General features: G+C 35.6%; 3 protein-coding genes, 3 long non-coding RNA genes and 2 pseudogenes across 7 annotated transcripts; 3 read left to right on the forward strand and 5 right to left on the reverse strand.

Annotated features, from left to right (window-relative positions):
* Positions 1–7,832: 7,832 nt before the first annotated feature.
* Positions 7,833–9,613, reverse strand: LOC145125456 (uncharacterized). 2 transcript variants are annotated; one of them, XR_013716003.1, is made up of 3 exons: positions 9,464–9,613; positions 8,696–9,036; positions 7,833–8,613 (listed from the first exon to the last, which is right to left on the reverse strand). It is a non-coding gene; the product is annotated as an uncharacterized LOC145125456 (long non-coding RNA). The 2 variants fall into 2 exon arrangements; XR_013716002.1 differs by having other exon boundaries at positions 8,696–9,067.
* Positions 9,614–15,971: 6,358 nt separating this feature from the next.
* Positions 15,972–17,112, forward strand: LOC145126187 (uncharacterized). Its single transcript, XR_013716363.1, has 2 exons — positions 15,972–16,327; positions 16,972–17,112. It is a non-coding gene; the product is annotated as an uncharacterized LOC145126187 (long non-coding RNA).
* Positions 17,113–17,732: 620 nt separating this feature from the next.
* Positions 17,733–20,707, forward strand: LOC145126185 (pentatricopeptide repeat-containing protein At4g14850 pseudogene; annotated as a pseudogene).
* An 87-nt stretch (positions 20,708–20,794) lies between these two features.
* NSL1 (MAC/Perforin domain-containing protein) lies at positions 20,795–24,102 on the reverse strand. The gene is made up of 7 exons (XM_079061589.1): positions 23,558–24,102; positions 23,229–23,467; positions 22,922–23,111; positions 22,538–22,621; positions 22,150–22,333; positions 21,869–22,035; positions 20,795–21,642 (listed from the first exon to the last, which is right to left on the reverse strand). The coding sequence occupies exons 1-7, from the start codon at positions 23,828–23,830 to the stop codon at positions 20,956–20,958; spliced, it is 1,824 nt and encodes a 607-aa protein (XP_078917715.1). The 5' UTR covers positions 23,831–24,102; the 3' UTR covers positions 20,795–20,955.
* A 4,427-nt stretch (positions 24,103–28,529) lies between these two features.
* LOC145126577 (uncharacterized) lies at positions 28,530–31,661 on the reverse strand. The gene is made up of 12 exons (XM_079061916.1): positions 31,557–31,661; positions 30,482–30,543; positions 30,375–30,414; positions 30,117–30,186; positions 29,939–30,032; positions 29,824–29,859; positions 29,676–29,719; positions 29,527–29,577; positions 29,331–29,442; positions 29,175–29,258; positions 29,004–29,089; positions 28,530–28,793 (listed from the first exon to the last, which is right to left on the reverse strand). Exons 1-9 carry the CDS (start codon positions 31,659–31,661, stop codon positions 29,411–29,413), a joined length of 534 nt encoding a protein of 177 aa, XP_078918042.1. The 3' UTR covers positions 28,530–28,793; positions 29,004–29,089; positions 29,175–29,258; positions 29,331–29,410.
* Positions 31,662–33,233: 1,572 nt separating this feature from the next.
* LOC145126243 (pentatricopeptide repeat-containing protein At4g14850 pseudogene) lies at positions 33,234–36,245 on the reverse strand (annotated as a pseudogene).
* Positions 36,246–38,305: 2,060 nt separating this feature from the next.
* Positions 38,306–39,585, forward strand: LOC145126015 (uncharacterized protein At4g28440-like). The gene is made up of 2 exons (XM_079061417.1): positions 38,306–38,691; positions 39,090–39,585. Exons 1-2 carry the CDS (start codon positions 38,406–38,408, stop codon positions 39,275–39,277), a joined length of 474 nt encoding a protein of 157 aa, XP_078917543.1. The 5' UTR covers positions 38,306–38,405; the 3' UTR covers positions 39,278–39,585.
* Positions 39,586–40,592: 1,007 nt separating this feature from the next.
* LOC145123878 (uncharacterized) lies at positions 40,593–42,027 on the reverse strand. The gene is made up of 3 exons (XR_013715387.1): positions 41,802–42,027; positions 41,136–41,288; positions 40,593–41,052 (listed from the first exon to the last, which is right to left on the reverse strand). It is a non-coding gene; the product is annotated as an uncharacterized LOC145123878 (long non-coding RNA).
* Between the last annotated feature and the right edge of the window lie 30,062 nt (positions 42,028–72,089).

Genomic DNA, 72,089 nt, shown 5'->3' on the forward strand with positions numbered 1-72,089 from the left:
TAACTGTTTATATTTCTATAATAGAAGATGTTGTAAAATATCAATAAATTCGTGGATTTTAATTAGTTTAATTTTAATAGATTTTCTTTTTTGATAAGAGAAATTTCACAAAAGTTATTTTGTCTTTCACAATATATATTTGTTTTGCATAAAAGTTATGTTTATAGGAATTTTGAGAATTCTATCATTTCAATAGGTTACCAAGTAAGAATAATAGTGAATCGGATAATTGATCATCTTTGCAGGAGTTTGAGTTGTCACTAACTGATAATGTGTCGATGACATGATATAATGAGTTGACATTTTATGACGACTTGAACTACATGATGATAATCGTTGGTAGATGAGAAATTGTTTCATATTAGCAAAGCATGTTTTTTGATATTTTTATTATGAAAACTTGAATTTAAAAATGGTTAAGAACCTGGAAAAAAAAAGTGGTTGTTAAAAGCACTTTTAAATCTATATTACCATAACACCCTCCAGTGTAAACTTATTATCTTTAATTTATTGCTAATAAATTTAATTTCTAAAGTATATATGATTGATTTTTTTAAGATAAAATATGTTTTCGTATTTTCGCAAAATATTTATGTTTTCGCATGATATAAGCATTTACTTACTAGTTTGTCTTATGAAAAAAAAAAATTTTAAGGGAACGAGACTCAAACTCACAACTTCCATCCAACCCAAGCACTTAGCACACAAACATGACAATTTCTTCATGTGTGTATTTCATGAACATAATATAACTTGTCATTGCTCAAATTTTTTTTTGAAAAGGACGAGACTTGAACCCGCATTTGTCTGCTTCGTAAAAGTCAAGGACGCTTTGGCATTGGAGGAGAAGTTGAACATAATCAAACTTGACCAGGCCAAGTTAAGTGTCCTAAATTTCAAATGTTCCATAAGTGCCATTACTTTTTGTGTGAAGGTTAAACAATACGATGTAATTGGTTTAAAATGACTGGAGGTTTGGGATGGTATGTCCCTAATTTTGAAATAATTGCCTAGGTAAAAAAAAAAATTTGACTCTCTTTACACCTATGGAACTCCCTTTTCTTTGATAAAATTGTCAAGAATCTAGGACGTGTTCTCATTCCATCCATAACCTCATGGAAATCCAATGATCTTTCAACTGAGAGGGTATTTGTTTTGGTACATGAAAGATGGGAACATAATTGAGGAGTAACTAACGATCATTTTCAACTGAGAGGGTATTTGTTTTGGTACATGAAAGATGGGAACATAATTGAGGAGTTACTGACGATCATTTGGAAAAAGTCTTAGTCCAAGATAGAGGTGCACAAACACTCGATGACAAGATTTCTAACAATGTATTATCTACATTATTCTTTGTACTATCAAACCCCTTTTGGGCTTCAAATGATACTTAGACACTTTGTGTTATCTTTCAGTTCATTATAGAATGTTAGAATACAATCTTTTTTCTAATAAATAAATAGGTTAGAATCTCTTACTTGTCATGTGTCAAACTCTAAAACCTCCTAATCAATTATACATGTCACCTTTTTGCTATTCACTTTTGCATTTATTTCATTTCAAATTTCAATTTCCTTTTATTCATCATACGACATTTAAACATATTATTTAATAGTTTTTACATTATATTTTTAACATGCATAACTAAGACATTAACAATTAACAATTACATATTGTTGAAATAATGACAGACCAATACCAATTCAAGATTAATACTTCTTACATTACAATTACATTCTAAATATAAAAACAATTAAAATTAAAATATTCATCTTAATATGAAATATGAAATATGAAATATGAAATATGAAATCAAAGATATTACAAGGTCATATATTTGCAGATCGTTCAAACAATTATTAGATGGTTAATTTTACTTTTTATATTTCCAAAACCGTATCATTACTTTTTACTGTAATAAACAATAAGGTATAAATAAGTTGACTTTTTTTTTTAAAATTATATTCGTTGCCTTCTTTTCTATTTCTTTTTTATGTGTCTTTTTCTATTTTTTTTCATTTGTGTAGGTTGAAGAGCATGCGCCACATCTATGTTTTACAAAACAAATAGCCCATTACGTATCCTACATGTATGTTTTGCCATCCATGGTCAATTATATGTTGTCCTATCTAGAGTTCAAAGTAGAGAATAATTAAAATTGTTAATTTTAGATAATGATGGTAGACTTACAAATAAAACTTCTAATGTTGTTTATAAAAAAGTTTTTAGAAATTTGTAAGTTGTTTATAAAATATTATTCCTCATAACATGTTTTCTTATTATTATTAATAAGACTTTGTTAATTTTATTTATATTATTTGATTGATAATTACGACATTTTATTATGAATGTGTAATTAATTTCGCAACCGTTGTTCCCACGGGATATAAACTAATGCATCATATTTACAAACAAGATATACATCAAGTTTACTCTTTTGCTTGTTAATAAATATTCAAAGTTATTAGTAACAGCTATGTTGGTTCATGAGGTTTCTATCATTTTTTAGCAACAAAATTTATTCAAAAACTAGCAAGATGGTGGAAGATGAGGTTTTTAATTAGGGGTGAGCACGGTGCGGTTTGGTGCAGTTTTTGGACCAAACCGAACCGCAAACCGCAAGTTGCGGTTTTTATAGGGAAAAACCGATAGGTGCGGTTTTAATTCGGTGCAGTTTTGCGGTTTTTCTTGCGGTTTTTCGGTTATTTTGGTGCGGTTTCGGTTTTTACTCGAAACATAAGTTTGTACGATTATGCAGTTAAAATTGTATGGTTTTTCAGTTTTGTTATTTGGATTTTTGGAACTTACTCAAAACATGTTCCATATCAAACTTAGTCGGACCAACATAAACGCAATAGACCTATATAACCAGCAATTTAAAATGAACCGGTCATAAAATAAACTTAACTTTTTTTTCTGCCAAGAAGCCGGTCTAGCTCAGTACCAAAATATCAGGCACCAAGAAAGGAAGTAAGCTCTAAGCTCCCACAAATACAAGGCATTGAGAACTCTTTCTCTTTGGTTCAGCCTCACAACTCCTTTTTATAGAAGAGAGGCCTCTAATTTTCTTCCCCCACCGATGTGGGATGAGTTATCTTGGAAAGTATGAAAGTTTGATTAAATTAAGAGGCTAAAGGAAATTGCATCTATAAACGAAAAAGAAATATGGATGTAAACAGTGAGATTAGAGCTATATATCTAAAGCTGAATATATAAAAATAAAACGTAATAATGATAAATTAAATAAACCAATGATAGAGAAATTAAAGAAAAAAGTGGTTAACTAAGAATCTAAACAAATTCTTCAATTTTATTTGTTACTGACCTCCAATTTAGATTATATATTTATAAAACTTTAATCTTTTGAAATGTAATTCTTGATTTTTCAGTGAATATTATATATATATATATATATATATATATATATATATATATATATATATATATATATATATATATATATATGCGCGGTGCGGTTTGGTTTTTTTGCGGTTTTTGCAAAACTAAAAACCGCACCGCACCAAAATTTTCGGTTTTTATAAAACTAAAAACCACACCTTCGGTTTTTGTTTCGGTTGCGGTTTTACGGTTGCGGTTAATGCGGTTTTTTCGGTTATTTCGGTTTGCGGTTCGGTTTTTGCTCACCCCTATTTTTAATCATATATTAAAATTACAAAGAAAAAAAAAACTTTCCATTCCGATTGATCTAATTGCTTGTTAGCTATAATTGTATTATAATAGTGAGACTGAATATGATACGTTATAAAAAGTTATTTGATTCAGTAATCAAAGTTATTTTTATATTAAATCATGTGGAAAACTTTTACAAATTAGATACGTTATAATCTTAGCACAAACCCATTAACATTGTTCCAAAAATATACATCCATGACAAAATCATAAAGCCCAAAAGCTTCCTACACTTAAATTGCATATATTTAGTAGAGATGTATATCGGCAGTTCGAGACCGATCACGGGTCGGGCTCAAAGTAGTCTGTTGTTTTTAACACTGGTATCGGAATGATTCGATCTTTTTGCGTTCCAGTCTCACGGTCTTTGTGTGCAACTATTTTGATTCGGTTTTGGGGTCTTTTCGGTTTGATTTCGGTATTTTGGGTTCGAGTTTTTGCGTTCACAAATATGTGACTAACACCAAAATGATACATTAAGATTTAATAAAAATGATAAAATAAAAGAAGTTAGGTGATGTGCAATTAAAAAAATATGTAATTAACACAAAAGTCATATGAGTCATATGTATATAAACTTTTGGTTCCGGTCATTTTGACACCAGTTGGGTCGGTCTTGTAAAGTCCCATCCTCATTCCTCTCCCAAATATAGAGCCCAAAAGCGTTGTACGATTCAATTCGACTATTTTTTAATTTATAAAAGAATCATTCTATTAAAATAATTAAGCTTGTGATATACTGAATTACTGATATACGATTATTAAAATCATATCAATTGTATAAAACTTGCATCCAGCCCACTAAAGACCCATCCTCATTCCCCTCCCAAATAGAGAGCCCAAATAGCAAAAAAAATTCAACTAGGAGTCATGTCCACATCACACTTATCCATTTTCTCAATTTTACAATCCAATTTATTAGGCTTTGGGAATGAGTGTTGGGTTGATTATGGTTTTAACCCATAAGGAAGGGCTAATGCGTAAGCCCAAGACTTTAAGCCTGTTCAACTTATTTTCATTTAGAGTGTTTGTGTAAGATTTTCAACAATCACATAGAGAAAAAGAGAGAAAACAAGTGTTTCTTTAATTTTGTATTTCTGGATATCCATGTAGTGATTCGTAATTTTTCAAAGATTCAACAGTTCGTTTTCTTTGATTTTCAAACAGAGGCTTCATAACATCTATACCAACATATCTTCTGGTGGGCTTGTCCATATATGTGTGGGAGCCTCGGGAATCATTGCGTCAGTTTGAGTTTGTTGTTGGACAACAACCCCAATTTTGGTGATATTTCTCTTTGTCATGTTTATTGTATGCCACTAGTACATCAAGAGAAGACTTTGCGTTGCTTAAATATACGTGATAGTGGATCTAAAACAGCTCTAGTAGCCTCGTGGCATTATTCTCTCTCTTTCTTGAGAGGTTCCATGCTAAAATTTCGATGTTTCATATTGATTGATTACTTACTATTTTTGGGTTGATTATATTGGCCATATAAATCAAATTGGGTTGTTTTGTTGCAATTGAAAATATTCTATTTGTTTGCATCATTAGAGGTTCATTTCAGAGTTTTATTCTGTATTATTATTTACCGTTGTGGTTACATTTTTCACATCAATTGGGTGTCGAGCATGCCAAACATGTCGAGCTCCACATCCATCATCTTCTTTCTCTCTCTTTGGCATTCCATTACCAAGTAGACAGAATGGTGTGTGACAGCCACAACCAACTCCTTCCAGTTCAACCTCTTTCTTGCTTACATAGCTTCCACCTTAGCATTTTCCTTGCCACCACACCCTTACCAAAGCCCTCTTCGACATCCACTCATTCTTGGAAATGTGATATTTTCACTTGTGTTTTTGATCCATCCACTTAAAAAAAAGTATTTTAACTTTTATACCATTGTCATCATGATTCTTTTTTTCAATTAAAATGAAAAATATAAAAATCAAAACACTTTATTTTTATCTAAATAGATCAAAAACATAGATGAAAATATCACCTCCCATTTGAGTATCATGTATGCTATATAAACTTACTAGCAACAACGAGTAATACACATCCATCTGAATATTCCCCAATTATATATAACTTAGTATAACAAAATGAGATGTTACAACCATCATTATCATAATAATGCAATAAAAAGATTTTACTAGAATAAGTATAATATTGTGTGAATCTTTCTCATGATAATATGGATGGTCTAGATTCGAAATTCATCTTTACTACTATAGTTTTCCACATCTCCCTCCAAAACAATATTACTATAGTTATTACTAGACTTTATATTCAATATATAAAGAGTATACTTATTTGGTCATTATGGTTCAATACAACATTTTACCTAACATAGAGTTTAATTACCATTTTTATTGGTAAGTGAATATGCAAATTATCTCATCACATACAAGATGAATAAAACTTACGGATGGACCAAAATGAAAGTTATCAATATATTGTAGTGAATTTATAGACTAAGAGCCTGTTTGGCAGCATCTGAATTTAAGAGATTTGAATTTCTAAGAGGGTCTGAATTTTTAAGATCTGAATTTCTAATATGTTGTTTGGTTGGAACCTCTGAATTGTTATGATGAATAATAAAAATGACCATTTTACCCTTCTATATTATTTTTTGTTGAATTCAATGTTTCTATTTAGAAAACAATTTAACAAAACTTATTGAATAATTGTGAAAAATAACTTGACGATTATGTACTTCAAAACAATGGTGCATTGCCTTTGAAATAAATACATGTTCATACACCCCTAATTTGTGACGACATGAACATTCCATTGCTAATACACATCCATATTACAAAGATTCACAAGGGCCGAAGGAAGTCAATTCTTCAAAGCCTAAATTCAAAATTGATAACAAAGTCAAATTTAAGTATTTACATTTACAATTTATGTAAATAGAATCATGAAAAGCACAAATTCACATCATCTTTTTTACTTTAGCTCCCTAGATCAAAATATACCCCTAAACCTTGACACTCATACAATATCCTTTTCACCTTGTATCAGTATGGACGGCACCCAAGCTGTAGTGCTGCACCAAAATAAGACTTTTAAGAAACTACTAATCAAAACATAACCATAACTATCTAAATTAGCAATAAACTTTAAGCACATCTCCAGAATAGCGATAATAACTGATCAAATTGGTTCAAATCTTGATAAAACATCAGCCAGCAAACTCAATAATGGGTTGAATAGTCTGAGCAAGTAAACTCAATAATTATCAAGAATGCTTCTTGTTCTTTAATAAATGATTTGCAGACATTTTATACGACTTTACTAGTGCAAAATACATCACTTACAACAATTTTGGTCAATCCAATTTGACGAAAGGCGTATCACCATCTCAACTGATCATATAATCTACATCACTTTGCCAAAAAACACCTCAATCGGATCAAAACTATATTGATTCCGAGTATACACCTGCTATCAAAACTATATTGATTCCGAGTATACACCAAAAAAGCGAGATGAATTGCAAACCCTAAAATTCTACACAACACCTGGTGTGATATCCGAAAATGGTGGGGCTGGCCGATCATCCTATTAGGTGGAGGGACTGCGCTCCAACGATGGTCCAATTAGGGTTGTGAGTCGTTGGAGAAGACGGTGACAAGCAGACGATGGAGGGTAGCAGTCGTCGAAGAGGGGTTGGAGGGAATAGGAGTCGTGAGAAATAGAAAGAGACAAGGGGGAGCAGGGGTAAAAACGAAATACGCATCGATGAGGGAGCCGGATGGCTTCGCTGTCGGCGAAAATGTCGGAGACGGCGTCTCTGGCAAAGGCGGTGTCTGGAGGGATGACCGAAGAGGATGATGGAGGTTGTAATTGGAGTTTAAGTGGGAAGCGGCGTTTGTGAAGAAGAAAGAGTAGAGGGAAGGAGATAAAGTATTTAGGCAAAAAGGGAACGCGCGTTCTTTTTATTTTTTCAGACATGCCTTTGGATCTGAAAGTCTAAGAGGCAGCTTATAAATTAATTGGCATAAAATAATATGCAACCAAACAGCCTATATCTGAAAAATTAAGAGCTTGGCTCTTAATTTTTCAATTGAGAGGCTACCAAACAGGGCCTAAAAGATGTAATTTTGCTTTATAAAAAATTACTCATTCCATTGCAATATTGACTTGATACTCGGTTTTATGAAGAAAAAAAACATGTAAGAAACAACGTTACCAATATCATACATTGATTACTTAAAAGTTGGCTCTTGGAACAACATAAACAAAAAGTTGGTGCTTGTTGACTTGTACATACCATAAATATTTATACTCTAACACAACCAAAAAGATTATTCAAGCATGGACTGGGAAGCCAATGTCTTCCTCAACTCCTCCATGTTTGGTAAATCGTCATCATCATCAAGAAACCCGAAGAAAGTCTGAATACAGTCATCATAGTCATATAAAAACTCCCTATATATGTATCCACTAAGAGAATCTTTTGGCAGTTTTACACATTCAATATTCTTGTCCAAACATTTTATTTTCCCAATTGGATCTGGATCTCCCTCCTCAAGATCAAGGTAAAAACATGTACGCAAGTCAAGTGATTCAAGGTGGCAACATCTATCAAGAATCACCTCTAACCCAATATTCGACATGTTGTCTCCAATGAGTTCAAGGTGACCTAACTCACGTAAGTTCTCTCCAATTGCTATTGCTCTCTCATTAGCAACCCTTGGGAACTCACGGTTTCTCAATGGGTTGTCATTAAGTTTCAGTGTTTTTAACATGGGACAACAACGCCCTAAAGTTTCAATAGCTTCTTTTGGGATATCCGTTAGGTAGATACTGAGCTCCTCTAATAATGGAAATTTCTTCAAAGCTTCAATCCAACTTTCATACGGATCCTCATAACAACATGAGATTTCAAGACGTCTTAGTTTGCTTGATCTGTTAAAGTAATTAAAAACCCTAAATCTTTCATATTCGGTAAAACATGTCCAATCATAAGAAGCTTAAATACGTAGCGTACCTACTAGCAACATACTCAAGAAGCTCATTATCAGCAAATCCAACAAATGGTCATATCAATCAAATGGCCTTGACTTCTATCCACAGCATGCTTACAAATCTCCCGGAGTGGTTTGAAGAATCGATATTGACGCAAAAGATATGGATAATCAAGGCGTATAGCTCTCCACATCACAGTGTCCTTGCATATTGTATGCCAACTTGTGCAAACTTTTTGGGCATTCTCAAGTATGTCAAAAGCACCAACTCTTTGTAGAATATTAGCCATTACATCATATGGGACCTCCAACCAATTCCTCTCTTGTTCTTTTCTCTTTGATTTTGATGTCATCGTAGGTATAACTTTAGCATGTACAAACCAACAAAATCTTACCTATTAATTAGTTTACAATAACTTACTCAAACATGTTGCAAGTGAATAACATTCTGTCATGTAACAAATATATCAAATGAATCAACCAACCTAAATGTTTTTTTCTAAACCTCAACATTAAAACGTTATCTCTAATTATCAATGACAAATCTATAAACCCTAGAACTACCTGCAGTTCTATATAGTTTTTTTTTTTTTTTTTTTTTTTTTTTTGCAAACAGCACTTAAGAAGATATTTCCGCTGACAGGCCACATAACAAAAATAATATGAAAGTTTTACAGTGATTTAGTTAATTTTCTTAAGAATGTGGGATAGACATTGTAAATTCTCACACCAATAGCAATATATACAAGGGAAATAGGAAAGGAAATCAATGAGAGTAGCGTTTAACATACCAGTGCGAAAGGGGCACAAGTTCCAAAACGCCAACTATCGGAGAGATTTGCAGGCGCCGGAGGTCGGAGGAGGGTCGCCGGGTGTGGGAGATCGGAGAAGGGTCGCAGGTCGTTGTGAAGGACTGTGAACTTGTGAGTTTCGAGGGGTCTGTGAAGTGTGAAGTGTGAACGAGAACGAGGGGGGTTTGGGGGTATATTTACAATCTATTGGATACTAGGTGTGAGACCCGTTTATTACACGGATGAATTTAAAAAAATAATAAACATTAAAGTATAAACAAAAAATATTTTTTAATGTATAACTTTAAAATAAGAAAAAAAGAAATTTATTTATTGCAATTTAATATCATATATATATATATATATATATATATATATATATATATATAATATTTAATACTTTACATATATAAGTATATGTCTTTAATTTTAAAAATTGAAACAAACCAAAAATTGACAAGTGGATAATATTTATTTCAAAAATATCATAAAATGACAAGTGTCAAAACTCATTAGAGATTGACATGTGGCAAAAAAAACCTTCATTTATTAAGGAGGACTATATTCTGAAAAAAAAAATCGATTATAATAATAAATAATGTTTGATATCATCCCTAATAAATAATAATTTTATTTTCAAATGTAATTTTCTTTTTATGTTGATACATGTGATTTTTTAAGCATTTTAGAGTTTTTTCTTTCCTATTTGTCATTTTTCTTATTTTTTTTCATTTTCATTTCATTGCCACATGTATTATAAGGATTTATATAAGATAGAGTGAGTCTATTAAATTTGAGAATAAATTACCCAAAGTAGTTTATTTCCTTAATTTCCTTAATTATTCCAATTTCACAATTAATTTTATAACATTTCCAAAATAATATAATGTGGAATATACAGTTTTCAATTGATATTATGATTCACACGATTTATGATAATGTAATCCCTTCCAAAATTAAATTCGAAATAATATATATATATATATATATATATATATATATATATATATATATATATATATATATATAGAGAGAGAGTTGAGATCGGTTGAAAATTCATAGTTTTCCGAGAACCTAAGAACTAAAGATGGAGCGTTGGATCAAAATCAAATCAATAAGGGCATGATCGTCATCATACCAATCCCACTTAATTTTTTGTATTATTGAAAATATTAATAAAAAGCTCTAAAATTAACATTATAAAACAAAATTTTGGATTTTTTTATAAAAAAAAAATAATTTTCATTTTTTTTAAACTGCAGATTTTTTTTAACTTTTTTGGAAAGCATAAACTTTTAAAAAATTTGATTTTTTTTAAAACTGCAATTTTTTCAAAAAAAACTGCAATTTTTTTGGAAAAAAAAACTGTATTTAAAAAAACTGCAAATTTTTTAATAAAACAGTAATTTAAAAAAAAAACTGTAATTTTTTCAAAAAAACTACATTTTTTCTACGAAGATTCACAATGTTATCATTTCTTCATATCAAGATTTTCATATTTTCTTCAATTTATCACTTTTCACATCTTCAATATTTTCCACAAATTCTTCAAAATCTACAAGAAAATTAAAAAGATTTGATTAATGCAAGAACACTCACAAAAATGCACATGCATATATCATATGAGAATTACATGTGATTCATATGTGAATTACATGTGATTTACATGTGAATCATATGTAATTCATATGTGAGTTACATGTTATTTACATGTGATACGCATTTAATTCTTATGTGATTCACTTGTGATCTACATGTGAATCATATGTAATTCATATGTGAATCACTTGTGATTTATATGTAACTCATATGGGATTCACTTGTGATTTACATGTGAATTACATGTGATTTTACATGTGAATTACATGTGATTCATATGTGAATCACCTGTGATTCACATGTGAATCACCTATGATTCACATGTGAATTACATGTTATTTACTTTCATACCACCCCATATCATTCACACTCACTAGAAGCACCCCACCATCCTTATCCCCCTGTATTTGTACTTACAGATATTCAGTTAGATTCTACCGAGTTAAAACAATGTCATAATAAGAAAAAAGTTGAATGTATAATGGTATAATTGGGTAGATTTTTAAAGTAAAATGCATTATTTTGAAGTAGGGTGTTTAAATATTAAACATCAACAGAGGGCTGAAATTGGTGCTTTTTGCCCATATAATGCAGTTCTTACATTGTGTCCACTTCACCTGCAATTATAAAATGTCTGACTTAGCACATACTTTTATAAGAAATATTGCAATTAAAATGCAAAGATAAATAAAGACTTGCAACATAAAGTATATCAGTATATCAGTTGCAATTAATATGAGCAGGAGGATCATCATTTAGTGCCGAAATAAAACGTCGCCGAAATAAAACGTCCTTGTTCTAATAAGATTGTATCTATAACTCTTTCATTACGACAACCCTTACTTTTTTATAAATAGGTCAGATAATCACTCAAGCATATTATCAAACACATTGCAGGCAATATCATCTTACCAAATATAATTGCATTTCAAGAACATAACTGCAACAATAGGTCAAAATATAAACGAAATACATACCATAATCAACCTAATCATGAAAAACTATCTACACTTGTAGAGAGATCCTCACAAGTGTGACTCGTTTTTTGGAATTATTAGGCTATCTAACATATTAATTAGGTTTATCAACAAAACTTCAAAAGCATTTTTAGGTTTATCAAAAACTGACGTAATGAGGTAACCGAGAACTCTTCATCGTCCCATAACCAGTGATAAATTTAGAACAATTTTTTTTCCCTCAAAGGAATTATCGAACGCATAAACTTGTTAATATAAATAGGATGAAGAAATCATACCGATTACAATGAAGGACTTAGGTGGAGACGGGAAATCGATAAAGGAATGATGATTAACTCCATATCTGGACGAAATTTTGGAGGCGCGAAGGCTATGCATTCAAAATTGGTCAGAGACAAGAGATCAATGAAGGAATGATGGTTAATTTCATATATGGACATCGTTGGTGTTGATTTTGGAAGAAAGCGACAAATTAGATGAACGACCGATCGACGAAGGAGGTAGAGATTATGCGACACCGAAGACGATCAACCACCGGAGAAGAGCTTGATGAAGGGAAACACCGGAAAAGAAGCTCGCTGCGAGGAGGATTATAGATCGTAGGTTTGAGAGAGAGTATAACACCCCTAATCCAGCAGCCCAAGAAAAGGAAAGGAGAACCCGAAATCAGTGAGTCAACTCGTCGAGTCCAAGGAAGAACTCGGCGAGTCGGAGCGAGTTCTGTGTCACAGATTAAGTGGCCGACTCGGCGAGTCGGGAGACTGACTCGGCGAGTTAGGTCTGGGTTGGGAAACCCTAATTTCGGGACTTGGTGCCCTAATTAAGCATCCTATTCTCCTCTTTAGGGTTTCATTTACAGCCTCTCTAGTCCAGAACCGAAACCCTAGCCATCCAACTTCATTTCTTGAGCTTTTGTGAAGATTAAGGTCCATTTGGAGTGCATCTTGAAGGTTTGGGAGAAAGGAGCAAGGAAGGAAGTGTAGATCCAGCCTCTACATCGGTTTGACAGTTGGTAGAAGGTAACAAGTCAGTACCTTGAGCATTCATTAGATAGATCCCCTTCTTAGCTTAGATTTTGTCACATTTGGGCCATTTCCAAGGCCAATCCGAACATTGAGCCTTTGAGGACGAAAAGGACTTCAGATCTGGGCATTTCTGAGCTTTAGGAGCTCTGAGTGGGTAGCTTTACCCAACTATGGCTTCATTCCATGATTTAGACATTTATTTTAGCTTGGATTAAGTGTTTTAACTTCATAGCACCTTGCATGCACGTAAAGTTAGCAACTTTACGTGTAATTCTAGCCTTAGGAGTCCATATCTACGTAATGGAAGCAATGGAGTGGACTGTAATCGACAGAATGGAGATGACATAAGTGGACTCGGCTAGTCGGTTCATGGACTCGGCGAGTCGGGTCGCAAACCCCAATCTCTTCTGGTTATGAGTCAGATTAGGGAGTGAGTGGTGACTCAATGGGTTGGACAGGACTAGGACTCGGAGATTGAATGACTCGACGAGTCATGGGGTGACTGGTGAGTCGAGTCGTGAGTTGTAGGGTTTCTGGAGGTTATGAACTCGGCGAGTCATTAGGCTGACTCGACGAGTAGGGTCAACGTGGAAGGTTGACTTTGACCAGGACTTTGACCTTGAGAAGGACTTTGACTAGAGTTGACTTAGTTTGACTTATGGAGGACAGTTTAGAACTAAGTGTTATTTTGGTATTGGTAGCTCGGGGAGCTAGAGGAGCAGCGGTTCGGAGAGTTGTCGGATAGCAATCAGGAGGGTATCAGCAAGAGCTTCAGCAGTGCAAGGTGAGTCTCCTCACTATGTGCATGGGTCTACAGCCACAATGCCGGCCCATTATGTTTATGTTATGTTTATGTATAGAAGGAAGACACGGGGGGTTAGCCCTAGGCAATTATTGTTACATGTTCTGGATTACGACCTGTGTCGGGCGAGGCCCGAGGAATGTAGTATGCTAAAGGTAGTTGTGATTCTCGTATGTGTCAGAGTTGATAGGTTCCGAACCAAGGTCCGATGTCGGGGCAAGCCCGAGGAAGGTTTATATGTTGAATGTTAGATTATACTTGTTGTCTTTGTGACACTTGTATGTGCCTGGTAGGGAGGTGAGTGTGGGCGAGGTCCCGTATCTCATCATAGCCTAGTATGGACGGGGTTCTGTATCTCATTAGTAGTAGAGCAGGGGCGAGGCCCGAGTTAGGAAGGAGGTGAGTGTAGGCGGGGGCCTGTATCTCACTATCAGCAGGAGCGTGGACGGGGTTCCATGACTTATCAGTAGCAGGACAAGGGCGAGGCCTAAGTTAGGCGAGGCCTTAGATCAGGAGTATGGTAGAGTATGTTTAGCTATTTGTTATGTGTGATGTTTGTATGTGTTTAGTGGGCGAGGCCCAGAGACAGGCAAGGCCTAAGAGAAACATATATGTACACCGAGCGGGGCTCGAAGCCAGGCGGGGCCTGGAGCAGGCAGGGCCTGTTGTCGGATGTATCCGAAGCCGGGCTGGGCCCGAGGTAGAGGGCGATGCCCAGTACTTGCAGTATGTGGTTATGTGTATGGTATGTGGTAGGTTGGGGAACTCACTAAGCTTCGTGCTTACGGTTTTCAGTTTTGGTTTCAGGTACTTCTGGTAGCGGAGGGAAGAGATCGGGATGACGCATTGCACACACCAAGAAGTTTAGCCTGAGATGTTTACTCTGATAAAATGAACTAGTGTTTTGAAATGATACTCTGATTTAAGATAATGACTTATGATTTTGGATGAATGATTTTATGATTATGGTTTAATTAACAGATTAAAAATGAAATTTTTGGACCGTATTTTTGGGATGTTACAGAGAGGGAGAAAGACAGAGAAAGAAAAGGGTTTAAAATTTAGCGTATCATATCATTGATTAGGATATTATCTAATTATATTTTTGTTTCCTATTGTACCCCTAATGTGTTTAATTAAGATGCCCCTTTCTCTTTAATTAATAACTTATTTACAACAATGCCACCTTGCATCTTGACCCTTTTTTTTTATCTAATGGCTTAAAATTAGTTCTCGGGTTCTCGGAAAACTATAAGCTCTCAAATATAAATATATATATATATATATATATATATATATATATATATATATATATATATATATATATATATATATATATATATGTGATTTCCTATTTATTTCATTATTCATCTCATTATTGTTTCTGTTATTCATCGTTAGTGTTTTTAGTTGACTATATGTATTTAGCGTGATATATTCTAGCCGAGTTTATTTGTATTGCACATTGTTTTTATTTATTTATTTATTTAGGGTTAAACCTTTTCTGATTGAGTTTTATTGGATTACATAGTCGTTTTTGTCTTTTCTTTATTGAAATGTCATGTGGACGCCAGTTCACCTAGGAAACCCGATGATCCCTTCATTTTTTTTTGAATATTTGCTTATTTAACCCAAAAATTGAAAGTTTCAGAAGCAACAATAAAAAAAATAATAAAATAATAAAATAACAAAAAACTTCAATGACCATCAACCTTTGATCTTATTTGATACTACTATGATATTAACCTTAAATATAATGGTATTGGATATTAACATATTAAAATATTATTTAAATTGTGTTCCATTTTATACACTAAAATAGATCGCATGGTTACCCAATGTTTTATGTTTGATCATCACTTTTTAACCTTTTGATTGCTCTCAAATTAGTTGATATAATAATTTGGAACCGAAGAACTTATGTTTAGATATCTAGATATGTGGTACCCATCCTTATCTAAATTTTGTTTAATATTTCACCATGTAAACAGAACTTTTAAATATCTTATTAATATTTTAAATATTTTTCTTAGATCAAACTAAATATAACTATAAAACACATATAAAAATAGATCACATATTTATTTGTTTGAAGATAAGAGCAACACCGTTTTCTTTCTTAAATTATAAAGTAGAAATTCCGTGTGGTGGCCCAGCATACCACCGATTATTTGGTGGGGTTAACACTTAACACAACGGATAGCTTCTGTCATGAACGCTTTCTTTTTAATTTTCTCAAAAAAAAAAAAAAAAATAATTATTTATTTCTCTTTATAAAATAACCTACCGAACTTCCGCAATCCTTTGATTGAATTTCACTCCACAGAAAAAGAAAATAAAAGACAGTGATGGCGGTCGTTGAGTTCTTTGTTCTCGGGTGCACGGGAATCGTGATGTTCCTTCATGGCGCCAATTTCATGTTTCATGCTCTTGCTCATCAAATCTCCATTCGATCGCTCAGGTAAAACTTAAGAAATTCTGTTTGAATCGTATTAAATCGATTTAGTGATCATTGTTGATGATTGATCGAGAGATTTTTTTAACAGTTTGTTGATATTTAATTGATTACTTCACAACAATTGTATTAAATCGGTTTAGTGATCATTCGATAAAATTTGGGTGCGTATGAGGCTTAAGATTAAACTCGATGAAGATCAGATCTTAAATAGTTTCTGATTTGATTTAATGATAATGACGTTTCTTTTAACAATTGACTGCTATTTAATTGATTATTTCTCAAAATTGAGTTGATTTTGTTTCTCAAACTGTTCAACGAAATCAAGTCCCTATGAAGCTTAAGATCAACTCGATGAACATCGGATCTTTTGATAGAGTCTGGTATTTGTTGTTTTTAACATTTTGATATTAGTTTTCTTATTAGCATTTGAAATCTAATTTTCTACTTAATGGATTTGTGTATATTTCTGTACTGATTTGGCATTAATCATATCATTGATGAATGATGAAAATACCTTTCTAACAGTTTATTCATTCATTCTCAAAATCACGTGCGTTGATTTTTTTAGCATTTTGGCATTAATCATAACACAGAGGACATTAAAGTTTTAATTCTGAACTTCTCTTTGTTGTTTGTCCATTTTGCAGTTTCTTGGGATGTGTTTGGTAACGTGCAAATGTAGAGATGAGTTTAACAGAGGTTGGAGTTCAATTTCAAGGGAATGGAATTGTGAATATTTTTGTATAATTTGTAGACAATAAATAAATAAATGAAGAGTTTGGAATGAATTATTGATGGTTGTTACAAAAAGTATTCTCCTAATTTAACAATGATGGAGTGACAGAGCTATTTGACTATAAATTATCCATTGTTTTCTCATTTTAAATTATCTCAAAAAATATAATATAGTATATTTGAGGTAAAATGCATAAAAGTATAACCTAACCTTTTCTTTTTTGTAGAGAACTTTAGAAACAGAACTTTTAATCCAATTCCTTTTTTGGAGCGATATAATTTATATTAAAAAAAACTAAAAGAAGCTAGCACTACAAGTCACAATTTATACTTTGATTCTTATGTCTATTACTAACCCATAAAAAATAAATTTGGTTGTAAACACCACCTTAATCTTAAAATATAGTATATTTCGATCGGACACCACGTAGTTTTGATTGTAAACACCACCTTAACCTTAAAAGATAAAGTTGGTTTTACACCAAATTATAATAGGTGTGTTACATTTGTACCAACTTTTTTATTTAAATCAAAAGATAGAAAAAGGAAGGCATTCACAATAACTAAAGGATCCCATTTGAATTTACTTTCAAAGTTAGAGGGGTTAAAGTGTATATGTATGTATATGGGACTTGTGTTTTTCCCCTCGACACAACACCTTGTGATTTTAACGTTTATTATATGGGATCCGAATTCCGACCCATGTATATTCAGCGATTATTTTCCCTCCACAATCTTCTTCAACCACAAATTCAATTCTACAAATCCATCTTCTCCGCTAGACGCATCCAAGCTCTGGCCATAATCACCGATAATCCACAAACTACAACTACCTTAAATGTCACCCACGATGCTGAATGGACACCCACCTCGATTTCCTACTCTAAACTCTTATCTCAATGCTGTCAAACCAAGTCGCTCAATCCAGGTCTACAAATCCATACCCACCTGATCAAAATCGGATTGGAGAATGATCCAAAACACAGGAATCATTTAATCAATTTGTATTCGAAGTGTCGGGTTTTCAGGAGTGCACGCAAGTTGCTCGACGAAAGTCCTGAACCAGATTTAGTTGCTTGGTCTGCTTTGATATCAGGGTATACCCAGAATGGTCTCAGTCAAGATGCTCTTTTGGCTTTTACAGAGATGCACTCGTTGGGTATTAGGTGTAACGAGTTTACATTCCCTAGTGTCCTCAAAGCATGCTCCATGAAGAAGGATATCATTGGAGGGAAACAGATACATGGAATTGTGGTGGTGACTGGTTTTGAAAATGATGTTTTTGTTGCCAATGCATTGGTTGGTTTATACGCAAAATGTGGTGATTTTTTGGACTCAAGGAAGCTTTTTGATCAGATTCCAGACAGGAACATAGTTTCTTGGAATGCATTGTTTTCTTGTTACTCAAATGGTCATTTCTTTAAAGAAGCAATTGATTTATTTCAAGATATGATTATTACTGGATTAATCCCAGATGAGTATAGTTTATCAACTATAATCAATGCGTGCACAGGTTTACAAGATATAACCCAAGGGAGGAAGATTCATGGATATTTAATCAAACATGGGTACACTTCTGATCCCTTTTCTTGTAATGCACTTGCTGATATGTACTCAAAAGTTGGAGACTTTGAAGATGCTAAAACAGTCTTTGACCACATTCCTAACCCTGATATAGTCTCATGGAATGCAATCATTGCTGGATGTGTTCTTCATGAATACTTCAATCTAGGTTTGGAGTTATTTTTGAAGATGAAAAGGTCAGGAATCACACCAAATATGTTCACTTTTTCTAGTGTTCTTAAAGCTTGCTCTGGATTAGGTCTCCAAGATTTAGGCAAACAATTCCATTCCATTCTTATAAAGTCAGAAATAGAATTGGATCCACATCTTTGTTCTGGGCTTATCGATATATATTCAAAATGTGGTGAAATGGATGATGCCCAAAGGGTATATGATATGATGCCACAAAAAGAGTTGATTGCATTAAACACTTTGTTATGTGGACACTCACAAAATGGAAATGACATTGAAGCTCTATCTCTTTTTTCTAAAGATAGGGATAGAATCGGATTTAATGAAGCCACTTTACTTCCAATCCTCAATTCTTCTGCTAGTTTGCAAGATGTATATGTTAGTGAACAAATCCATGGGCTTTCTTTAAAAACCGGATTCCAATCCGACCCTTTTGTCATAAACAGTCTTATCGATTCTTATTCAAAATGTGGTTATGTGGAAAGGGCAAAGATGGTATTTGACGAATCGGATATCGCTGACTTGGCGACTTTTACGTCTATGATATCTGCTTATGCTCAATCGGGACAAGGTGAAGAAGCTATAAAACTTTACTTAAAAATGCAAGATTTGGAACTTAAGCCCGATTCTTACATTTGTAGCTCTCTTTTAAATGCTTCGGCTATTTTATCTGCTTATGAACAAGGTAAACAAATCCATGTTCATACCTTAAAATCTGGTCTTTTATCCGATGTTCATACCTCGAATTCTCTTGTAAACATGTATGCTAGATGTGGAAGTATAGATGATGCTAGTCGTGCTTTTTTTGAAGTTCCCGAAAAGGGTATCGTCTCATGGTCCGCTATGATTGGTGGACTTGCCCAACATGGATACGGGAAAGAAGCACTTTCGCTTTTTGACAAAATGTTAAAAGACGGAATTGCCCCTAACAACGTTACTCTAGCTAGCGTCCTATCTGCTTGTAACCATGCGGGGTTGGTAACTCAAGCGAAAACATACTTCGAAACAATGGAGGGCGTTTTCGGAATTAAGCCGACACAAGAACATTACGCGTGCATGATTGATATTCTTGGGCGTTCGGGAAAGTTAGATGAGGCGATGGATTTATTAAGTCGGATGCCATTTGAGGCTAATGCTTCGGTTTGGGGGGCGGTTCTTGGTGCTGCAAGAACTCATAAAAACGTTGACCTTGGTCAACGGGCTGCCCGAGAGCTTCTTGTTCTTGAACCGGAAAAATCGGGCACCCATTCTCTTCTTGCAAATATATACGCATCGGTTGGTTTATGGGAAGAGGTTGCGGATACAAGGAGGTTGATGAAAGATAGTAAGGTCAAGAAAGAGCCCGGGATGAGTTGGATTGAAGTTAAAGATAGGGTATACACATTCATAGTAGGAGATAGAAGCCATTCTATGAGTGAAGAAATATTTAAAAAACTTGGGGAGTTGATGGATTTGATTCGTGAAGAAGGGTATGTTCCGGTTTTGGAAAATGATCTTCATAATGTTACAACAAGTGAAAAGGAGGTGCTTTTGTTGTATCATAGTGAGAAACTTGCGGTTGCTTTTGGGCTCATTGCTACTCCTCCAAGAGCTCCGATTAGGGTTAAAAAGAATCTTAGGGTTTGCATAGATTGTCATACTTTTTTGAAATTTGTTAGTAAAGTTGTCACGAGAGAGATTATTGTTAGAGACATCAACCGATTTCACCATTTCCGAGACGGAAATTGTAGTTGTGGAGATTATTGGTGAAACTTTGATGTCGATGGATACCTGATTTTCATCTCATTAAGGGTTGCTGGAAGAATAACTTTTTTTTGTTGCAGAAACTCCCGTTATAAGATGTTAATTCCATTTCTTTATATTACCAATACAGTTATTTCCATTTTCTTCTTATTAAGATATTGTAATTTAAAAAATTTACTCCGTTATAGCAGTAAATATTATTTTTATTGACATTTTTTTTAAAATACAATGATGTAATAAAACTAATAAACAAAAGCACGTTGTTATTTCTTGCATTAAAATTTAAACCCCAATAAAATTTGAACCTCTATAATCGTAGCTATGAATAAAAAAATTACCAAAAAAATGTACAATTGGTAATGGATAACAATACAACAATGCTATACATTTTCTTTTGTTCACATAAACAACGAATCCTCGGACATTATCGTCAACAAAGAATACTTAACTTTGACTCTAATCCTTCCACCCTCGACACACAGCTTAGCTCCGGTGACCACCCAATACCCTGGCGGATCTTCCGGGCCCCTCACCATTTCCCTAGTATCAACAAAATACGACATTTTCGGTGCTCTCAAAGGCGGGCCACCCGGATAAATAGCCGAATTCAAATCCACCTTTACAGGCTTCTGATCAGGCGCATTGAGCCCTATACTAAACGGTGTACTCATCAATGTCGACATCAACCCCGATTTCCTAGAATGCATCGACGGTCCATCCCATTCTGACCTTCGGATCCTTGCGGACCCTACCATAGAGTATCCGAGCCTTAAAAAGAGGACTTTTTTCATACCTAAGCCTTTGACTTCAAACCATGCTTTTGTGACTATGGATGCTGAGTCATCGATGCGGGTCCCACTATATTCAACGGGGACCGTGCATACGTGGGAGAAAATGCTCCATTTTACGGGCTCTAAGTAGCCTTTTCCGATTGGCTCGTCGGTTGGTTTGTAGGTGTAATCGTCTGACAGTTCGAGTGTTTTTGGGACGGATGATAAATGTTGTAGATGGATGGCTAACCGGTCGCTTTTTTGTCCTTCTAGGTATAATCGCACACCTGTCACGGGCCTATTTTCTGAATCCACCTGTAAATAGATAAATTATTATATACTTTATGTTTATTTTATTATTAAGACAATATACTTTGAAAAACGTACCCCAATTATAGCAATGAAAATTGTTTTGTATTTTGATGGCATTGTTATAATTGGTTGATTTTTTAAAACCACAATGAAGAAATTAAAATTGAGTGCTATAAATCTAATAAATAAATGAATGAAAGTATGTTGTTATTTCTTGGCAAGATTTTACCTTTACAGTGTTGACATAAAGCCGAGGACCCAAGAAAGTGAACTGAAGTGATGGTGACGGGTTTTTCTTGCGTCGAGAGGCGAGTGGAAGATCGCCATATGCTGGGGCCCACTGTCGTGGTAACTGGAACTCGAGAAATTGATCAAGCTCCTCAATTGGTGGTTTATCTGTGTATGAATTAAAACATGTTTTTAAGAAATTCCCTTATACTTTTTTGACAATAAATATTGCAATTTTTAAACCCATATATATAAAGAAAAAAAAAAGAAGTAAACACTTACATCGAAGGTAGAGATTAATCGCGTGGCTTAAAAACCCACTACCACGGACCCCACTTAAAAGCGCGACAATTGGAATAAATGACATAGAAACGACATTAGGTGATTGTGATACGGTTGAAAGCCAACTTTTGTGGCTTTGACCTTGGTCAATTCCTCCGCGACGTACATGAATGCTTAGTAGATCCTAAACAAAACAGTCAGATGTCATAACAGAACAAGTTGTACTGTGTTTAGCATGCATTGGACATGGTCTGTGAGACGGATGTCAATGAGACAAAAATTCAAATATTTTGTGCCAGGAAAAGGGGACAAGGACTCGTTTGTGCAAAAGACGTAAATGTCCTTCTCCTCCTTATCGTGTAAATAGCTCACGAAATTAATTGCTTACATCGTTCTTGGATTGGGAAACAACGGATTGTCGTAGAGAATTCGCGAGTATAGGAGGGAGATCCCAAGCTACAGATCGTGCATCCTACATTTTAATAAGAATACAATTTGATTTTTATATTTTGACCGAAACCCATGTCAAATCAATTTACTTTACAAAAAAATAGAATTTAACACATTTGGTTTCAAGGTGGTATCTATAGGAGTTTCAATTCCAATGTGGATTGAGCTTCTTACGACTATGTATGTACCTGATTTAGACTTTACATAATTGTTTAGGTCATGCAGTCCAGTGTGGGCCAGCTAAGAGGTTGTTGGTAAAAGAACTTTTTACACAAGAAAAAAATTCTAATTTTCTACACTTTATATAATTTAGTCAACATACCTTTTGCTTTGAGCCCGAAACCGAACCTTCATATACATCTTCAGACAATTCATCATCCGCTAATTTCTTTAACAAATTCTGCACTTCAGTGGGCTCTAAATTGGAACTTTGTAGCTGCTTTAGGTAAATTACATCTTTACCCCCCATCTTTACCCCGACAACAATATGAGTACCATATTTATCTATAAACCTGAAAACATAACCATTTTCATAGTCCGTTTAAGTTTAAGTTTTAACGACATAATTCTTTAAAAAGCATTAAATATCAAGATTTTCAAGATAGGGCAAAAATCAAAAAATGTCATACTCAGCAAGAGCAGTGGGATCCCATGAAGAAGGCACTTCTTGCTTCACTTTCTCAGACAACGAAATCTGGGATTTTGCTAATTCGATGTTGTACAATGTAATAAACCAGCCGTCAAATGCTAGATTCTTTGTAATCGGAGCGTCTTTTTGCCAACATCCTTTGTAACCGAACATTGAATTGAAGAACCCTGAAGGTATCTTTCCCGATAATGATAATTCGTGATTGAATTGCTCCGACATCTGATATACATACATACATACATACATAAGATTAGAAAATTACTAGGTTTGGAATTGGAAATTGGAAGTCAAAGTGTGAGGTGAACTTACGTGATTGAAGGAAAGAACATCGGAATGGAACCTGGTACGTTCACCTTTATCGCACTTAATCGACGGGGAAACATTGGGGACAACGACGCCGCCGGGAATTACTAGATCTTTAGTTAGGGTTCCGTCGAGTTCGATTAGTGGTGACCCGGATGGACCGGGTTTACAACCGGTTAACCGGATATCGGAAGTGAGGTCGTAGCCGTACCCAATTACCGACACCGCCGTCTCCGCCGCTGATTGAGGATCAAAGAAATTCGCTTTGTAAATTGACATCTTATTTGTCTGAATTTCTGCAGCAGGGGTCTCGAAATTTGAAATTTGATGAATCTAGAGGAAGAAGAAGGAAAAAAGGGGATTTCCGATTTCACCAAGTTGATTCAATTCTTTCAGATGAAACTTTTACTTTGTGATTTGTTGAGTGTATTCAAAATGGTTTATTGGGATTCGAGTTGGTGGGTGTCTTCGTTGTGGTTTGTTGCGTTGTGGTGGGGTTCCTGAAATTGGACAGTGTGAATGGAGGTGGTGAACAATGGCGGCCGAATGGGTGTTGTGGGTTGGTGCCACGTGGAATTGCTTGTGGTTTATAAGAGTTGACTTTGAAGAGTCTATGAAGTGTGAATTAAACAATGAAAAAGTACCATAAGACCAATTCTTTGATGTCGAAAGTGTCTTCCATATGAATTCAAGTAAAATTGGTTAGTTGTTGCTTTATACTTTATGTTAGAGCAATTTGTATGTAATGTTCTATTTAAAGGAAATTTGTATGTAATGTTCTATTTAAAGGAACATATTTTTGCATCAACATTTTAAGGCTTATGTAGTACGATTAATAGAGGAATGAGGACCCTGTTATACTACACAATTAATTGTAACAATATAACATATTTTTCCAACGTAGTTCAACTTATGAGATATGATGCATTGATTTTTTTAAAAATGGATTGTATCGACACTAGTTATAAAACAATTCTGATAACTCTTCCGTCAATGTAACCACTTGGGTTGTCAATTTTTCTTCCAAACATATGTTACTGACTTTTTTGTCGATATTTGCTAAAAGTCGTCTCTATTAACTGAGAGCATATTATATTCCAGAGACTCATAATTTTGTTATCTTTATTAAGTTAGGCAACAAAATTATAAACAATCATTGAACAACCCAACTACAAAAACTTGGTAAATTTTCGGTATAAATACATAATATGTGGAATAGATGGACCGGATTGGAGACTTGAAGTAGAGGGTGGGGTGATTACTGATTTTATTTGTTTTTTTTTTTTTTTTTTTTTGTTTTTTATTTATTTTTTTTTGTTTTTTGTAATTAGTGTCTCTTAACTTCATGATTTAGGTGCAAATGATAATGCAATAAATACATCATTTTTAAAGAATTAATTATAAGAATACATATAATAATTATTTTTTTGAAACGACAGAAATTTTATAAAAACAAACAACTGTCAAAGAGAAAAATGAGGGAAAAAAGAAACAAAAATTACAAAATGTTAAAAGGGCAACACACTCACACATTTCAATTACAATCATCAAAATTGCACCTAAACTTTACCCAATTGTGAACCGAAGTGATAATGTAGTCCGCCGTTTTCGTAGGAGAAATATGAATTTTTGTTGAAAATTTAATCGTTTCTCGTCTTCCAAACGTGCTAGAAAAAACCATAAATAATAGCGCTCAAAATTTTCCTATTTTTTGGGTATCTACCCCAATTGGCAGCAAAATTGACAACATGATTGAAACTTTGGTGAGAATATCGCACAACTTGAAAATCCACAAAATAACTTCTCTAGCAAAAAAGTTAAAAACAATCAACCAGGATGTGATCTGATGAATCCAAACCGTCCAAACAAAGAAGACAATCGAAGACAATGATCGACACGCCTCTTTGAGCGAGCTCCAAAGAAGTTGGAATACGACCCATAGTAGCCTTCCAAATGAAACCAATGATTTTGATCAGGACCAAGTTCAACTAAACAGTAGGATTGTCGACACCACAAGTAATTTTGGAATCAACAATAGACTGGAGATCCTTGAAATAAAATTTCACATCCACAACCAATATGTTTTAGACAGTAATTTCATTATTTAATGCAAAAGTATAGCATATTTGTCGGTTAATAATGATTTGTGTATTACAAAACTGTATTTTATTTTAATTCGATGATTAAAAATTACAATAATTTTGTCCCAACTAAAGAGTTTTATGAAATATAAAAAATACATAATTTTTGACTTTTCGAACGAATATCCAGCTTTTAAACTTTTCTAATGTTTAGGGTTTACAACTTACTACTATTATCCATTTATCCTAAACTTGTTGTCTTAAAGAAGGCTATTATTTTTTACATAAAATTGAGAAACGTGATAAATGTTTTTTTTAAGAACAAAATAAAATGAGTAAATGACAATTAAAATCTAGATTTTGATAAACAACTAATTGTTTTGACTTTGTGAAAATTATAATTATACTTTGACAATGAACATAGAACAAAATTAATTAATATGAATAAAACGGTAAATATACACATTTCCATATATGATCAAAATTCAAATAACATATGTGGACTGTGGAGTGTAGTAGGTCCATCTATATTCACGAAACATGTCTAGAAAAGGGTTTCAACTTTCAAGTGCTTGTTTATTGCATTATTTTTTTGGATTATGATATTATAGTACACAATTAATCGTAGTTATAGCAAAATATAATACCCATATTAATTCAGATTATAAGATTTGTTAAATACGATTGGGCCTGATTAAATACGATTCCTTCCTTCATCGTCACAAGCTACGAACATTCGCTTTTCCGGCGTCTGTAAGGTTGCGTTTAGTTGCGAAAAAACAGTTTTCATTTTCTGTTTTCTATTTTCCGTTTTCAGTTTTCGTTTTCCGCTTTCAGTTTTCATTGGAAAATTTAGAAAACGCGATTAGTTAAATCTTATTCATTTTTCATTTTCCGTTTTAGAAAATTAGAAAACACGTTTAGATATGCATTTTTCTATGAGTTTTCATTTTCAAATTTTTGGTATTTTAACTAACATCACACAAACCCGCAATGCCACTCACACTCCACCCCACCCCACCCCACCCCACCCTACCTTACCCTACCTCATCCCACACTACCCCACCCCACCAACCCCTACCTCACCCTACCTCAACCCACACTACCCCACCAATCCCTACCCCACCCTATCCCACCCCACTTCACCCTACCTCATATCGATCTAAGATTGATCATCCATGGTTACCAAATCATTTCATGGTGCATTTTATTTTAATGTTATTTATATGATGTTTTGGGGTGGTGGTGGTGATGACGGACGGGGGTAGTGGTGGTGGTGGTGGCGGTGGGGACGGTGGCGGTGGTGGGGGCAGCGGTGGTGGGGTGGGCGTGGGGACGGTGGCGGTGGTGGGGGCAGTGGTGGTGTCGATGATGGCGACGGTGGTGGTGGTGGTGGCGGTGGCAACGGGGTGGCGGCGGTGGTGGTGGTGATGACGGGCGGTGGTGATGGCGGCGACAATTGTGGTAGTGGTGGTGATGGTGTTGGTGGTGGTGCTGGTGATGGGGTAGTGGTGATTGTGATGGTAGGTCGGTGATTGTGATAGTGGTGTTGGGTGTGTGTGTGTGTGTGTGGTTGTGGGGTGGGGGTGGGTGTGGGTGTGAGTTTGTGGGTGTGTGTGTGGGTGGGGGCGGGTATGTGTTTGTGGGGGTGGGTGTGGGGGTGTGTGTGTGTTTGTGGGGGTTGGTGTGTGTGTGTGTTTGTGGGTGTGTATCTTTGTGGGGGTGTGGGTGTGTGTGTGTGTGTGTGTGTTTGTGGGGGTTGGTGTGTGTGTGTGTGTTTGTGGGTGTGTATGTTTGTGGGGGTGTGGGTGTGTGTGTGTGTGTGGTTGTGGGGGTGGGCTTGGGAGTAAATGTAGGTAGGTAGGGGTGTGGTGGGTTGGGGTATTAAGGTGAGAGTAGGTAGATGTGGATGGGGTGGGATTGGGTGTTTATATTTTAGAAAAAATTTGGAATTAGAAAAATGTAGAAAACAATGATTATCGGTTTTCCAAAAATATCCAACTTCTTTGTAATTTTAGAAAACGGAAAATTTTTATTTTTCGTGAAAAATTTAGAAAAATAGACGAACTAAACGCATTTTCAAAATTCTTATTTTTCTTGAAATTTTTTTTCCGGAAAACAGCCCATTTTTCCGCAACTAAACGCACCCTAAATCTCTCCGATAGTCGGCGTTTGGAACTCTTACGCCTTCGTCACTGGTATGTTAAACCGATAAATTCTCTTAGTGCATTTATGTGGTAATCGCGAATCACTTCATTCTAACCCTACCATAGTCGTGATTTGGTGACTGTAGTTTTAAATCAATGTGGTTAGGGAGACAACTGAAATTATGCCGTTAGTATTCAGGATTGTTTTATTTCTGCCTATAATCTAATTCACGCACTACAAGAAATGGGACCTATAGGGACGAAAAATGTCGTCTCTATAGGTTAAAAAGTCGTCCCTATAGGTATCCAGGACGACATGTCGTCCCTATAGCTTTCGTCACCATAGCCCCGTCGCAATAGATCTTTTTGGTCGTCGCTACAAAATTTCGTCGCAATAGGTATCCTTTAGAGACGACATGTCGTCTTGTTCTGGTTCGTCGCTATACGGTTTCAGTCTCCATAGACGAAGCTATAGAGGCGACATGTCGTCTCTGTAGGTGTATCTTTAGAAACAACATGTCGTCCCCATAGATAGCCCTTTAGTGACAACATGGCGTAGTGGTAGATGCACCAGTAGAGATGACATGTCGTCTCTATAGGTATGTCCATACAGCTTATTTTTTTTTCTCTATAATTTCCCAGTTTTCACATCACAAAATTGCTAAAGCAACTAAAACGGTAAATTTAATTGCAAAGCATTGAAATATGATACAATCTCAAAACACTGCATTATTGCAAATATAATTCATATGAAGAACAAAATTATTAACTTGAGGAAATTTGCATAATCTTCACATGCCTTATCATTTGTGTACGTAACACTACATTCTACATGATTTATAAAAAAACATCAACAATGGATTGCTTCTCATCATTGCGTGCCCTTCTTTGCTCCCTAAAGATCTTCTTCCAAATGGTATAATACTTTGCTTTCTGGGTGTTCAGCTGGGGGTTTAGCATCCTACTTGCATTGCAAATATGATAGTTTGTACATCTCTCTGTGAACGGTATTGACTTGGAATGCAAAGAAACGAATCAAAACAAAAAAGCACATTTGAATCCTTGGTGTCAATAAGCTATATGATATATATAAATGGCCATTTATATTGGACCAAATCCAAACCACAGGGACAAAAAATGTAACTTACCCTATTTTTCATTACTTTATAAGTGGAAATTATTAAAAGGAAAATGCATTATTTATAAAGATTATGTTGAACTTACAATCTGGAGCACATTTGCTTCCATAACCTCTGTTTACTTGGCTGGATTTTTTGAACAACAATATGACAAGCTTCTCTAATAGGCATCTGTCATGTAATTTATTTCCATTTTCCATCAAAAAAACAAATTAAATAAGACACTGCAAATAAAAAAAAAAAAACAAATGTTCACCTGCAAAACAAGACTTCCAGAGTAGTCAGCAATTCCTCCAATAACATCTAATGTTCCAGGTGCTCTTGGCACATATATATCTTCCTGTATCAGCAAATAATGGGATGAACTCCAAGGAGGGCAAAATAGTCATTTTACTAGGGAAAAGAAAATTACCTCCCAATTAAAGAGACCAGCAGCAGCCTTGCGCTCACAAACATATTGTTTTTCAGTCAGAATCATGTAAAGCTTCTTATTCAGCAAAACTCCTCAAAAAACTCAAAAAACTCTACCCTTTGTTGGAGGTACAAAATAAAAACATAAGATGCTAATCAATAAGATAAAATATGAACTTTTATATACTGAATGTTACCCTGTGTAACACGACTTTCAACAGCTTCACTCTGGCTTCCAACACTGCTCCCTATAAGAAATCAGATTTGATACTTGATATTAAAAAGAAAAGCAAACAAAGATAAACATCTAAACATAACCACTAAATGAATATCATTGAAAGTTTGCCTGATAAAGAACTCGCATCCCTTGATTTTGTAGCAATTGAAGCCCTACAAATTCACATCATTGCTTATGACCAGATTAAATAGTGTATTATAGAAAACTAGAGTAACAAAAAAAGTAAAAACAATAATAGCAATGTTGGTGTGCATACCGTTGAGAATATGCTACTTTTTCCATTTTAACTTTTCTGCAATGTTTTAGACCAAGTTAATTTGTTAAAGTTAAAAACAAGGAAAACTAAAGATCTTGAGACCAATGTCACTCACCCAGATTTGGAGCCATTAAAAGCTTCATTCTTTTGAAGATTACCCTGAGAATTGCTAATATCTGCCAGAACTTTTCTTCCTACTTCACCTTGAGCTGTGATGTGAAGCATAAAATTGTTAAAAAGTTGTACAAACAAGAAAACTTCTTTTACTGAAAGTAAAGTTGCATAATGCTTACTAGAGCTGATAAGCAACCCGTAGAGCAGAACGCAATCAACATCTAAAGCAAATATCAACAACTTACACTCCTATGATAAAAGCAAATTTCATGTTGATCAAATCAGATTAATTACACGTGGTTGTGTATGAAATCAACAAAGACATAGTCTGTGTATGAAATCAGCAAATAACAGATTTTAGATAACTATAAAATCAGATTCAAAAAGAATCAACAAAGACATCGCATTCAAACAATGATAAAGAAATCGTAACTTACCTGAGTCGTCGATGCCTTAAACGTTGTATGTTCTAAGTTCCTAATTCCAATTACAGGTTGTCTTGACAGTGATCAGTGTTGAAAACATATCTCGGTGAAAAAAATACCTTTTAATCGCAAAAGCAAAATCCACAGAGAAATCGATACTCCATGCTTGAATAACCAATAACTAGAAGGAAAATCAATAGAAAAGTCGTTGATGTGGTTACAGTTTATAAGTATTGCATCTTCAAAACAAGAAGCTGTGAAAGAAAATCACAATTCTAGTTTCAAACACGTAATTGCTAACATAAACCTCAATTCCAGTTTCAAACAGAGAATTACTAACCTAGGTCGCCGGAGTGGGGCTTGTATTCGTTAGAATTCGTAACCGGAGGTGAAAATGAAGCCGATAGTTAGAATCGTCGGAGTTGAAGCTAATCGCCGGTGGTCTTCGGCAACAAGCATGAGGATCGAGAGAGTGGAAGAAGATTTGCCGGGAGTGGGAGGTGAGGAAGTCGCCACGGGAGAATTGTCGATCGATCGATCGAGAGTGAGACGGTTGATTGAGCGTGCGTGAATTAAATGAAGGGGCCTGTTCTCGTAATTTCGGGCATAGAAAGCTATGGGGACGACAAGTCGTCCCTATAGTTATCCCCAAAATGATGTCCCAGTCTTATTTCCCTGAAATTATTAAATAAATATGTTATTTTTAATTTTTGTTATTTGTTAGACCGATAAATCGTCGCTATAGATGTTTAAAGAACGCGCCAAATCCACTTCATTTCCCGCTTAACATGTTGAGACGACAAGTGGTCGCTGTAGCTTCAAAAGTCAAAAAAATCTGTCAACTCTATGGCGACGACAGATCGTCCCTATAGGTAGCCTATAGCGACGACAGATGTCGTCCCTATAGATCTCGTCCCTATAGGTGTTTATTCTTGTAGTGACGATGATTACGTGTTATAACGCCTTCAATTCATCGTTCTCTGTATATCTTTCTTCAGTTAATGTAAATCATTAGTTTGTTCCGTGCAAGTTTATATTTATATATGCATTGTTTGTGTATTTACAACACTTCACCACTGTGATATTTTTATGCAAATTGCATGTTTTTGTTATTGGTAAATTATGGATACACATTACGTCTAAATGTACGTAAGATTTTCTTGCTTTGTATATGCTAAAGTTACCTACAAATACAATGACATCAAAATCAAAAGGACAAGAAACAGAAGAGAGGAATTGGGTGGAGGTCCCATATGATGTAATGGCTAATATTCTACACAGAATTGGTGCTTTTGACATACTTGAGAATGCCCATAAAGTTTGCACAAGTTGGCATAAAATCTGTAAGAACCCTATGATGTGGAGAGTTATAGACTTTTCAGTTAAATATGCAAGGCTGGATCAACTACCAACATGTTGCTGATAGGTATGTGAGGGCTTAATTATTGTGCATTCAAGAATCAAGATTTTGTCTCTTAATTGGGGTTTTGAATTGTTACTTTAACAGATCATAGTTTTCTTTAGATTTCTCACATTTTAATGACGATTCACAACTTAATCTTATTAAAACATTTGTTTTTCACAAACACATCAATCCCCTCGGCCACCACCACCGCCACCATTTGAAGTGGCACACATGGAGCACATTCGACGACGTGCTTTTATAGACAATTGTGCCTAGGACCTTCTTTCCTGTAACCATATGTAAGGTGTAACATAAATACTTAAATTTATGATACATGATGAAATTTCAAGGTTCTTAAAATGCATGAAATAGAGGACAGAATGGAACTATAAATTTATAGTATAAGAATGGAAATGAGTATTTGTTGCATGCTTAATTTTACTGTAATTAGAATGTTAGATTATGTCATATGGATAGTTATTAATGTTAAACTACAAGTCTAGAATGTATGTGGTGATAACCTGATGAACATATAAGAAAATTAGTGAAACATAGAGGTTTCACAAAATGACAAGTGTCCTACTTTGTGACCATGGAAATCAAACATAAATACATAATAGTTGTGATATAAAAGTTCCAATATGGAGATGAGACAACATGGAAAGCAACTTAAAATGAAGGGGTTATGCACAAAACGAATAAACTCATTTGTAGTTGAAATGAAAAAGTAATAAGACTAACAAGATGATATTGCTTTCTTTCGGTCCGAGATACAACTTAGGGTTTGCCAAAAGCTTAGCTCGTTTCACGCTTAGTTTAACCTTGGACAATATATACTACTGTAAAGTAGATTTTAAAAAATACAACGTTCGAATAAAAAAATTGAAGTACAATTTCTCAATAAGAAGAAAATGGAAAATACCAAGGTTGTTAAAATCCCAATTTTGATCTTAAGTTCTTACGTTTTTAAGATCCTACAAGTCAAACACTACGATCCTGATCTCACCTCATTATTTATTATATAGCCAAGTGTAAAAAAAATTAGTCTATTCAAGTTAAAATCGAGCATCACAAGTTGCAAGAAGTCTTGTAAAGCATCACCATTTCATCGATACATCTTGAATTAGACAGAACACACTCATAATAATCTTTGTGATCTTATGTCTTTAGTTTATATGATCAAAATGATTTTTTTTCTTCTAATTAAGACGTTTTCTTCTTAAATTTTATGGTTCGTAGCAAAAATAATTATGATTTATCCTTAAGAAGTTAAAGTTGATTCCATTATCGACGTCTTGCGAGCAAATTTGAATATGAATTCATTTTAGTAGAATCTTTCGATCCCGTCCGATTTTACGATCACGATCTTGCAAAACGTAAAATGATCTTAAGTAAGATCCCGATCTTGACAACCTTGGAAAATACAGTGTTATAAATATATACAAAATTGAATTAAATTGTTATAATAAACTAATAAGTTAAACTAAACTGTTATTTCTTGTATTTAGCCCAATTTTATCATTACCTTCCTTTTCGACGAAAACCATGTACAACCCTAGTTACAAGTCCTGTGGTAACCCTTGATGGCCACAAGCGTATCAAGTAATATGTAAATCAGGTATCTACATTAAAATTAAAACCACTAGACGACTTTGTTAAGACTCGTACCCTCACCAATAATCTCCACAACTACAATTTCCGTCTCGGAAATGGTGAAATCGGTTGATGTCTCTAACAATAATCTCTCTCGTGACAACTTTACTAACAAATTTCAAAAAAGTATGACAATCTATGCAAACCCTAAGATTCTTTTTAACCCTAATCGGAGCTCTTGGAGGAGTAGCAATGAGCCCAAAAGCAACCGCAAGTTTCTCACTATGATACAACAAAAGCACCTCCTTTTCACTTGTTGTAACATTATGAAGATCATTTTCCAAAACCGGAACATACCCTTCTTCACGAATCAAATCCATCAACTCCCCAAGTTTTTTAAATATTTCTTCACTCATAGAATGGCTTCTATCTCCTACTATGAATGTGTATACCCTATCTTTAACTTCAATCCAACTCATCCCGGGCTCTTTCTTGACCTTACTATCTTTCATCAACCTCCTTGTATCCGCAACCTCTTCCCATAAACCAACCGATGCGTATATATTTGCAAGAAGAGAATGGGTGCCCGATTTTTCCGGTTCAAGAACAAGAAGCTCTCGGGCAGCCCGTTGACCAAGGTCAACGTTTTTATGAGTTCTTGCAGCACCAAGAACCGCCCCCCAAACCGAAGCATTAGCCTCAAATGGCATCCGACTTAATAAATCCATCGCCTCATCTAACTTTCCCGAACGCCCAAGAATATCAATCATGCACGCGTAATGTTCTTGTGTCGGCTTAATTCCGAAAACGCCCTCCATTGTTTCGAAGTATGTTTTCGCTTGAGTTACCAACCCCGCATGGTTACAAGCAGATAGGACGCTAGCTAGAGTAACGTTGTTAGGGGCAATTCCGTCTTTTAACATTTTGTCAAAAAGCGAAAGTGCTTCTTTCCCGTATCCATGTTGGGCAAGTCCACCAATCATAGCGGACCATGAGACGATACCCTTTTCGGGAACTTCAAAAAAAGCACGACTAGCATCATCTATACTTCCACATCTAGCATACATGTTTACAAGAGAATTCGAGGTATGAACATCGGATAAAAGACCAGATTTTAAGGTATGAACATGGATTTGTTTACCTTGTTCATAAGCAGATAAAATAGCCGAAGCATTTAAAAGAGAGCTACAAATGTAAGAATCGGGCTTAAGTTCCAAATCTTGCATTTTTAAGTAAAGTTTTATAGCTTCTTCACCTTGTCCCGATTGAGCATAAGCAGATATCATAGACGTAAAAGTCGCCAAGTCAGCGATATCCGATTCGTCAAATACCATCTTTGCCCTTTCCACATAACCACATTTTGAATAAGAATCGATAAGACTGTTTATGACAAAAGGGTCGGATTGGAATCCGGTTTTTAAAGAAAGCCCATGGATTTGTTCACTAACATATACATCTTGCAAATTAGCTGAAGATTTGAGGATTTTAATTAAAGTGGTTTCATCAAATCCGATTTCGTCCATATGTTTAGCAAAAAGGGTCAAAGCTTCAATGTCATTTCCGTTTTCAGAGTGTCCAGATAACAAAGCGTTTAATGCAATCAACTCTTTTTTTGGCATCGTATCATATACCCTTTGGGCATCATCCATTTCACCACATTTTGAATATATATTAATAAGCCCACAACAAAGATGAAGATCCAATTCTATTTCTGATTTTATAAGAAAGGAATGGAACTGTTGGCCCAAATCTTGGAGACCTAATCCAGAACAAGCTTTAAGAACACTTGAATAAGTAAACTTATTTGATGTGATTCCTGACCTTTTCATCTTAAAAAATAACTCCAAACATAAATTATAGTATTCATGAAGAACACATCCAGCAATAATTGCATTCCAGGAGACTATATCGGGGTTAGGAATGTGGTCAAAGACTGTTTTAGCATCTTCAAAGTCTTCAACTTTTGAGTACATATCAGCAAGTGCATTACACGAAAAGGGATCAGAAGTGTACCCATGTTTGATTAAATACCCATGAATTTTTCTCCCATGGGTTATATCTTGTAAGCCTGTGCATGCGTTGATTATAGTTGATAAACTGAACTCATCTGGGATAAATCCATTACCAATCATATCTTGAAATAAATCAATTGCTTCTTTAAAGAAATCACCCTGTTTATAACAAGAAAACATTGCATTCCAAGAAACTATGTTTCGGTTTCGGTCTGGAATCTGATAAAAAAGCCTCCTTGAATAAAAAAACTCACCACATTTTGCATATAAATCAACCAATGTATTGGCTACAAAAACATCATTTTGGAAACCAGTCACCATGACAATTCCATGTATCTGTTTCCCTCCAATGATATCCTTCTTCATGGAGCATGCTTTGAGGACACTAGGGAATGTGAATTCGTTACATCTAATACCCAACGAGTGCATCTCTGTAAAAGCCAAAAGCGCCTCTTTGCAGAGACCATTTTTGGCATACCCTGATATCAAAGTGGACCAAGCAACCAAATCTGGTTCAGGACTTTCATCGAGCAACTTGCGTGCAGAGTCAAAAGCTAGACACTTTGAATATAAATTAACCAGATGATTCCTGTGTTTTGGATTATTCTCCAATCTGACTTTGATGAGGTGGGTATGGATCTGTATCCCAGGATAGAGCGACTTGGTTTGACAGCATTGAGATAAGAGTTTAGAGTAGGAAATCGAGTTGGGTGTCCATTCAGCATCGTGGGTGACGTTTAAGATAGTTGTAGTCTGTGGATTTTCAGTGATTATGGCCAGAGATTGTATGCACCTAGCGAAGAAGATGGATTTGTAGAGTTGAATTTGTGGTTGAAGGAGATTGTGGAGGGAAAATAATCGCTGAAGATACATGGGTCGGATCCCATACACAGCACATGTTTTATATCGTATATTTGTATCCTAGGGAATACACACAAGTTTTTATATATACCCTTTAGCTTTTAATAAAGTTCGAATCAGTCCCTTTAGTTATTTAGGATGCCTTCAAAAAATTCATTTTAAATACAACAGTTGGTAGAATGTTGCACACCTGTCTATAATTTGGTAAAATCAAATAGTATATCTTAAGATTAAAGTTGCAATAATCAATATTGCTATTTGAAGTGAAATTACATTCTCGCCTCTAACTTTAATTACTTTTTTGTAACTATTTGTTTGATGGGCGAAAACACAAAAGAATATCAAAAACCTATGCTTAGGGCCCAACTCAAACCTTTTAAAAGAAAATGTACTTTTCCAGGCTTCCAGGTTTGCTCAGACCTCCTTTGGGCCCAACTCAAACACTTTAAAAGAAAATGTACTTTTCCAGGCTTCCAGGTTTGCTCAAACCTCTAAGAATATCAAAAACCCATAAGTAATAATGTAATATAATATATTTGAATAAGGTACTGTATATATAAAATCTGTTTTTTTATGTAGATCAAATAAAACATTGAATAATAACCATTTACGTTAATTTTAAATAAACAAATTATATAATCTTCATTTTTTGGTTTAACCCATTAAATCATTTCATATAATAAGTACCATATATAATTGTCCATATGAACCATATTAAACGTTTAAAGTGGAGTAAAACTGTAAAAGCTATGGAGTTTTAAGGTTTTTGTTACTTATAAATAGGAAGGTGGTGGGAAAAGTTATTATAGATTGTTTAAGGCTTTAAGCAATCAAGCTTTCAGCTCTCATTCAAACATTGTTGAGTGGAATTATTGAGTAAGAAAAGCTATAATATATATATATATATATATATATATATATATATATATATATATATATATATATATATATATATATATATATATATATATATATATTACTTTTTCGTTTTTATCGGTCCCAATTAGATTAGGAATAATATTGTTTTCTGTTCTAGACTTGTGACTAGATTCTCTACCATCAATACAAGCTTTTATGTACATGCTTGTACACATTACAAATGTATGCACATTAATCCTCATAAGTTGTTTGTTTTCCTTCTCCAACAGCAACACAAATTTTTAACAAGTAATTCATTAAAATAACTATGAATCGGCCACAAGATGGGGTCTTTTTAAGTTGTTGTTTCCCTTCTCTATAACTAAATAAATACAATATAATTATTGATTCAACAAAACAAGATATTTAAAATATTTAAAATCGAAGATCTTTTGTAAACTTACTTGGATATAATTCATGATACATGCTAGATCACCATCTTCGTTTATATTTTCAATATTTTTTATTCTATAGATATTGTTTATGAAAGTTTCGAATATATATATATATATATATATATATATATATATATATATATATATATATATATATATATATATATATATATAGTATATTGATATTGATATTGTATTGTATTGTAGTGTTTTTTCTTTTTCTCGTCCATCTCCAACGTCTACTATATATATGAAACTAACTGAAGCTCGTGAGTACTTAGTGAGTTCATTTGCAGGCTAATTATATAACTGATTGGACATAATAAATTGGTTCGTGAAAAATAAATTGCTTTCACAAACCTGTATTAAGCTAAAAATACAGTTGTTATTTTTAAATACGACTCCACACTTTATAGTAATTTCAGTCAATAACTCTAATCTAAATCCAGTTTATTTATGTATAAGTTCATATATATTTATTATTTAAGTTTTTGAGTATACTCATAACTCATAATAAGTAATAATATTTTCTAATAACTTTCTAGACTTTATTTTTTTTTTATTTTTTTTATTTTTCCCTTTTGCGAGTTACTTTTATGAAAGTATTTAAAAGTCATTAGTATCGAGATCACAATTTATCCCGTAAGATTAAAACTTATTTATGAATAAATTTTAATAAAGAAACGTAGAAGGTTCAATTGGTCACATATTCAAACTTGGAGTACTTAAATGGAAACTATCCCAAACCCGAAATCCCCAAAATGCAGTCGAATCCCCGTTGTCTATTAGGGTTAGGGTTTATCGATTGGTGGGGAGTAACTAGTCAACTGACCGACTGAACTTCGATTCCACGGTTGCGATGTCGACAGCGGCGGAGACAGAGATTGATATTAAACAACCAGAACAGGTAGCTCGAGTAGTAACGAAGAGGAAGCCTGTTTTTGTCAAGGTCGGTGATCTAAAACCTGGAACCAACGGCCACACACTCGCCGTCAAAGTCTTGTCTGCCACCACCGTCTTAGACAAGAAATCACGCTATACGTCGTCGTACACTAGTCGCCCCGGAGCTGCTCATACTCGCATCTCCGAGTGCCTTATCGGCGATGAAACCGGCACCGTTCTTTTCACTGCTCGTAACGATCAAGGTCTCTCTCTCTCTCTCTCTCTCTCTATATATATATATATATATATATATATATATATATATATATATATCCATCTCTTTAACGCCTTTTATATGATACTTATCTTCGATCTACAAGTACACGACTTTTATCGATCTGTATCTGTAATTACAGTGTTCAATCTAACCGATTGAACTCGAGGCTTGCATTTGAGCTTTCAATTAACTTTTTCGTACCTCGTCTTGCATTTTTTTGTGGCATATATATGATATTGAATACAAATTGATATCTTTTTGCTGTTCTTCAAGCTAATGAGATAATCTTGAATCAATGCAACAATTGAACTACTTATTTGGGAAAGCAAAGTAATATAGCTATGAAATGTTTGCATATTCTGAACAATTATATGTTCATTGCAGTTGATTTGATGAAGCCCGAAACAACTGTAATAATACGTAATGCAAAGATTGACATGTTCAAAGGCTCCATGAGACTTGCTGTGGATAAATGGGGACGCATTGAAGTTACAGAACCTGCAAGTTTCACTGTGAAAGAGGATAACAACTTGTCTCTGATCGAGTATGAGTTGGTGAATGTTGAAGAATGAATTGAATTTAATTAATGGTATGTGGTATGATTGTTCTTGTGACTTGTGGGTTTTTTGATATACAACTACAAAAGGTTTGGTTTAACCTTTTCGTGTTGATATCTTTATAACACGTATTAGAATTTTACCCTAATGTCATTTTAAGTGGTTTATCTTTTGAAATGATTACATTGGTTGATTCCAAGAAATTATGCTTGTTTGTAGTAAGTTTATTGAATGTGAAAGAAAAAAAAAGTGTAAGATTTGAGTGTTAATAGCAACTTATTAAAGATCACGTGTTTGTGATTCTTGCACTTTTCTAGTCGAAATGTTGAGGTCCTTTTGCCTAGCCTTGTTACATACGACTAAACTGGATATGACAAACTTTCTAGGGCTATTTAGCCTATTTTGGATGACATTTCTTTAAATAAAATGGTTATTATTTTATGTCATTTTGCATTTTTCAAAAAGCATACAACTACTTTTGTCAAATATTTCTAAACAAATAAAAGTTACAACTTCCAGCTTTGAGATTGCAACTTCCAGCTACCAACTTCCAGTCGACTGGGAGTTAGTTTTATAAAATATATTTTTTCTCTAGCTCAACAAAGTTTGTTTGTATATGGTGTTTATTCTCGTTGTCCAAGAAAAAAACATGGATCGTGTTTTGAGGGCCTAGTAGTTCAATTAAATATTTAATGTGCTCCCTACCTTAACAAGACATTTTTTGGAGTAGGTAGTTATAATGGTAGTAGAGGGGAACAATAAGGGATCCATGATTTTCATTCCGTACATATGGTATAATATAATAAATAAATTATTTATATATTAAAACACTGATAACAATTACCTATAGATATTTTCCATGTTTAACTACTTTAAACAAACCATGTATTAAACTATTTGATCTTATAATATACTTAGGTGTAAAACCCGTGTATTACACGGGTTGATCAAACAAAAGATTAAATAATAAAATATAAACGTTAAGTATTTTTTAAATAAAATTTAGAAATAATGAATGAAGAAACCTATTAATTATAATTACTATCATATTTAATCAACTATAATAAATGAAGATTCATTTTGACACGTGTCAACCTATAATGAGTTTTGACACTTGTCATTTTATTATATTTTTGAAATAAATAATATCTACATGTCAATTATTGGTTTTTTCAATTTTTAAATTAAAAGCCACATAATATCCACATGTGGGTATTATTTATTTCAAAAATATAATAAAATAACAAGTGTCAAAACTCATAAGAGGTTGACACGTGTCAAAATAAATCTTCATTTATTATAGTTGATTGATTTATTGACAAAAACTAAATACACACTTGGTAAAATTATATTAAAAAAAAAGCGAACATATTGGTCACAATTTTCATCATCCATTTTGCGTGTTTCATCATTATTTGATTTATTTGCATCTTATCATCTATACAAATCATACAACCAAGGGTTGAACTACATTTTCACACATTTGAATCCAAAACCTTATATGATCAAATATATTGACCAACGATGAAGAAACACAACTTCTTCATTCACTATCTTGAGTGGCTTTTACTTCTACTCATCTTCACTAAAATGTTCAACAAATTCGGAACACAAACCCCATGAGAATTTTCAATTTGATGATGATTAGATGGTACCTTGGAGCTTTGGGATCTTTGTTGTGGTGGTATGCATGATGCTCTTGTAAAGTATAAGGTTCTATTGTCTCGTGGTTTGATTCCTATTAATCGACCTAGAGACACACTGTTGTCTTGAAAGAACGACACCGTTGACTGCAAAAGGCAGAAACACTCATATACAGTTTACCAGATTATAAGAACAGAACAGAAGAATACAAGTAACAAAATGTGAATACCTCGGTGTCTAAGTTGGATGATGAAAATGAAGAAAAGCTTGAACATGGACCATGAAAAGTGCTCGGTTCTCTTGCATCCACAACACCTTCAACACTAAGTCTCATGTTCATACTTCCAAGCCCCAAAGGCCATCCATTTGGCACCTCATGACCCTACAATGAAAGGTTTCCCAAATTTCTTTAAGATCTTCATCATTTTGGGAACAAATTTTTGTGAACTATCCATAATTTTAGTACAGTTTTATTTGAATCTCAAAACAGTGTAAGTTCAACGTGTATACAGTTAAATTCGTAACAACTGGAGAAAATCGTTCATGAATCTTGGCTCTTAAAAAGACTTCAATCTACTGATTTAATTCACATAATCAACAGATAAATTACTCCAATCACTTGTTTCAAAATCAAGATCATCAAGAAAAGAAACTCAGATTGGCGTTCCGTTTTTTCCTCAATACCACACGCAGACACAGAAAGTGTTCATATGAGTAAGTGAAATGAATCTACGATCCAATAAACCAGTGGAAGAAAAAAAAAACTCATAATTGATCACAAACCATAAGAAACAAACCACAAAATTGAACGACAAACTTATTAGTTTCGTATCATAATCAAGACTGATAGTTAATACATTAGAGAGTAGAATTGATGAATTAAAAGATGGGTTACCTGGATAATCATTAAGGAATGCTCGAAGAGATTAAAGAACGTGAAGAAGAATAATACTGAATATGAGGTAAAGCTTGTAATTATTCTTCTGGAAATGAATCTGACATGTGAAGAACACGAGTGATGACTAAGAAGGAGTCGTCTAACCAAAATTTCTGCAATTAAAAACAAGCTTGACAAGTGGCTGTTTCCATAGGCCCCATCTCTCTCTCTCTCTCTCTCTCTCTCTCTCTCTCTCTCTCTCTCTCTCTCTCTCTCTCTCTCTCTCTCTCTCTCTCTCTCTCTCTCTCTCTCTCTCTCTCTCTCTCTCTCTCTCTTTATATATATATATATATATATATATATATATATATATATATATATATATATATATGTGTGTGTGTGTGTGTGGAGGGACGGAGAGAAAGAAAGTGACACTGTTAGACAAATTGGTAGAGAGAATTTATCAATGAATATTAAAGGATGTCATGCAAAACATGAGCAATTAAATATATGTTACCAAGAATTTTTATGATGCATTGATATAAGTTTATTAGTTTAATATGCCATGTTAAAAATAATTGAAGCTATAAAATACTAAAAAGTTGTATACATTAAAGAATAATATCATGTGTGCTATAATATTTATTAGGGTGAATTTTCGGATTAACCAATTTAGTTAAATAAAATTCTCTACTCAATCAAACCCGTTTATGTAAAAAGTTGATATATGTCACTTAATTAAATGGATTGAATTGAGCTCATTTGTCTTTCTTGGAAATATGACTATAATTATTTTTTCGTTTTGTTTACATTTGAGTAACTGTTTTTATTTAATATTTTTTATACACATGTAGATAACGAACTTGTTGGAAGTGTTAATATATGACCATTATAATAGTCATATGTGAACACTTCCAACAAGTACGTTACCTAGATTTGTACAAAAAAAGTTACCCAAATGTAAACAAAAGGAAAAGGTAATTACCATGATAATTCAATTTTCCTTCTTTTTTATTTTACCTTTTAATTTTGATTTCGTATAAAATTTAATAAATGATAAATGTTTTAAAAACCACACCATTTTGGCAATTTTTTTTAAATACACTACTTTGGTAAAAAAAAATCTCGTTTTTATAGGGAAAAAACACATCGTCATTTTGTGAAATTTTACTGTTTAAGATATTAAATATAAAATTTAAAATTTACTAAAGACTGAAAGTACTAGAGATAGAGAACAATAAGATGAAGAAGAACATCATCTTCAATGAAGTTTGCTACATGTATTAATATCTACATCGATAGCTTTGCTCATGTCTCATATATATATATATATATATATATATATATATATATATATATATATATAGAGAGAGAGAGAGAGAGCTAATTTGATAATTATGCTACAAAAAATGGCTCCAAATATGTCGGTGGCGGTCGGACCTCGAGTTCCAGATAGGGGACTTGGTGCTTCTGAAGGTGTCGCCTTGGAAATGTGTCATCCGATTTCGGAAGCGGGGCAAGTTGGGCCCCTGATTTATTGGTCCCTTCAGTATTACCACTCGGGTGGGCAGGGTTGCATACCGGCTGGATTTGCCTGATAAGCTTACTCAAATCCACAACACCTTCCATGTCTCTCAGTTGCGGAAGTGTGTAGCCAATGAATCGGCAGTGATTCTTTTGGATGATATTCAGGTCGATGAGCGCCTGAACTATGCGTAGAGATCGGTTGCGATTCTTGACAGGAAGACCAAGGCTCTGCGCAACAAAGAAGTGAACCTAGTAAAGGTGCAATGGCAGCACCGGAAAGGCTCAGAATGGACATGAGAGCCTGATGATGAGATGAGGGAGCACACCCGGACTTGTTTGTAGCGGCGGACTTCGAGGACGAAGTCTGATTCAAGTGGGAGAGATTTGTAACACCAGTGTTCTAGGTATGTTCATTTGTGGCTCATTCTTTAAAAAGTTTGAAAATATGGTCCCTACGATGGGCGTACGAGACAGGTATGTCGGGTGTAGGCGTGTAACGGAGGATCGCGAACCCCTTGTGTATGTTGGGCGTACGTATAGGTACGTTGGGCATACGGATTTAGAGGAAAAACCCTAATATTTAGGGTTTGGACCCTATTTAAAGATCATTATGGCATCCCACCCTTTCTTAACTGTAGCCTCCATCTCTCTTAGCCTCCATTTCGAAACCCTAAGTGTGTGTGTATGTGTGTGTTTTGAAGCTTTGGAGTGTCATTTTGGTGTTCTTGGTGATGAAGGAAGACTCTTGGAGTTATGGTGTATCACTCAAGCCTTTGGATCCAACAATTCCTCATCCTTGTGCATCTTCTGGGGGTATAAAGCTCCAACCTTGATGCATATTTCTTTAGATCTCGCTATATAGTGAGATTTGTTCATTATTGGTCCCATAGCCTTGGATCTTGTGAGTTTGAGCAACTCCAGACCTAATGAGGAGAGTTTCCTTTCATTTTGATCATGGTGGTTCATAAAAATGGGATCTTGGTCTTTCCCAATCATGCATGTTGGATCTATTAAGCCTTTACGTCATTAATAAGACTTAGAGTTGGATTTTGGACTTCTTGTAGCCATGCAAAGGCATAAATTTGCAACTTTATGACTCTAGACGTTCATTAAACTTGGATCTGAAGTTTGGATGTAAATTCTTAAGGCTTTAAGACCTTAATAAAGTTTTTGGAGCCGGTTGCATACGCTAGGCGTAACCCAGGGAACGCTGGGCGTACCAGGTTGCGACCCCGTAAGCCTTTCGAGGACAAGCTGTATGTTGGGCGTAGCTCGGTGTACGTTGGGCGTACGCTCAGGAAGCCTTTTGGGCCGTTCTGAGACTTTAGGTCACTAAGGAGTTTTTGGGCTTGGTTGGTTGGGCCATGTGTGGAGGGGCAAAAATGGTTTTTTTCCCTTGGTAGGATAAATTATGTTTTGGACCATTATTTGTTGGTTAAACCCCAATTATTAATTAGGGTTATTATTGGGCCATGATTAGTGTGAGGAGGCGTGTTAGCAGCAGCTCGAGTGTGCGATACAGTTATCTTCCGTCAGAGGTGAGTCTCCTCACTGTATCCATGGATCGAATGATCGTTTTGATTTTATAAAAACATTGATTTATTATCTACCAGTTTTTATAACAATAGTAACATATTGTTTGATAAAAACTAGTTATTATAAACAATAACATAAATGTTTTTGTGATCAAACCATTTACATTTATTTGATGATTATTAACAAAATAAATGTCGTATGAATTATAAACCATATTACGAATGATAAAACCATGTCAATTATATAGTTTATAAACTGCTACATAGTCTTTGTATTCTTATAATCAATGATTAAACATCTATTTAGGCTTATTAGTATATTTGGAATTGTTGGTTTCACGTTGGTTGAAACATTGAAAATGTTATAAAAGTAGTCATTATGCTGCCCAAATTTTATCACAATAAATAATAAAATTTGGTAAAATGTTAAGTCTTGTGATTCCATAATACCAAAAGACTTCAATCAAAGATGATTCTAAAACAAAAAAATTATAAGCATCCAATAATCTTATAAAAGGAAAGTTTAGGATTAGGATGCCTAGACACATTGTTAGGATCCACACACGGGTTTCCTATATGAGTTATGTTCACTTCTAAAAGCCATATGAGCTAGGATAATTTCCTAAGCTGTATGAGTTATGTTGTTGTCTACATTGAGACTATATGTCTTAGTAAAAGTCCTCTATGTTATAACCGTTAATCCATATGGAACATGGAATGTCAGGTATAGATCTACAGTACTAATTTATAGGAGTAGACATCCCGTCAACGGTCACTACCTACAACCATCATCTGAAGAGTCGAAAACAGGCGTTGACATTTCTACACTACTTACTTCACGATGCAGATAAAGCGTTGATGTAGAACTTTCAGCACACCCCATTTTGGTGTTGGTGTAGAGGCTTTGAGTCGCAGTTCGGTTATGAGCTCATTATAAATCTCGGATTCATTTCATGACCGTATAGAATTGAAATAGGATTTAGATGGAGTTTTTGTTCACTTATACTAGTTGAAAGTGACTGTATGCAGTGAGATAGTTTGTGACTCAAAATGATAAGTGTCATTACCAAAAATTAAGTCATATAACACTTAATTAACATCATGACACGACTGAATAAGGTTTTTTAACTTACATTTAATAAGTTATTTATATAAAACCCTTCATTTTTGCATGAAAATACAATGTTTGCGTAGAAGGAGTTTGTCTCACTGATTTATATCGTTTTCCAAATTAAGTAAAGTGATACTTAATAACTAATGTGACATGAAAACACACCGTTTATATGGGAGGAGTTACCCCACTGATTTGGTGTCGGTTTCTAAATTAAGTAAAATAACACTTACTTAGAAATGGTCAAATTTATATAAGTTTTAATTACTTATATATTTGTCAATTTTTTATACTTTTGGATTTGAACAAGAAATGTTTCTATATGAGTCCAAAAATACTTTTATAACTCATCTATTTTTATACTTTTGATAGAAAAATACTGATTTACAAAATCTGATCAACCAAATAATTTTTATAAAACACTTTTCATTATAAAAGTTACTTTGTGTCAAAACGTGTAAAACTCACCAACAATATTTTGTTGACGTGTCTTAATGCATGTATTCTTAGGTTTATTAATAGGTCGGAATAGTTTGCATAGAAAACTTTCCATTATTGTATCATAGCTTTGTATACGTCAAATTGTTAGGCGTGTGTCGCGATTTAGCAATAGTCATCGACAATGTAATTTCTATTTTTTTAATAATAGAAGATTATATGTTTGTACTGTTCAATATTTATTCAATAAATGTGATCACTGATTTATGTCACGCACCTCGGCGTTTCCGCCGACGGCAGGGGGTGTGACAGATTGGTATCAAAGCTATTGGCTATAGAGGACTAGTACTTTCTTAGAAAATCATGAATATAGCCTAGGACTTACTCTCTTAGGGTAGGTATATTCCTTACCATACAAATATAGTGTTATATATTAACTCGAACCCTCGAATACTAATACAATGCAAGGTTTTAGGTCAAACACCTTAGCTAATTTAGTTGTACATGGGCTGAACCACAACTAGACATAGACTGGTCACCTATGTTTAATTATGGTCAGACCGATGCACAATCGAGCTTGGATTCGGTAGTTGGTAGACTAAAACTCTTAGATTCTAGAAAATTTAAGGAAGATCACAATTTGAAACGCTTAATAACTCTAAAAAAATTTAGTGAACAGTTTACAAATATTTGACAAACAACTACTTTAAATCCTTAGAAAATTCTAACTCTCGTAAACATAAATCATGTCCGGAGTTTATCTCAGAATACTAATTACTCAGCTATGATATTCTACGAATACACTTATTGTACGTCTTATGGATACTGTGCAAAATACGCACATTCACGAATCATTTTGAATTCGGCATAGGTACTTAATCAATCCGTTTCTTCTTGATGTGAACAGTCCATGTTTTAACCATCCAAGTTCAAAAGAAGGACACATACAATTACCCTTCATCTTTTGTGACCCTTTTGAAGGAGACAATAACAGTCTCAATAAAAGCATGAAACATGATGTAACACCTCGATTCCCAAGTATTTACATTTTCAACCCTTATTATGTAATTAGTTTGTACGACTAGCCTTTTTAGCTAGGAAATTCTGCTCTCATGTAAGCATCAATTGCTGTAAGGCTTGTATCAATGCATTAAAGTTTACATTATGATTCCTAATGAGCCATGTATTGTATAATGCAAATCTCTCTAAGTATCTCAAATCTCTCCCAAATCTCTCTAAGCATCCCAAATCTCTCTATGTATCTCAAATCTCTCCTAAATCTCTATAAGCATCCCAAATCTCTCTCAAATCTCCTTATGTAGTTTTCCTTAATCAAAAATCAACTCAAAATGGAAGGAGAAAATTTGAAAGATCGAGCCCATTTTTGGAATACACTTTTCATTTCAGAGTCTCCTTTCTCGGTCTGGAAACCTCTAGTTCGGAACTCCTCCTGCTCCGGAACCCTTATTGACTTCGGAATATGATGAGCAAATTCGGACCCCCACTTCGGAACCCCTAGATTTGGCTCCGGAATTTCTTCAGCCGGACAATCTCGCAGCTCCGAAAGGTTCAGCTCCGGAAGATCTCGCCTAGGAAGGGATCGACTCCGGAAAATCTCGCCTTAGCCGCTTCGGAATCCCCAGCCGACTTCGCACCCTCGGTCCGGACCGCTGACTTCGCATCTGACTTCGGAACTTGAGTAGAGCTTCGGAAATTATGGATTGACTCCGGAACCTCTCGAACCCATTCCAGAATTCGTGAAGTGGCTCCGGAACTCACTTCTTGGCTCCAGATTTTTGGCCATTTCGGACCTTTCCTTCATTTTAGGAGATCTTATGTCGGGAATTCCTTCAAACTCAAAATTTTCATAACTTAGACCCCCTGAACCCCTATTTTATGCCAAATTTAATTATTTTAAACATAATTACATAAAATAATAATTAATTTCTATAAAAGTATTATGTTAAAGCATAAATAGATAAGGGGTTTGACTTTATGATGTGATGTAAATTCCCATTTCCCATGCAATTCACAGTCACTCATGATTTACCCACCAAATATCAATGCTTTAACCTCCAGATTTCCAAGGCAAGCACCAACTCATTTCACCTTTCCAACTTAGGCACGTCCACTTTAAAACACTCCGCCATCTCTTCATTTTCTACATATAACTTATCTTTACCTCTCAAAAACTCCCTCTCCCAACTTTCAAAGAAGGCTAAGCCCAAGTTCCTCCTAAGAAATTCTGGTAAGAATTTTCATGAGTCCCTAGTAATTACATATAATAGCTTCACCATTTCTTTTCACACATATTTGTGTGTTAATATTACTAGGTTAATAATCACCCATAGAAGTTCCACAACTCATCCAAAAGTTTAGACTTGAGATCTTCATCCCATCACTCCAACCAACTCATCAACCAACTCAAGGTGAGATTCATACCTCTACTTTTTCGAGATTTTTATTGTTTTTGGGGGAGAATGTAAGTCAAAACCTTGTTTTAAACCTTGATTAAATTGTTTATTATGCTGGTATGCTAAGTTATATGTACTAAAATTTATGAAGACTCCTAGAACTCGAAAACTTGAGCAAGCCTCACGAGTTTGAAGCTTGTTTCACAACTTATGTATAAGAAACAAGCAATAGAAGGTTACAAAAATACAAGTTACAAATTTTTATGATAAAAATCCTAAGTATTTACGTCAAAAATTGCTTAAACAAGTATTTTGGAGAAAATGGACCATTTTCAACAAATCACATAGCTTTGAGCCACCTTTTGACAAATATGAGTCTTATTTGATAAATTATAAATTGAAGGACCATTTTGCCAACATCAAGAATATTGGGTCATTTGGACAAGCCTGATTTACAAAGGAATATTTTCTATAAGTAAAAACGAAATATCTAGTCAACAAGTACACCATTGTTAATTATGTAACAAATAATGGATTACAACAATTTGCTCAAAAATCTGTTAGTATTCTAGTCAGACGCATCTTCACAGTACATATATATATAAATAATAGTGTACGCATAAAGTCCTGTAAGAGTTATAACCAGAGTCTCCTGGAGGGGGAGCGGGAATTGTGTATATATCTATACGAGGTTGACACCCCACACATTCGCTGTTCGCTACAGCTAAACCGGTCAGTCTAGGGTGACAAATGTCTTAAACAAAACCGACGCCTGAAGAACGTCAGAACAGGCACTCCATCATATTAGTATGGTTATAACGACTCACTAAGAATATAACAGTATGTTTTAGAAAATTACTCAAGTTACACCTTTCGATTTTAGACGACGATTGTTCTGAGTACTATAAACGAAGCTTTTATCACAGTAGTCTTAGGGTTTTAAGACTACCATCTTATACATCGGAAAATATAGGATTTTCTGGGGAAAACAATTTTATACGATCTCATAAAACGATAAACTAAAACACACATGCAACTCTACCTGATTAGACTTGAAACGTTATAACCAATTGATAAGAAAATATGGGATTTTCTAGTTTTACCAACTATCACAGATTTTTACACAAAATGCTTATGAACTCACCAACATATTTTATGTTGATGCTTTTCAAATGACTTGTATTCTCAGGAGATCAATAAGCAGGTCAGTGGCAAGGGGATTCAAGATTATTTTGTCGTAATTTGGGATCTATTTAATGTTGTCTCTTTTGTGTATTTTCAAGAACATGAACAATATGTAAAAACAATGTAAGTTTGTTATATCGATGGATGACGTTTGGATTTGCTATGTTTCATTTATATTCAATTGTTATGATACTTCACAATGAAGTCACCCGCCTCCGGTCGTTTCCGCCGTTCTGGTCCGGGGGTGTGACAGATTGGTATCAGAGCATTGTTTATAGTGAACTGGTATATCTAACCATACAAGATATACAATTATAAATACAATGGGACTAAAACACTCTGACTAAAAATATACATACTTGCTAGGACCGTATCATAACAAGAACAAACAAGATAACTTAAAGGTTGAACACTACAGTCAAACCTGGGCAGTTATGTAATCATATATGGGATAAATATAGCTTGATCAACTATATTTATTTGAGATATGACCAACATGTGTTTAGGAGTGGTAGCGGTGTTGCAACAAGTCTAAAACTTCCCAACTCACTATCCAAAAGTTTTAGAGCCAAACCTAAAACGATTAAAATATTATAGGAGTATTTTGGAAACTATTTGCACATACTCTCCTTACACGTTTCTCACCCCTCGTGCAGACACTATGGCCGGATTTCATCATCCTGGAGATACCTATTTCCCCAACCAGGGGAATGGCGGATGGTTAGAGCCAGAGGAAGAACCCGAAGAAGAACCAGAAGAGGAGCCCGAGGAGGAGGAGCCTTTGGGAGGACCAGCAGAACCGGTAGCCGACTCGGACGAGGAGGAGGATGGCAGCGACGTTGATGACTCGGACGTTGAGTCTGAAGTTATCAATCCGCCCTATATGGCAAGGGTTCCCCTATACAGGATGGGCCCCAATGATCCTACGCCTCCATGGGCACACGAGATTTGGAGGTGGAGTCGTCAACAAGGAGTACCACCTCCATTTGGGATGAACCGGGACTACTACGACCTGAGTCATGGTGGACCAGCAGACCGAGCCCTTTCCAGTGATGTTAAGGAAGACACGCGACATTGGCAAGCAGACACAGGCAACCGCTGACCAAATGGTGGCCGTGAGGGCTACGGTTGAGCGCGCGGAGAGGATGACACATGAGGTAGTCAGGGACTACCAAGCGCGCTAGGCAGCATTGGAAGCCCGACTTAGGGACGCCGAGCACCACCTGGCTAGACTTCAAGGCACATCTACCTCGTCGTCAGCACCACCAGACCCTACTCGTCGCGACTAGTACCCGTTCACTAACTACCGTATCAACCTTTCCTTATGCACTGCTATATATATTATCGATTATATGATTAAGTGATTACACTACTCATGGAGTCGTTACTCTGTTAGATTTTATTTCACCTTATGTATTGTATGCCTCCTGAAGGCAAATTTTCATGTATTCAAGAAATTATTATCAATGAAAAATGGATATATCTATTTCCTTATGATGTGCTACCTGTTATGTGCTCCATCACTATTATTACATGTTGATTTTATGCACACACTTGCTTGTATGCACGCGAATCACCAATGCTATTCTATAATCAGGAAATCGTGAAATGAAATACATTGGATACTGCCCCCGAGGGGAAGTACAAAAGCTCGAGCAAGAACTGTGGAACCTTACGGTGCATAACTTGGACATTGACGCGTACATATCGAGGTTTAACGAACTATCCCTTTTGTGTCCTGGTATGATTACATCTGAGGGAAAGAAGGTCGAGCGATTCATCTGGGGGTTGACACCTCCCATTCAGGGTAACGTGATTGCCTCAAAACCCGAGACCTATGATAGTGCAAAGCGTCTGGCCAAGAAACTTTATGATCACAGTGGCAAGAAAAGTACCAAAGCAACCGAAGGAGAGAGAAAACAAGAAGGATGGAACAAGAAGAATTGGGAGAATAAGCGAAAAGGACGACAGAATTCAGGGCCATCCAAGAAACCACAGACAGTAGCAGTCCATTCTGCTACCGCTCCAGCAGCACCAGCCCCAACCGCCCCAGGCTCAACCGCAACAGCGCCAACAAAGTCATACGCGGGTTCCAGTCCCAAAGGTGACAAGTGTAACTATCACCAGTATGGGGCATGCAATGATTTCCAATGCACCAACTGCAGTCAAAAAGGACACATTGTCCGGTATTGCAAGATGCCCCCACAACAAAACAAGCAGCCCAATGAAAACAACGCCGGAGCCAGCCGTGCATGTTACGGATGCGGGAAACCGGCCATTTTAAACGCAACTGCCCCAAGAACAACAAACAGAACGATGGAAGGGTCCTAACCATGGGGCAAGGAGAGGCGGTAGTAGATCCAACAGTGGTGACTGGTACGTTTCCCCTCAACAACTCTTATGCGTGTGTTTTATTCGATAGTGGTGTTGAGCGAAGCTTCGTAAGTCACGGATTTAAACACCTACTCAATCAAAATCCTCACAAAGTGAATGAAACTTATACGGTCAAAATGGCCAATGGTAAAACAGAATCAACTAACGATATCTACGTAGGGTGTACACTAACGTTAAATAATCTCTCATTCCCAATCAGTTTGATGCATGTTAATATTAGGAGCTTTGATGTGATTGTTGGCATGGATTGGTTAAGCCCCCACCATTCTGAAATTATGTGTCATGAGAAGGCCGTTCGCCTTCACCTACCAAACAACGAAACCCTAATAGTTTATGTCGACAAACCCGGCTCAAACCTCCGACTCATTTCTTGCATCCAAGCACAAAAGTGCTTGCATAAAAAGAATCACCCCTTTCTTGCTCATGTCGTGGATAAAACAAAGGAGGAGAAAAACATTAACGATATTCCTGAAGTACGTGACTTTCCTGACGTACTTCTCGAGGATTTTCCAGGAGTCCCTCCCGAGCGCCAGGTCGAGTTCCGGATCGATCTTGTACCTGGAGCCACTCCAATCGCCAAATCACCCTACAAGGTAGCTCCTGCCGAGATGCAAGAGTTATCGAGCCAACTAAGTGAGCTTATCGACAAAGGATTTATCAGGTCGAGCTTTTCACCTTAGGAAACTCCATTTCTGTTTGTCAAGAAGAAAGACGGATCTTTCAGAATGTGCATAGATTATCGAGAACTAAACAAGCTCACCGTCAAGAATCGATACCCACTTCCCCGAATCGAGGATCTATTCAACCAGCTCCAAGGAGCCAGTTACTTTTCCAAGATAGATCTGAGGTCCGGATACCATCAACTAAGAGTCCGAGAGGAGGATATCCCAAAGACTGCTTTCCGAACCCGTTATGGGTATTTCGAATTCGTAGTCATGCCTTTTGGTCTCACAAACGCACCAGCAGACTTTATGGACCTGATGAACCGAGTCTGTCGGCCGTTCCTCGACAACTTCGTGATCGTTTTTATCGATGATATACTCGTTTACTCTAGGAATGAGGAGGAGCACAGCCGTCACTTACAACAGATTTTAGGAACACTGAGAATAGAGAAGCTTTACGCAATGTTCTCCAAATGCGAATTCTGGATTCGTAGAGTGGAATTTTTGGGTCATATAGTCAGTGAAGAGGGAATACATGTGGAGCCTACCAAGATCAAGGCTATTGAGGGATGAACAACCCCAAGAACCCCAACAGAAATCTGACAATTTCTAGGCCTCGCAGGTTATTACCGAAGGTTCATCCAAAATTTTTCAAAAATCGCCAAGCCTCTCACCACTCTCACCCAGAAGGGTGTACCTTTCCACTGGAATGACAAACAAGAAGCTGCATTCCAAACCCTGAAACAAGCCCTCTGCAGTGCTCCAGTGCTGTCCTTGCCAGAAAGAATGGAGGACTTCGTAGTATACTGTGATGCTTCTAATCAAGGGTTAGGTTGTGTGCTTATGCAACGAGGAAAGGTGATAGCTTACGCATCAAGGCAACTAAAGACCCACGAAGTAAACTACACCACCTACGACCTCGAGCTGGGAGCTGTGGTCTTCGCTTTAAATATTTGGAGGCACTACCTGTATGGTACAAAGTGCACCATTTTCACAGACCACAAGAGCCTCCAGCACATTCTGAATCAAAAGGAGTTGAACATGAGACAACGGAGATGGGTCGAACTGCTGAACGACTATGAGTGCGAAATCAAGTATCATCCGGGCAAAGCGAATGTGGTAGCCAATGCCTTAAGTCGAAAGGAATTCTTGGGTCGCCGAGTAAAGACAATAACAATGACCGTCCAGTCCCATCTATCCTCACAAATCAAGGAGGCTCAGCGGGAAGCTATGAAGCCAGAAAACGTCACCAATGAGGCATTGCGCGGAATGGAGAAGAATCTGACGGTCAAAGAAGACGGAGCCTATTACCTTATGGACCGAATCTGGACACCGAGGTACAGTGGATTTCGGGACGTGATAATGAATGAGGCTCACAAAACAAGGTACTCTATCCATCCGGGTTCCGACAAGATGTACGCAGATATCAAACAACATTATTGGTGGCCGAATATGATAGCGGAGATTGCCACTTACGTTGGCAAGTGTCTCACTTGTGCCAAAGTTAAAATGGAGTATCAGAAGCCCTCAGGTCTACTTCAGCAACCCGAAATACCCGAGTGGAAATGGGAGAGGATAACAATGGATTTTATAACCAAATTGCCCAAGACGGCAGACGGTCTGGATGCTATCTGGGTGATCGTTGATCGATTAACAAAATCCGCCCATTTCCTGCCAATAAAGGAGACGTACAAAATGGAAAGGCTAACACGGATATACCTGAAGGAGGTAGTGAGGCTTCATGGGGTCCCCATATCTATCATCTCGGATCGGGATAGCAGATTCACCTCTCGTTTTTGGCAGTCGCTCCAGAAAGCATTGGGAACCCGACTGGATATGAGCACTGCCTACCACCCTCAAACCGATGGCCAAAGTAAGCAAACTATTCAGCCCCTAGAAGACATGCTCCAGGCATGTGTAATAGATTTTGGCAAAGCCTGGGATACCCACCTGCCCCTGGTTGAATTCTCATATAACAACATCTATCACACGAGCATAGGAGTCGCTCCCTTCGAGGCCTTGTATGGCCAGAAGTGCAAATCGCCCCTCTGTTGGGCTGAAGTGGGTGACACACAGCTGGTAAAAGGGCAATCGCCAAACAGCACTCTCACGGGACCCGAAATCATACGAGAAACTACAGAGAAGATAATCCAAATCAAAGCCCGAATCCAAGCATCACGTGACCGACAAAAGAGTTACGTTGACAAACGACGAAAACCCCTGGAGTTCCAAGTCGTAGATCGAGTACTATTAAAGGTCTCTCCCTGGAAAGGAATGATCCTCTTTGGGAAACGAGGAAAATTAAACCCGCGATACATTGGACCGTTTGAGATTCTTGCCCGAATTGGTCCGGTGGCCTATAAGCTGCAACTACCATCGGAGCTCAGCAACGTACACCCCGTGTTCCACGTATCAAATTTGAAGAAGTGCTTTTCAGATGAAACCCTTGTTATTCCTCTAGAAGAGATTGAGATAAACAAGAATCTCTTGTTCGTCGAAGAACCAGTCGAGATAATGGATAGGGAAGTGAAGCGCACGAAACAGAGTCGCATTCCTATTGTGAAGATTCGATGGAACACAAAACGCGGATCGGAATTCACTTGGGAACGCGAAGACCAGATGAAGCAGAAGTACCCTCACCTATTCTCGCATTCATGACCCTACTTTTCAAAATAATTTCGGGACGAAATTCCCTCTAACGGGGGGATGATGTCACGACTAGCCTTTTTAGCTAGGAAATTCTGCTCTCATGTAAGCATCGATTGTTGTAAGGCTTGTATCAATGCATTAAAGTTTACATTATGATTCCTAATGAGCATCAATCGGTCCGGACCGCTGACTTCGCATCTGACTCCGGAACTTGAGTAAAGCTTTGAAAATTATGGATTGACTCCGGAACCTCTCGAACCCATTTCAGAATTCGTGAAGTGGCTCCGGAACTCACTTCTTGGCTCCAGATTTTTGGCCATTTCGGACCTTTCCTTCATTTTAGGAGATCTTACGTCGGGAATTCCTTCAAACTCGAAATTTTCATAACTTAGACCCCCTAAACCCCTATTTTATGCCAAATTTAATTATTTTAAACATAATTACATAAAATAATAATTAATTTCTATAAAAGTATTATGTTAAAGCATAAATAGATAAGGGGTTTGACTTTATGATGTGATGTAAATTCCCATTTCCCATGCAATTCACAGTCACTCATGATTTACCCACCAAATATCAATGCTTTAACCTCCAGATTTCCAAGGCAAGCACCAACTGTTGGGTTATGAGCATTCTAACACTCCTAAGTGTACATGCAACCCTAAATACCTTGGATCTATGTTTTCTCTATTATACATACAATTATGAACATCCAAGGTATTATCCTAATCTAGCATACAAAATAATAAATATAACAAGATAGAATACATACCTCTTTGATGTAGAATGTCTTCATGAAGCTTGAGTGCCTAGTGCCCTAAGTGTGACACCTCAAATGGTTCACACAACACCAAATACACTTGGAATAACTTGAGAGAAACTTGAACACTCCTTGAAATCGTCTAGCCCTCATACTCACACATTAGTGCACGATTTCTTGAGCCATGAGATTCTTTTATATGGTGGCTATTAGGGTTACACCATGTAACTCATAACTTTACCCATTCCTTATGCTCCATGGATTTTAACCTCCATGGAGTATCCATGGGTCACCCCATGGACTTAGTCCAACATAAGGAATCTTGGATCACAAGCCCACATATATAAGAATGAATGATTTACACAATCAACCCATATATTTAATTAGTCTCCTTTTGATCACTTGATTAATTCCAAATTAATTATTGATCAATACTAATTAAATAACCTTATTAATATATTAGAACTTATAATATATTAACCAACCTTAAGTGTTATTTCTCTCATTATAGTCTATCCAAATGCATGATGCCATGCAACCCAAATGGACCATGCCGGGTCGGGTCAAGTCTTACCAATTATAGTTATGGACTTAGACATTAATCCAACAGTCTCCCACTTGGATAAGTCTAAAACTATTATTGCGTATGACTTCAGGAACCGATCAGCAATCGTAGCTCTCAAAAGCTTCTGTCGAACTCTGACCTTGTCGATGAACTCTGACCTTTGTCAATGACTTGTCCATTAGATAAGGGATCATATATTCCTCCATTCTAGATATCATATGGACTGAGACATGGATTATCAATCATTCTCTCTGTCCATTTGTTGTTTCCCGATTTCCGATTCATGATGACTGACTGATTGAACAAATCAAATCAGTCCTGGCTTGGCCAAGCACTCACATGTATCATCTTTAAATCATCGAGGGGCCCACATATATCGCTTTTATCCCGAAGGTAAAAGGAATGGATAAACTTCGACTCATATGGCTTGTTCTACTACTTGTTGAATCATACACAAAGGCACGTTTTATAACATCGAGTTACCAATGCGTTTTCGTGCAATCAATGTATAACCAACTCATAGTAACAAGTCATATCTCTAGGTTTGAAGAATATAAGATATTATCGTCTCATGATCACTCGTGATAAAATCCATGAAGTGATTCAAATGAGCGCGAGTTGAATCCAATACTCAGAACTTATGAGCACTCATGAGTGTTGTAGCACCACTTTGTCCACCAACTTGGACCTCTACAAACCAACCCATGACAGTCTTGATTCATATCTACTTCCAACATATGACCGACTGTGGATGGTTTGAATAACTTAATCATTCAGGAAGAGCGACTTAGTTATTCTGGAAGTCAAAACATGCAAAGTGAAACACAAGAATAAATGAATCAAATATGGTATCAAACCCTATGAATATAAATAAACACTTTTATTTATCACCATACTGATTACTCATTATTCATTGTTTCGGTTTTATCAACTTTATACTTGAATTTAAAACAATAGTTGTCCCATGCTCCAAGCATGTACACTATGTTTTCTAAACACTAGTCATGCCATACACCAAGTATGCATACTATGTTTGTCTATGATCTTTACTTTGTAAAATAGATCAATTGAACATCACTCTAATGATTCTCTTTTCACAGTCCCAAATCCTTACTGCAAATGCAAGAATTCCAAATTCATGCCATTTACTGAAATCTGTTAGATTCTAAACTTATATGCATTGATCCTCTTAATGATTATGCACAAAGTCAGAAAGACTTGACAACAATCATTACAGAGCATTCCAAAGGAGATCAGCTCCTTGGAAACATCCTTCTTTCATTAAGTTTCCTAATCTTACACAGATTGAATAATTTCTAACTTTGAAACATTTCCATATTCCATTTTGACTATCACTTCTGAACAAGAGTTGCCTCCTTACAGATTATGTCAATATGGTCCTTCCAGAATTAACATTATACTTCCAACTGTCCTTGAGCAACCAATCTTTGGTAAACCTTAGATTGTCCTCGACAATTGCTTAATCATTTTAGTCATATCCAATTCTAGACCTTTTCCCTTCATAATGCCCCAGGCATTTGGAAAATTTTAGAAAGGATGAATATAGCACATGTAATCGATCCTATATCCGAAGCATATGGGACACGATTCATGATGTCTCACATAAAGACTAAACTAGTCTTTTGCTATAATATTTCCATTTCAATTTGCCAAGTTCTCAAAATTCAGATTATGAAAAGGGATGCCGTAATCATAATCGAATTTTAGAACGCAAATAATGGACCCATATATAGAATTTCCTTATGTTGAGCCATTCCAACATGAAATTCATATATATATATATATATATATATATATATATATATATATATATATATATATATATATATATATATATATATATATATATATATATATCCTTGATTAAATACGATTAAAATCTCAATCTAAGCTTTTTAGAATTGAAATGAAGTATAATTTCCTCTCCCTTAATTATAGCAAAACAACTTTTTCAACCCCTGCAACCTCACGAATTGAAACTTTTGTTTTCTATAATTAACATTGCTAACTTGCAACCTTTTTCATAATTATCATGCTCCCACTAACATGATGATTATTAGCATAACACTTATGCTCCCACTAGCTTTGACATGTACTTAGAAATCAGCTGACTTTCTTACCAAAGTTCAGATTTCTGATACTAGATTGTTTTGATAAAACTTTATCAAAATCATACACCTCTCTTAGATAGCTCACATGTGTGTCTAAACAATTTTAGAACTATGAAAAGGGATGTCGTAATCATAGTCTCAATTGTTTAGACCTTTGCCACTTCTCACAAGTCCATGTTAGTGTGCCGGTAAACCACATACGCTCCACTAACGACTTTGAGAATGCAAATATCACAATTTCTATCTAGCTAAAATCTACTTAGTGAAAGTGTTTCCTCACCATCATTTTTCATGAATCGGAGAGAAACCTTATGACACTTAGATTTAATAGTGTATGTGTTCTTATCCATGTGAATTTGTCAAAACCATAATCACAAGACAAGGTTAGTGACAAATCCAAACTCATATTGATTAAACTTGTGCAATCTTAAATTCTTGCCATTTGGCAGCTCAGGTGCCTGCCATTGCTTCCAAGTAGTTGTGCAACCAATTGAGAACTCTCAGAACTCCTATGCAAAGCCAACTTGAATAGGCACAAAAATTTCAACACGATAGGTTATAAACCTCAAGTCGTGTGCTAGTGAAGGACTTTAGGTTTTATTCTTGATTAAGTCTTGAAACTTTCAAGAGCTTTAAGACTCCCACTGTCCTCTTGACATATAAGACTCCCTTGCCAAATATTCAAGAGATAGTGCGGATTCTTTATCAAGACTAACACTTTACACAATTGGCCTAAGTTGGTCTCTGTTTTATCCAAAACATCACAACTTACCAATTTCAAATGTACAAGAGTAGATAACCTTTTACTCTTACATTTGACTAGTGTTAACAAACCCTCTTTAAGATATGTCACTCAAGTTACAATCTTGGAATATGACTCTAAGAATTGTTTTGGAAAGAAGTATGACTCTAAGAATTGTTTTGGAAAGAAGTATGACTCATCTTTTTGATATAACCATTTCAACAATTCATGACTCCTCTTCTTGACTTTAGAGGACCAATTGTGATATGGTATCTTAATCATTAAGATGATCATAAACATGATACTAAAGTACTCTCCCATCTTTTCAGATTTGAGAAACTTTTATCTTTCTGCCATACTTTGATTCTTCTTATTCGTTCTGTCTCACATTGAAACTTCTCCAATGCTACAGACTTATACTTAAACTTATAAGTATAACCATATTTACTGAACTTAAGTAAATCATGACGAATAGTCTTCTTGATCTTTTGTGGTGGACTTGACCAGTGCACAAGAATGTGTACTCGATCCCTTAGTCCTTTCCTTATTCACATAAGGAATTAGTCTTAATTTTCCAAGCTGAAAGTTCTCATTCATCATACTATACAACTTGCATGATTCCAAGTTTCGGTCCAATTGAACCTTGGGCGATGAGAATCTTTCCTTATTTGGTAATATTAGACACTACCACAACCGAAAGAATCAAATCCATTTTTCCAATATTGCTATCAATGGAATCTTATAAGCAACAACTTTTCACAAATGCCATTGTAAGGATACTTAAAATAAATAAAATCAAAACCTTTTTTCTTTTATTTTAAAACTTTGCGGAAAAACTTATCCTTACAATCCATATGAAAACCTTGTTGTTATCTATTCCTAAGCAATATAAATATCATAACTCTTAAGTAATAGCCCAAAATTCTGATCACCGAACCATGCGATTGAAATCCATCTTCGCGATCAGAATCAGCATGTACTTAATAGAGTTAGACAATGGACTTTACCTGAAGTAGAGCCAAACTTATTGACTTTAACATCCTTAGGTAAATTTGGCAGCTTCGTAACCAATGCCCCTTCCTTTGGCAATAGTTACCTATGGATCCTTGATAATGGGACTATCTCAGACTTCGCCTCTCTCTTTACTATTGGGTCAACAGAGTTGACTATGGCCGATCCCTTTCCATTGGGAAGAGAGAGCTTTACTGGATATCCAATGGCATCATTGTCAATGTCCATAGCGTTTCAGGAAGTTGATCTTAGCAAATAGATAAGATCATTAAGGGTCTTGTCTTAGTCTGTTTCGTAGGATTCCCAAAAGAACTCACTATGTGACTTAGAAAGTAGTTGAGCCACCAACTTTCTCAAGACTTTGACACCCAACTCTCCCGGCTTGTCAATATGTGACTACATCTCCAAGATGTGATCACACCTAGACCTTGCCTTGCCAATAGGGCTTGAGTGACCTTAAACTTTTTAGGAACTTGTGGGTTAGGGAGAATAATGGGAGGAGGTGAAAGAAGTATGATATCCCTGGGACATCATCTTCATTTAGGAAAGCTTGTTTCAAGAGATTTGGGAAGATCATAAATGTCTAGACCAGACATCTTTTTGGGAGATATTCAAGATAGTTGATTTAAAGTCCTTAATATGACACCCAATATGAAATATTAAGGCTAGGACCCAACAAACTATTTTATAACTTAGAAGAGGGATGCCGTAATCCAAGCTATAAAATATTTGAAGGTAGGTGAATGACGATTCACCAATTTCCACCATGAAAAACGAAATAATTTATTAGGTTTTAATTGGATTTGAAAGTCCTAGATCTTTGAGATTCATTGAACTGTTCAAAGGCATGTTTCAATCTCGAGTGTGCCCTTCAGGTTTTGTGACTGGGATGCCGAGGATCACAAAACAAGGTGTGAATAACCATGCAAATATACTTGGTACCCTTAATATTTACCCCTTAATCAGTGTGCCGGTTAACCACACACGCTCCACCGATACTATGATAAATATTAAGTTACCCTTTGCCTACCTTGTTAAGTCCAGGTTAGTGTGCCGGTTAACCACACACGCTCCACTAACGACTTAAGCAAAGTGCAAAGTGTAATTTCATGAGTTAGCACCAAATTCACATTTTCCTAAGTAACTAAGATTGGGTATTAATAAGAGTTTAGTTACTTATTATTTATCATTAATACTTTTAATGAAAGGAGAATTATAGTCCTTGTCCTACCCGTTCGGCTAATGACCCTCCACCAGTCAAGGAAGCGGTGGGTGAGAGTGGACACCCATTAAACTGCCATTTTATAGGTAGTAACCTTATACCCCCCTTATAGACCGGCTTCGTGAATGAGGCCTACTAACGGTAAGACTGACTTTACTCTTATACATATATATAAATATTATTAACTTATAATATTATAAAGTATAAGGGTTGAATTTTAACTTTTAAAATTCTAAGGGCTAACTTGGAATTAAAGTATTCATAAGTGAAAACTTTTCAAATTCCAAAACTTGAGGGCAAGTTTTGAAACTATTCAAAACTAATTAATTCCATAACTTATGAGTTTAAAGTAGTTTTAATTAAAAAAAAAAAAAAAAAAAAAAACTCTTCAAGTTCCATAACTTGAAGACAAGTTATGGAAGACTTTAAACTAATTAATAAAAAAAAATAACCTTTTTTTTATTGTAACTTATGGAACTAATTAAAGTTACACTTTTTTTTTTAATTTAATGAAGAGACTCTTCATTTTGTAACCTTTGCCAACTTTTATGAGTTTTATGATTCTTAAATGTGACTTTTCATATAACTTGTGGACAAGTTACAAAAACACACTTTGGAATCAACTCTTAGATTAAAATGGATTGAAAACAACTATTTCACACAACTTTTCTATTAATCTAAGAACCTCATAAGAACAAGATAATTCAAATCATCAATCTTCAAGAAATTAGCATGAACATACAAACTAATACAAATCTTGAAATTATGACAATTATCTTAGAAATTGGATTAGCATGAACATTACCACAATAAAAACAAGTTTATAAGTCCAAAAACATCTTAGGGTAATGTTCCTAGTCCAATTCCAGCCAAAACAATCGAATATATGCATCCAACTCGATTTTTCAGCTACTTTTGCAAGTATAACAAGAAAACAAGCCTAGGCTCTGATACCACTGTTGGGTTATGAGAATTCTAACACTCCTAAGTGTACATGCAACCCTAAATACCTTGGATCTATGTTTTCTCTATTATACATACAATTATGAACATCCAAGGTATTATCCTAATCTAGCATACAAAATAATAAATATAACAAGATAGAATACATACCTCTTTGATGTAGAATGTCTTCATGAAGCTTGAGTGCCTAGTGCCCCAAGTGTGACACCTCAAATGGTTCACACAACACCAAATACACTTGGAATAACTTGAGAGAAACTTGAACACTCCTTGAAATCGTCTAGCCCTCACACTCACACATTAGTGCACGATTTCTTGAGCCATGGGATTCTTTTATATGGTGGCTATTAGGGTTACACCATGTAACTCATACCTTACCCATTACTTATGCTCCATGGATTTTAACCTCCATGGAGTATCCATGGGTCACCCCATGGACTTAGTCCAACATAAGGAATCTTGGATCACAAGCCCACATATATAAGAATGAATGATTTACACAATCAACCCATATATTTAATTAGTCTCCTTTTGATCACTTGATTAATTCCAAATTAATTGTTGATCAATACTAATTAAATAACCTTATTAATATATTAGAACTTATAATATATTAACCAACCTTAAGTGTTATTTCTCTCATTATAGTCTATCCAAATGCATGATGCCATGCAACCCAAATGGACCATGCCGGGTCGGGTCAAGTCTTACCAATTATAGTTATGGACTTAGACATTAATCCAACACCAACTCATTTCACCTTTCCAACTTAGGCACGTCCAATTTAAAACACTCCGCCATCTCTTCATTTTCTACATATAACTTATCTTTACCTCTCAAAAACTCTCTCTCCTAATTTTCAAAGAAGGCTAAGCCCATGTTCCTCCTGAGAATTTCTGGTAAGTATTTTCATGAGTCCCTAGTAATTACATATAATAGCTTCACCATTTCTTTTCACACATATTTGTGTGTTAATATTACTAGGTTAATAATCACCCATAGAAGTTCCACAACTCATCCAAAAGTTTAGACTTGAGATCTTCATCCCATCACTCCAACCAACTCATCAACTAACTCAAGGTGAGATTCATACCCCTACTTTTTCGAGATTTTTATTGTTTTTGGGGGAGAATGCAAGTCAAAACCTTGTTTTAAACCTTGATTAAGTTGTTTATTATGCTGGTATGCTAAGTTATATGTACTAAAATTTATGAAGACTCCTAGAACTCGAAAACTTGAGCAAGCCTCACGAGTTTGAAGCTTGTTTCACAACTTATGTATAAGAAACAAGCAATAGAAGGTTACAAAAATACAAGTTACAAATTTTTATGACAAAAATCCTAAGTATTTACGTCAAAAATTGCTTAAACAAGTATTTTGGAGAAAATGGACCATTTTCAACAAATCACATAGCTTTGAGCCACCTTTTGACAAATATGAGTCTTTTTTGATAAATATTAGGTCATTTTGACAAGCCTGATTTACAAAGGAATGTTTTCTATAAGCAAAAACGAAATATCTAGTTAACAAGTACACCATTGTTAATTATGTAACAAATAATGGATTACAACGATTTGCTCAAAAATTTGTTAGTATTCTAGTCAGACAGATCTTCATAGTACCTATATATATATATATATATATATATATATATATATATATATATATATATATATATATATATAATAGTGTACGCATAAAGTCCTGTAAGAGTTATAACCAGAGTCTCCTGGAGGGGGAGCGGGAATTTGTGTATAGATCTATACGGGGTTGACACCCCACACCTTCGCTGTTCGCTACAGCTAGACCGGCCAGTCTAAGGTAACAAATGTCTTAAACAAAACCGACGTCTGAAGAACGTCAGAAGAAGCACTCCGTCATATTAGTATGGTTATAACGACTCACTAATAATATAACAGTATGTTTTAGAAAATTACTCAAGTTACACCTTTCGATTTTAGACGACGATTGTTCTGAGTACTATAAACGAAGCTTTATCACAGTAGTCTTAGGGTTTTAAGACTACCATCTTATACATCGGAAAATATAGGATTTTCTGGTGAAAACAATTTATACGATCTCGTAAAACGATAAAGTAAAACACACATGCAACTCTACCTGATTAGACTCGAAACGTTATAACCAATTGATAAGAAATATGGGATTTTCTAGTTTTACCAACTATCACAGATTTTTACACAAAATGCTTATGAACTCACCAACATATTTTATGTTGACGCTTTTCAAATGACTTGTATTCTCAGGAGATCAATAAACAGGTCAGTGGCAAGGGGATTCAAGATTATTTTGTCGTAATTTGGAAGTCAAATGTGATAGTTTGAATAATATGATATACCATAACATAATTATTCTGGAAGTCAAAACATGCAAAATAAACAATAGTAAATGATCGACATAAGACAGTACCATACTAGTAAATAAAAAACACATTTTATTTAAACATCAAATGTCAATTACATTTCAACTATTACAGGTTTCGAAAGATATCTAACTACTAAAACTAATATCATCCTTCAGCCCTATGCGTCGCGCATGCTGTAAATGCTTAACCCTACACATTCCCTTCGTGAGGGGATCTGCTGGGTTCTCATCCGATGATACCCTCTTTGCCACGAGGAGTCCTTCTTCTATCCGATGTCTAATGAAGTGGTATTTTCTGTCGATGTGCCTGGATATTCCGTGATCCCTTGGTTCCTTGCCTAAGGCAACTGCACTCTTGTTGTCACAGAAAATCTCCATAGGCTTCTTAATAGCTGGTACAACTCCAAGGTCTCCAATGAAGTTCTTCAGCCATATTGCCTCCTTCGCCACCTCGCTTGCTGCTATATACTTTGATTCGCAAGTTGAATCAGCTACTATCTCCTGCTTGGAACTTTTCCAAGTAATTGCTCTTCTATTTAGGGTAAAGACCCAGACTGAGAGCGGAAATTATCCTTGTCTGTCTGAAAGCTGACATCACTATACCCTACTACTATCAAGTCATCACTCCCACCAAGGGTAAGGACCCAGTCCTTAGTCCTCCGCAGGTACTTGATAATGTTCTTTACCGCAGTCCAGTGAGCCTTGCCAGGATTCCCTTGATATCTGCTGACCATGCTCAAAGAAAAAGCCACATTAGGGCGAGTACAAGTCATAGCATACATGATCGAGCCTACAGCGGAAGCATATGGTACTCGACTCATCTCAGCTATCTCAGCCTCTGTACTCGGGCTCTGAGTCTTACTCAGTTTGGCATTACTCTGGATCGGTAAGTCACCTTTCTTGGAACCTGCATGTTGAATCTTTTCAGCACCTTATCCAAGTAGGTACTTCGACTAAGTCCAATTAGTCTCTTACTCTTGTCTCTCAATATCCTTATTCCTAGGATGTAAGCAGCTTCCCCAAGGTCTTTCATAGCGAAACACTTCCCAAGCCAAGACTTAACCTCCTGCAAGGTTGGGATGTCATTTCCTATGAGTAGTATGTCATCCACATACAATACCAAAAAGCTAACTATACTCCCACTAGCCTTAACATATACACAGGACTCATCCTCGCTCCTCAAAAAGCCAAACTCTTTGACTTTCTAATCGAAACAAAGATTCCATCTACGAGATGCTTGTTTTAATCCATAAATGGATTTCTCAAGCTTACACACTCTATTAGGGTACTTTGCATCGACAAAACCCTCTGGCTGACTCATGTAAACATCCTCAGCCAACTTTCCATTAAGGAAAGCAGTTTTGACATCCATTTGCCATATTTCATAATCATGAAATGCAGCAATGGCTAGCATAACCCTAATAGACTTAATCTTCGCTACTGGCGACAAGGTCTCATTATAGTCAACTCCCGGAGTTTGAGTAAAGCCCTTCGCAACCAGTCGCGCCTTATAAGTGTGTACCTTCCCATCCATGTCGGTCTTCTTCTTGAAGATCCATTTGCACCCGACTATCTTACGACCCGATACATTTGTCAACCAAGTTACAAACTTGATTGTCATACATGGACTGAATCTCGCTATCCATAGCCTCTTTCCATTTGGCAGACTCAGGGCCTGCCATGGCTTCCTTAAAGTTGTTACGTTCATCCAAATTTATCAGTGTACTATCACTGATAAATGCATCACTTTTTGTAGTAATATGGAAACCATTATAAAACTCTGGTGTGTTCCTAACCCTTGTGGAACGCCTCAGATGTACGGATTCATCAATTGGCTCAACAGGAGTTTCCTCCTTAGGTTTATTGCTAGTGTTTGAGGTTCCTTCATCGCTTGACTCTTGAATTTCTTCAAGGTCAATTTGCCTCCCACTGTTTCCTTGGGTTATGAATTCTCTCTCACGAAAGACTCCTCTCCTCGCCACAAAGACAACATTGTCACTCGGTCTGTAGAAGAGATAACCAAAATATTTATGTGGGTAGCCGATGAAAATACACCGCTCACTTCGAGGTTCGAGCTTATCATGAGTCTCGCGCCTCACAAAAGCCTCGCAACCCCAAATCTTGATGTGGTCTAAAGTAGGAACTTTCCCAGTCCACATCTCGTGAGGTGTTTTGGAAACCTTCTTGGTAGGGACTAAATTAAGGATATGGGTGGCAGTCTCTAAGGCATACCCCCAGAATGAGATTGGTAACGAAGCTCGACTCATCATGGAACGAACCATGTCCAATAAGGTCCGATTGCGCCTCTCAGCCACACCATTCAGCTGTGGTGTCCTAGGAGGTGTCAATTGTGAAACAATTCCACATTCCTTAAGATAGTCAAGGAACTCGATACTAAGATACTCATCACCCCGATCGGATCAGAGCATCTTTATCGTCCTGCCCAACTGATTCTCCACTTCGTGTTTAAACTCTTTGAATTTCTCAAAGGTTTCTGACTTATGCTTGATTAAGTAGACATAGCCATATCTACTATAATCATCAGTAAAAGTCACATAGAAGCGGTTCGCATCCCTTGTGGCGGTTCTGAAGGGTCCACATACATCTGTGTGTATGAGATCCAAAAAACCTTCACCCCTAGCACAAGTACCAGTGAAGGGTGACTTTGTCATTTTTCCAAGTAAACAAGATTCGCAACTATCATCTGACTTTAAGTCAAATGACTCCAAGACTCCAGCCTTCTGGAGTTGGCCTATGCGCTTCTTTTTGACATGTTCAAGACGACGATGCCACAAGGATGCCTTATCCAAACTAGTGGAAGAATCGATATGCAATACATTATTTCCTAAGTTGTCTACAACCGGCACAGTTTCATATACACCATTACAAGGTAATGCTTTAAAATAAAGAACACCATTGTAAAAAGCATAAATACCACCACATTCATTATCAAATGAAAAAGTAAATCCTTGTTCATGAAAAGAAATAATATTTCTCGCCATTTCAGACGAGTAACAACATTTATTCAAATCTGATACTAATCCACTACTAAGCAATAAAGAATAAACTCCAACCTTGGTGACAAGTGAAACTTTCCTATTCCCCATGATCAAGTTTATCTTCCCATGCTCCACATCCTCACTTCTTTTTAGGCCCTTCAAATAAGAACAAATGTGAATTCCACACCTTGTATCAAGGACCCAAGAATTAGTATGTGGTGAGTTATTAGACAATATAGTATAAATACCTGCATGGGTGGGTTTCACTTTCCCATCCTTAAGATCCTGCAAGTACTTAGGGCAGCTTCGCTTCCAGTGCCCTTTTTCCTGACAGTAGAAGCATTGTGCATCCTTCGGGTTGGAAGAGGGAGTAGCAGAACCACCTTTGGTTCCACTCAAAGCGGAGCCATCAAGAGACTTTCCCTTAGTACCCTTCGAAGGGGTCTTCCTCTTTTTCCCTTTACCTTGCCCGATTGCCAGAACAGGGGTGGTGGTAGGAGTGGTAACGACATTCTTACCTTTGAGACTACTTTCAGCAGTCCTCAAAAGTCCTTGAAGTTTGCTAAGTGTGACCTCCTCCTTGTTCCTATGATAGGTCATGCGGAACTGATCATAACAGGAGGGTCGGGAGTGTAGAATAATATCTATTGCTAACTCCTCATCAAAGTTCACATTTAACTTTAGCAAACGGTCCACGAATCTTTGCATTTTCTGCAGGTGGCCCGTGATTGATTCTCCATCCTTCATTTCGTTGTTATCATGGAGGTGATGATTTCATACCTTTCCTGACGAGCACTCTGATGGTATCTTTCCATCAGGTCCTGGTGCATCTCATAATGGTAGAAATCCTCATAGGATTTCTGGAGTTCTGCTGTCATGGTAGCCAACATGATACAAGATACCTTAGTGGCATCCATCTCATGGGTAGTGTACTCAACAATCTCCTCTGGAGTAGCAGAAGACTCATCGATGACCTTAAGCTCCTTGTCAAGGACATATTCCTTGTCCTCATAACGAGTGACCATCCTTATGTTCCTAATCCAATCATTGAAATTAGTTCCATCAAATATGACTCTCCCACAAAGATTCATGAGAGAGAAGGAGTCGGTAGGGTTTGAGCCAAAAGCATCGTTGGAAGACATCTGAAAAGGAAGAAAGAAAAGTTTAGATTAGATAAAGAATCCTTAATAAGACACCCAAATGAAATATTAAGGCTAGGACCCAACACAATATTTTATAACTTGGAAGAGGGATGTCGTAATCCAAGCTACAAAATATTTGAAGGTAGGTAAATGACGATTTACCAATTTCCACCATGAAAAACGAAACAAATTATTAAGTTTTAATTGGATTGAAACTCCTAGATCTTTTGAGATTCATTGAACAATTCAATGGCATGTTTAAATCTCGATTATGCCCTTCAAGTTTGTGACTGGGATACCGAGGATCACAAACAAGGTGTGAATAACCATGCAAATTAACTTGGTACTCTTAATTTTATCACCTAACCGATGTACCGTTTAACCACACACGCTGCACCGATCTATGATAAACTTAAGCCACCCTTGTTAAGTCCAAGTTAGTGTGCCGGTTAACCACACACGCTCCACTAACGACTTTAGCAAGGTGCAAAGTGTAATTTCATGGGTTATCATCAATTTCACATTTTCCTAAAGTAACTAAAATTGGGAATTTATAAAAGGTTTAGTTACTTTATATTTATCATTATAATTTTAATGAGAATTATAGTCCTTGTCCTACCCGTTCGGCTAACGACCCTCCACCAGTCAAGGAAGCGGTGGGTGAGAGTGGACACCCATTAAGCTGTCATTTTATAGGCAACAACCTTATACCCCCCTTATAGACCGACTTCGTGAATGAGGCCTACTAACGGTAGGACTCACTTGTTCTTACATATATATATATATATATATATATATATATATATATATATATATATATATATATATATATATATATTATTAACTTATAATACTATAAAGTATAAGTGTTGAATTTTAAACTTTTAAAATTCTAGGGTTTGGAATTAAAGTATTAATGTGTGACTTTACAAATTCCAAAACTTGAGAGCAAGTTTTGAAACTATTCAAAACCTTTCATTTCTATAACTTATGAGTTTTAATGATTTTAATGGAAAAACTCTTGGAATTCCATAACTTGAGGACAAGTTATGGAGTCCATTAAAATGCATTTAGATCAACAATTAAACTAACAAGCATGTCAAATAATTCCTATGATCTAACAAAACTCATAAGCATGCATAATTCATATCAACAATTTTCAAGAATCATACAAACTTAATATAAAACTTTGATAATTATCTTTCAATTGGACAAGAAAGAAGATTACCCTCTTGGAAAACAGATTTCTAGCTTCAAAAAACAGTTTATGGTAATGATCCTCATCCAATAGCAAGCAAAAACCTGAAATTCTGCACATAGGTGCATCACTACGCCATGGTAAAGACTGCCACGTCGTGGTGAGCAGTCAGATGCAAAAATGGCAGAATTTCAACTTTGGAAAAAAACATGTAGCATCAAGTATAGTTGAAAAAAAGCCTAGGCTCTGATACCACTGATGGGTTTTGAGCATTCTAACACTCCTATGATGGGCATGCAACCCTAGAAACCTTGGATCTATGTTTGCTCTATTATACATGCAAACTTTCATTTTTCCAAGGTTTTATCCTAACTGGCATATCATGGGGTATATGTAATATAAAAAACTAGTAAAATGACATACCTTTCTTGTTGCTTGGATTCCTTAAGACTTTGTGAGCCTAGCACCCAAAATGTGATGCCTCAAATGCTTCACATAACACCACCAACTTTTGGAATAACTTGAGAGAAGATTACTATGCACCAAAATCGGGTAGCCCTCACTTGTATCACTTAAGTGTCGATTTTACAAGGACGAGGCTTCTTTATATAGTGTGCTCATTAGGGTTACACTATGTAACTCATTCCTTTCCATATTCCTCATGATCCATGGGTTTTAACCTCCATGGAGTATCCATGGGTAACCACATGGGTTTAGTCCATCATGAAGAACTATGGATCATAAGCCTACTATATAACAATGAATGATTTACCAAATCAATCCCCATTTATTTAATTAGTCTCTTTTGATCACAAAATTAAGTCCAAACTAATTCTTGATCAATACTAATTAAATAATTCATATTAATATATTAGAACTTATAATATATTAATAAACCATAAATATCATCTTCTCACAAAAGTCTATCCAAATGTTCTGATTCCATGCAACCAAAATGGACCATGCCAAATCGGGTCAAGTACATACCAAATATAGTTATGGACTTAGACACCTTATCCAACATCTCTATGTATGACATCAAAACTTGATTATAATCCAGATCCAAGACATTACTAGCTCATCTTGACCAGGAGGTTCATAAAGTTGCAAACTTTATGAGGTCTAACCATTCCAACATTCAAGAACAAGAAACTAAAGGGACAAAAATCAAGATCTAACAACTTGGAATGATAAAATCGAGTCTTGGACACTTAAAAAGGGCCAGAAGAGTGCCTAGGTGAAGAATGGAGACTTGCTTGCTTGATCTTTGCTTCC

Source organism: Lactuca virosa, chromosome 7 (genome assembly GCF_052849685.1).
Source record: "Lactuca virosa cultivar CGN04683 chromosome 7, Lactuca_virosa_CGN04683_v6, whole genome shotgun sequence".
In the NCBI taxonomy this organism is placed as follows: domain Eukaryota; kingdom Viridiplantae; phylum Streptophyta; class Magnoliopsida; order Asterales; family Asteraceae; genus Lactuca; species Lactuca virosa.

What these genes read in the sequence shown, in the direction of transcription:
- NSL1 (XM_079061589.1), bottom strand. Translation starts at nt 23,830, where the DNA reads ATGTCAATTTACAAAGCGAATTTCTTTGATCCTCAATCAGCGGCGGAG. An exon ending in GATTAATCTCTACCTTCGAT is followed by an intron (nt 22,036 to 22,149) that starts GTAAGTGTTTAC and finishes ATTCATACACAG; the next exon opens with ATAAACCACCAATTGAGGAG. An exon ending in TTTATGTCAACACTGTAAAG is followed by an intron (nt 21,643 to 21,868) that starts GTAAAATCTTGC and finishes ATCTATTTACAG; the next exon opens with GTGGATTCAGAAAATAGGCC.
- LOC145126015 (XM_079061417.1), top strand. Translation starts at nt 38,406, where the DNA reads ATGTCGACAGCGGCGGAGACAGAGATTGATATTAAACAACCAGAACAG. An exon ending in CACTGCTCGTAACGATCAAG is followed by an intron (nt 38,692 to 39,089) that starts GTCTCTCTCTCT and finishes TGTTCATTGCAG; the next exon opens with TTGATTTGATGAAGCCCGAA.
- LOC145126577 (XM_079061916.1), bottom strand. Translation starts at nt 31,661, where the DNA reads ATGTCAAAAGCACCAATTCTGTGTAGAATATTAGCCATTACATCATAT. An exon ending in AAAGTAGCATATTCTCAACG is followed by an intron (nt 29,720 to 29,823) that starts GTATGCACACCA and finishes GTGAATTTGTAG; the next exon opens with GGCTTCAATTGCTACAAAAT. An exon ending in GGATGCGAGTTCTTTATCAG is followed by an intron (nt 29,578 to 29,675) that starts GCAAACTTTCAA and finishes GATTTCTTATAG; the next exon opens with GGAGCAGTGTTGGAAGCCAG.